Here is a 72,089-nt window from a genome sequence, read left to right as displayed (position 1 = left end):
CGCCGCTCTGCACTTTTCTCTCTAGGCTTCAGCAACTCCAGCTTTGTTTCTGGCCCTCAGACACACCATGTTTGCTTTGTTTGTGTGGTCTTGCACATGTGTCAATCCTTTTGCTTGCATCTCTTTTCTTCGCACTGTTTTTCACTATTTACTGTTGATATGTAGAAGTAAATTCAAATGTTACTTCCTCAGGAAAGTCTTCTCTGGTCCTCCGGTCTAGATATGTGCCCCTATTACGCTCTCTGAAATCATTTTTATCGTTAGAGTATTTGCCAGAGCTTGGACTTCTATATTTAGGTGACTATTTAACTTATGACAGTATCTTACACTGGACTGTAAGCATCCCGAGAACAAGAACCATCTCTTTTTCTCAGGAATGTATTCTCATTGCTAAGCACCACCAGGTACTTAATAAATATTTGTTGAATAAATTTTTTAAAATGGATGAATCAATGAATATATGAATGAGGAGTGGTCACTACATCTTTGTCAAGCTCCTCTGTTTTTTAAGGTTGATATTAATCTTATTCCTAGGTTGGCTTCTAGTTTAAAAATATTGGCACCACACCTATTTTACAATACAAAATTGGTATATTTTACAACTTTTTTAATGAAAACATCATGTTGAATTCAGAACTACTATTTTCACAGCTTCAGTTGAGAGAAATTGTATCTATAGAGATTTGCCTTAAGACTAAGTATTTCAGCAATTTTCTAGACCCAAGATCCCCAACAAATGGTTTCTGTGTCTTTTCATGGGTGCATTGGTGAATAGGAGTGACATGGATAGAGGGAGGGAGAGAATATGGAGTTATTGCAAAGGATTTTCTAATTTTCTAAAATCATATCAAGAATACTGATTAGAGTGAAAATAACTTTATGTATATGTACTAAATTTTTAAATATATAAATATAGTATAAAAAATATGACTTTAAAAATTATCATTGGGGGGCTGGCCCCGTGGCTGAGTGGTTAAGTTCGCGCGCTCCACTGCAGGCGGCCCAGTGTTTCATTGGTTCGAATCCTGGGTGCGGACATGGCACTGCTCATCAAACCACGCTGAGGCAGTGTCCCACATGCCGCAACTAGAAGCACCCACAATGAAGAATATACAACTATGTACTGGGGGGCTTTGGGGAGAAAAAGGAAAAAGATAAAATCTTTAAAAAATATTATCATTGGATTTATAGTTTTCACCATAATGCTTTTTCTGTATTGATAGATAATAAAAGCAAAATTACTATGACGTAAGGATATAGAACATTTTTGGTATCATAAAGCATATTTCATCAGCTGTGGGCATTATTACAGCTTAATAAACCACTCCATGACCCAATAGCTTAAACCATAATAGTTTATGTACACTCATATGTCAGCAAATCATCTACTAGTTGATTGACAGACTCTAGGTTTGTCTGGGCTTGACCTCAAACTATAGGTTAGGTCAGGTCTGCTCCACGTGTCTCTCATCCTCCTTGGGCCAATGAACTAATTGGGCATATTATTCTATCAGCAATGGCAGAAAAACAATGCATATGAAAGCAAACTGTTGGTGTCTCTTAAGGATTCGGCTCACACCTGGCACAACCTTACTTGTGCTTGTACTTCATTGGCCAAAGAAGGCTACATGGCCAAGCACATTATCAATGGTGTGGAGAAATAGAGTATTGATTTAGCACAAGAAGCTATCGGGTCACATAGAAAATGTGAATACAGAGGAATGAAGAATCAGGAAAAGAAAATCCAGTCTATCCCACAAAGTATTTCTCTTAATTAAAAAAATATAAAAATTCATTATGTTCTTCCTAAATTAATCCAGAGCAACAGAGGGGTGTATTCTTGAATTGCATCACCAATTTATTTATCTATTTATAATTTAGTAGGGGTAAAATACACTCTTTTATTTTGGTGCAGAGTTTTGTGGGTTTTGACAAATGCATAGTCATGTGACCTTTGCCACAATCAGGATGAAGAACAAGTGTAATTATTACCCCAAATATTCCCACAAATTGCCTCGCCTCTATACCCTGGTAACCACTTACCTGACAGTTTTGTTTTTTCCAGAATGCCATATAAATGGAGTCACGTAGCATGTACCTTTTCAAGTCTGGCTTCTTTCACTTAACACTTTTGAGATACATTCATGTTGCTGTATTTACTAGCAACATGATAATGGATTTTTCTTTGTCGCCTTTTAGTTCTACCAGTTTTGCTTCATGTACTTTGCAGCTCTGAGTTTCATGCATACATATTTAAAATGGCTATGGCTTCTTACTGAATTGACCCTTTTATCATTATTTAATGACCCTTTTTATCTCTGACTTTTGTTCCTCTTCTGTTTACTTTTATGACAATAATATAGCTGCTCCAACTTTTTTTTTTTTTTTTTGGTGAGGAAGATTGGCCCTTAGCTAACATCTGTTGCCAATCTCCCTCTTTTTGCTTGAAGAAATTTGTCCGTGAGCTAACATCTGTGCCAGTCTTCCTCTATTTTGCATGTGGTCACCTCCACAGCATGGCTTGATGAGTGATGTAAGTCTGCACCCAGGATCTGAACCTGTGAACCCTAGGCTGCTAAAGTGGAGCCCACAAACTTAATCACTATGCCACTGGGCCAGTCCCTGAATTCTAGAACTTTCGATCTTGTCATTCAAGTCTCCTAGACTCTTCATTTTTTAACAGCTATTCTTCTGTTATGTACATTAGATAATTTCTATTGATCCTTTTGCACGTTCAATGCTCTTTCACCTATTAAACCCCTCTGTTGATGTTTTTATTTCTTTTGATTTATTTCTATTTTTAAAATGTCCATTGTTGCACTTTTATAGCTTCTATTTCTTTGCTGATAAATTTTATTTTCCCATTTATCTCAAGAGCTTTCACCCTTCTTTCATCAAGCATGGATAAAATAGCTACTTTAAAGTATTTGTCTAATAAGTTCAACATCTGGATTATTTGTTGCCATTGTCTATTAACATTTTTATTGAATTTTTTGAATATTGAATTATATCGAATTTTTGATATCTTCCTGTTCTTTTTTTATGTTGAATACTTTTGTATTATATCCTAGAAATTTTGAATATTGTGTTGTGACTCTTCGTATTGTTAAAATCCTCTGGAGAATGTGTACTTTCTGTCTTTAGCAGTTGGCTACAGGCCACAAGTCCAGATTCACCTTCTGTGGCCTATGCTTCCGATCTCAGTTTTGATTTCAAAGTCTTGCAGCTCTATTCTGGTCCATTCCATGAATCCAATTCCCAGGAGTCAACATGGCATCTGGGTGGCCATCTATGCTGCGTTTCCATTCTCATAGCCTTTGCTCTGATGTTTCAGATTATTTTCTCACCTATACAGACCAGGAATGAGTCCAGGACTTCGTATAGGGTTTTAAAGGATCTCTTTATCCAGCTCTCTGTTCTCTATAATTCTCTCATATACTTTAGTCCCTAGGGGACTAATTTCGGTGCTCTCACTAGAAAGTTGTTTTTGCCTCTTGTGCTGTTGCAAGCTTTCTGCAATTAGGTCTGTTTTGAGGAAAAGTGATGAGAGAAAAAGGAAAGCACAAACAATAGAGATTCCTCTCATCTGCTCTGACCACCAGGGCCTCTTTCCTCAGTTTCTCTAGTCAAAAAGGAGGATATTTTTCATCAATATTTTAGGTGCCCCAGTGACTGCTATTTCTACTGCCATTGTCGTCATCATTACTATTGTCCTACCACTCCAGGAGTGCAGCTTCCCAAGCGGCACTTGCTTTGAAGTGGTGCTGGAAGAGGAAAAAAAAGAGGAAGAAAACAAAGAGATTTCCTTCCATTTACATACAGAGGTGGCCTGTCCATGTTCTCTGACCCAGAACAGAGTGTTTCTCTTGGAGATTTATCTGTTTGTATCCACTGAACATTCCTGTTCAGGGTTTTTAGTTTTAATTCACGGGAGAGAGAGTATACTTTCTTCATCTTAACCTGATCCTGAAGTTGGGCTACATCATTTTGATTGCCAAAAGGATTGCTCTTATGCTTTCAGCTCACCTGGAAGGGTGTTAGCCAAAAGTGCCTTTAAAAACCTCATTGCCCTGTTTACTTTAAGGATGGTGTTGAGGTACTTGTTTATAGTACCATAGAGTGCTGTTCTCTTTTTGAAAACTCATAGGATATTTTCACTAGCTTCAGCACGTGGAATAGTTAGGCTATTTCCATGCACCTGGTTTATTTTTTATTATGGGTGATGTGATTCGTAATTCCACCTTCTCATCTTCTTTGTTCAGCTACTGGATTGCAAAGAAGTGCACCTTTCTTCCACATTTGACAAGGTTATTGACTAGATTTTACACTAATTTCACTTTTGACTTTACCATATTCTGCCTCTTTTCATTTTTCTTTTAATCCACTTCACTTATCTTGTGTAAATTTTATTTAACACATTGTACTATAGGCAGTCATACAGTCACTTTAACTATTCTCTGGAAAAAGAAAAGGTCTAATCAAATAAATCTATGAACTATCACTACACTGTATATCATAACCGAGAAGAAGTCAATGTGCATGATTGGAACGGAAAAGACGCGAATATATGAAAACTGAATATGGTTTTTGAACTGTATTAATTTAGCCTGCATTAAATCCTTTGGAGTTTACCTTTGTTTTAGGAAACTTTTGTTAATGGACCGTAGAAATTAATTTTAGGAAAAATGCATTCAGGGGAATCTTTAAAAGAGATGGAATAAAATTATTTTAAATTCTCCTGAAGTTTATCAGAAGCTGCCATTTGAAAATAAATAGCTAATATTGCTATGTAAGCAATGCATGACTGAGGCTCAAGTAGTCAGGACTCCTAAAAGGCAACATGTAATTAGCTTAATTTAAGTTACTGTATTTCAAAATTGCAGAATTTGTTAAAATAAGAAACAAGAACTTTCGATAAAGCAGATCTACCAGCTTCCTCTTCCCAACACCCCTCCGGCTCACCTTTCCATGTTGCAACCTGGGTATAATTGTTTTTTATGCTGGCATTGAGTTTATAGGCATAAAAACTTGATTTGCACTTTTAGAAAGAAATTAAGTTTTCTGGGAAAGGCAGTTCCATAACTTTTCACTATAACTCTGACAAATATTTTACTTATAGGTATATTCCTGTGTTTTCTTCTTTCTATCCTGTAATTTTTATCTCTAACACAGAGGATTAGCCTTTTTTCTTAGAACACTCCTTGTTGTTGCATCTAGACCACTTCTTCCATATTTGTATGTGACATTCTCAGCTTATGGGGCTTAAAATCCAGCTTTAATGCCACCTCCTCTTTGATGCTCTCATGGGATAAAAATTTTTACCTTCTAGAATAGATCATCTTTCATATATTTGAGAATTCTATTGGGTTTTTAAATAATAAAAATGAAACGGTGTTGTAGTTATAAGGATGAACTGGGGAATATAGTGAAGTATAAACCTGTCATTTTAAAATCACATTTAAAAATTTCCTATCAAAAAAATGTATTTCTGTGGCTGGCCTAGTGGTTAAGTTCACTGTGCTTTACTTTGGCAGCCCAGGTTTGGTTCCCAAGCGTGGATCTACACCACTTGTCAGAGACCATGCTGTGGTGGCAACCCACATACAAAATAGAGGACGATTGGCACAGATGTTAGCTCACAGTGAATCTTCCTCAGGAAAAAAAAATGCATTTCCAAGGTCCTATGCTGGGTAGTCAAGGTGTCTCATGTGGGGTTAATGTGTAGTATAAGAGTTTGTAAAAAAAATGGTATTACAAAGCGAGAAGAACAATACAATTCCAGATGTAGATGGCATTGGATTTGTGTCTTGGGCAATCAGAGACTCTCCTATCTCTGACAAAAAAAACTAAAATGCCTATTGAGTCCAGGATCGGGGAACAGGATTATTGTGATTTCCACCAAAACTTGACTCTAATTTTTAGTATTCTTTGAACTATGAAAGCACAGCAAAATTGTTCCAAGAAGAGTTGTCTTCTGGTTTATCTGTCATTTGTTTATCAAGGAAAGGTGTATGTATGTGTATGTTGGGGGTGGGGAGATGCTACAAGCCTGTGTGATATTCCATATCTAGAATGAGGGAAAGAAAAGGGAGTATGATTACTTCCTGCATTAACTACGAAATCCTCATAAGTATAACTCAGCTCCAAGAACCTGAGTGTCAAGTGGTTCATTTCGTTAACCTTGCAGTTGATGAAACAAATCAGAAAACTTTGGCAAGTTTTCAGCATCAGATGCTTGTGCCAGGACCCTCAAGCAGATCAAGTGCCAAAGTCCATCTCTGCTCTTTTGCCACTGGGCATATGCCTCAGTAACTATACACACTATACTGAAATGTAGTTTTTGTATGTGTCTATATATAGACTTAGAAGTCGCTGTTGGTAGAGACTATGTCTCAGTCACCTTTTCAACCTCATTTTTCAGCCAAGGTCATATTGCTTTTTAAAATGTAGATAGTATTGGCTCTGACTTTCATTTTCAAGTTGTAGAAATTTCAAAACTCTCCCTAAGTTTGTAAGAATTATTGGTGGAGTAGGGGCATCAAGAATGAATTTAAAATGATTAGGAACAGGGATCCATGTGAAGTAGAAATGCAAATGATCATGGTGAACTTAGGCTCAGAGCCTAACTCAGTTTAAGGATTTTCTTGCAAACTCAGTTCCATTTAGGTTATTCTGTTTTTCCAGCCTATTATTCCTTGATCCTCAATGACCCAATGTATTATGTTTACAGCACACTTTATTAAATGTTTTAGAGATGCTGATATTTCCATGGTAGAAATATAAATAACTTAAAATCTTCGATATTATATTTCTTAGAAATTTTGGCTATTTGTGTAATGTCTCCAGCTTCTTGATATTATTCATCCCTCTTTCTTTCTTCCTCTCTCCTGTTCTTTCTCTACCCCATATCTCCCTCTTTGTACTCTTTTCCTTTTAGGACAAAAAATAAAGTCCTGCTCTATCAGTCAGGGTTCTCCAGAGAAACAGAATCAATAGAATATCTATCTATCTATCTACCTATCATCTATCTGTCTCTATATCTACCTAACTTCTTTACACGTCTATATATAGAGATTACACATAGAGAGAGAGAGAGAGAGACAGGAAGAGGTGGAGAGAAGCAGAGACAGAGAGATGAACAGATCAGAAGTCAACAGATCAATGATGCCAGACATTAATCACATCTACAACGTACTTTCACAGTAACCCTTGGATTAGTGTTAAATAACTGGGTACTATATCTAGCCAAGCTGACACATAAAACTACCCATCACACCTACCATTTTCTATTACTCAGCAATGTACCTCTCGCCATGTCCCCAAGTCAGCTGCAGATGATGATATACCTAGCGATATAAATTTTGTCATTGTAATTTGTAAAGATGAGGATAAAGGTGGATTTCATTCTTTCTTTCTTTTCCTTTTTTCTTTTTTTTTTTTTAAAGAAGCCCTTTTATCTCCATGGCCACTATTTTTGTTTATTTATTTTTGAGGAAGATTAGCCCTGAGCTAACATCCGCTGCCAATCCTCCTCTTTTCCCTGAGGAAGACTGGCCCTGAGCTGACATCCATGCCCATCTTCCTCTACTTTATATCTGGGACGCCTACCACAGCATGGCTTGCCAAGCGGTGCCATGTCTGTACCCGGGATCCGAACCGGCGAACCCCAGGCTTCTGAAGCAGAACATGCGCACTTAACCGCTGTGCCACTGGGCCGACCCCCTTCGTTATTTCTAAGAATAATTTCTTCTCTCAGGAGCTGAAAAAAAGAGTCTAAGTATATAGCAGGCATTCACCAATTTTGTTTGTTTGTTTGTTTTTATTAGTTAATAGCTAACAAAAATTACACGCTCAACTTCAAGGCAATTTTTCTGTGGTCTCTTTTCAGTGGAGAAAAGGAATGAATTGCAGTCATCCAGAGCCTCATGTGTTTAGTTGCATAGCCCAGCTGAGGTGGGTGCCAGAGGAGGGGGTTGATAGGGAAAGTTTTGCACTAGGAAAAACGACTAGATTTGACGTTACTGTCCCAAAGGAACTGTTTTAAGTGGAGATTTAAATATTCAAAATGCTATTTATTGATTATTTCAGCAGCTTAAGGCACAATATTTTGAGATGAGAGGAACAAGAAGCTCAGGTATCATTCAGAACAGGGGTTAGCAAACTTTATTCTGTAAAAAAGAATGGTGAAGAAATCTACACCTTGGCTGAGATTCTTAATTTTGACAGAATTGAATTCTACCAAGTAGCATACGGTTCCAGGAGACACTATCTCAAAATTGTAGACGCAAGCCCAAGATTTAACACTGAAAAAGATTGACAGATATGCTAGTGGGTGCAACTACATGTGAAGACGCAACTACGTTACTCTTTTTGTTAAGATATACACCCTAATAATAAGAGTGTGTCTGTATATACGAATGCATGTATGTGTCTATTTTTATGTATGTGTGCTTATGTATGTATGTGTATATATAGTTATGATTTGATTACAAAGTTTCCTAAGTCTTTTATTAAGTAATTTACCTCTAATCCTTGTTTACCCATTAGCCCTATTATTTTTAGTGCATAGTTTTGTGGAATACTTTTTATAAAGAAATACTTTTTATGGTGTTATAGGAGAAATGTCTATATTTGGAAATTTTTTTGGAATGTTACCCAAAGACAATGGCATAGACTGGTGTTTATTATCACAAGTCTTATAATTCTGAATGGAAATATACATATAATTATTAAAATTCCAATGAATAATCATTTTATTGGTAGACTGTCAACATACTAAGAAGAATTTAGATATAGGCCTGTAAGTCCCTACAAAGCTACTATGTTCTAAATGTACCTATAGCGTTACTTCATTCCGAGTGGATTAGTCCATTCAAACGTAATTCCCCTCCATTACCTAGTATATCATATTTTAACAATATTTGGATTCTCTTTAGATTCATTTTTGTTCTCCCTTTACATAGATCATATACAGTAATTAAAATTATAGCCAAGAAATAATTTTGCATTTGACTTGTGCCGTTAATGGCCCTAGAATACATTTGGGCTGTATTTTCCATGGGAAGGGAGCCAATGAAGTGTGAACTCATGCATACAAATCTGTTTCTTTCCCAGTAGCATACTGCATCTGATGTTTCATGAAAGCAGCTTCAGAAGAGAAATATAATAGTTTGGGGATTTTTTTTGCCTGTGAGGGCAATATACTCTTTTGAAAATGTCCTTTTTCAATTTTAAAAATAAAAATTGTTATAAGATGCAAGCTTGGTTCAAGTCCTTAATTAGTAGTTATAACAAAAATATGTTACAAAACATTGTTTTTCTACTTGTCCTTGGGAAAGTGAAACAGAAATTGCAAAATAGTTCTCATCTTTTTGCGTTCGTCGTACTATCTCTCAAGGTCAAGCTCAAGCTTCATTTTGTTTAGTGGCTCTAAACTAGAAAGTTCTTAAATTTTATTGAACTTTTTAGTAATTATTGTCTTGATTAGACATCTAGATAATTTATTTAGTAATTGACTGCTGTGCCTTACTCTGGTACTTATACTTTCTTTCCGGCTCTACTTTTCCATATGCAAATTCCTTAAATGGGCAGGATATCTATACTTCTTTTCCATGCTCACCAGTATCTATAGTGTCACACACATAGTATAGTTCATAAGTACTTATCAAATAAATAGATGAATGAATATAATCAGCTCACAGGGCTGATTCTACCAAAACAAATTAGATACTCATTTATTTAACTTTACTTACTTACTTAACTAATTAATTAAGTTTTTGGTGAGGAAGATTGGCCCTGAACTGACATCTGTTGACAATCTTTCCCTCTCTCTCTCTTTTTTTTTTTTTGCTTAAAGAAGAGTGGCCCTGAGCTAACATCTGTGCCAGTCTTCCTCTATGTTGTACATGGCACGCCACCACAGTGTGGCTTGATGAGCAGTATGTGGGTCCACACCCAGGATCTGAACCTGCAAACCCCAGGCCACCAAAGCGGAGCATGCAAACTTAACCAGTACGCCACCAGGCCAATCCCTCTCATTTATTTTAAAAGTCCAAATAAGCTATTTATAAAAGTAAAGATCCCAAAGAAATTGAATAACATAAATATTAACTGGAAAAAAACTGAGGGAAAAGGTTAATACATTGGAGTATCCAATTAGCTTAAAATTTCAAAGCATGCTATCACATTAAACCTGAGTAAAACACAGAAAAGTAATGATGAAACCATTACACTCTACTTGGAACTATATTTGCTGATGGTAAAGATGCAAATCAGCAGCTCCTTATGATGTTTCTGGATCATTACTCAGTTTCATTTCGTCAACTACCTGTATTATCTTTCTGAAGTCTACATTTTATACCCAATTTGTGGTGGTTCATTAGCAGCAAATATACTACTTTAATTTTATCCCTTGTCCTTTTACTCTCTTCTCTGACTGTCACTTGATAAGCTGCCCTCTTAAGGAAAAAAAAAAATGTATTTTGGTCAAAATTGTTGTATAACAATTCCTGTCTTTCCAAATTACGTGGCTAATTTGAAGAAATAATCAGTTTTCCTTGTATTTTTCTTCAAATAAAAATTTAAATCAAATTGTATTTTGACCAATAACTATTGGTCAAACTATTGACTATGATTATTTGATTTCCTAGGAATACAGTAAGTTAATGGACTTGTTCCACATTTTTTAAATAGATTAAAAATTTTGTGGTATAATTTACACATTAAAAGGCATTGGAAGTGCCCAGAGGAATGAGTGTTGGCAAATGTATATACTCATCTATCCACCACCACAATCAAGACAGAAAACACTTTGATTACCCCCCAAAAGTCTACCATACGACTCTGGAGTTGGAACCCACCTCCACCCCAACCAGACAATCATGGCTCTACTCTTGGTGACAGACATTAAAAAAAATTGACTAGCGATATATGTCTGATTTTAATGGCTGTTTTTTAATGTCTGCTGTAGTATGACTTCCTATTGACTATTAGTCATTTTATATATATGTTTCAAAATGGTTTACAAAACCATTTTGTAAGTTTGTAATCATGTAACAAAGTGCAAATATGTAAAAATGAACAATATTGCATTGTCTTGAGGTCAGTTTTCATTGTTTATTTTTCTCTTGGGAATGAGTCATGTTTTCCTGTTTCTTTGTATGCCAAATAAATTTGGATTGTTTCCTAGACATTGCATATTTTCAAGCATTAAGGCAATAAGAAATAACTCAAAATAGACAGCCAGCATAAAAATTTAATAGCTGATAGATTCTCATTCTAAGTTTTGTTCACATTCTCTCCTCACTGGGAAACATTACATGCTTAAAAGTTCTCATGTATAGTAGCTTTTGAATTTAAATTAGTGGATTAATTAACAGATATTTTTCTTTTCCATTGCTTCAGTATCATCCAGACAGCACTGACAGAGGCATCATGTGAACATCCTAAATTAAATGCTTATTATCATTTTAACTTTATCTTTTTACATTGGTTTTTAGAGGTTGCTCTAAGGATCCTATTATATATTCTTAATTGTTCGACTGGACCATTTCTTGTAAAATGTAGAAGTCTTGAAATCATGTAGATCCATTTACCACATCTAGCTCCATATTTTATGCTATAGTTTTTATAGTATTACATCTATATATGTTACAAGTCCACAATATTTTTTTTTGCAATATGATATTTTTTTGGAAAGTATTATTGACATACAATATTATATTAATTTCATAGTGTTTTGACATTTATATACATATGGAATGATCCCCACGATAAGTCTAGTTACCATCTATCGTCATACAAAGTTATTATTGACTATATTCCCCATGTTGTATGTTACATCTCTGTGACTTACTTATTTTATAACTAGAAGTTTGTACTTCTTACTTTCTTTCAGCTATTTCTATCCCCCCCCCAGCCCACAGCAATCACCAGCACAATAAGATATTATAAGTTTTGCTTTACTTCTATGTATTTCATAAGATTTAACAACAAAAATGTAGCCTTTTATGTTTATAAAATTCTTGAAGATCTAAGTTTCCCTCCAAATTCCTTTCATTTCAGTCTGAATAACTTTCTGTAGCATTTATTACAGTGCAGGTCTGCTAATGATGAATTTTCTTGGTTTTATTTTTACCCGAAATTGACTATGTTTCACCTCTCCTGTTGAAGGATATTTTCACTATGTACTATAGAATTTTGGCTTGATGTTTTTCTCTTTCAACGCTGTAAATATCATTCCATTTTCTTCTGGCCTTCATTGTTTCTGATGAGAAGTGAGCTGACATTCAAATTGCTGTTTCCCTTAATGCATACGATGTATGATTTTACTCGGACTAGTTACAAGATTTTCTCTTTTTCCTGGGCTTTCAACAGTTTGATGATAATATTCCTAGTTGGGATTTTCTTTGTATTTACCCTGATGGGATCCACTGAACCTCTTGAAATATAAATTTATATCTTTCAACAATTATCAGAAATCTTTTCCTCATTCCTTGTTTAAATGTTTTTCCTGTCTCATTGTCTCTGTTCTCTCTTTCTGGGACTAGAATTACACATATGTTAGAGGTGTTAATTAGGTTCCACAGGTCGCTGAGGAACTGTTCATTTTATTTTCCTCACTGTTTTCTCTGCTTTTCAGATTAGCAGAAGTGGAGGCCCTGCAGTCAGAGGAGGCATCAGATATCCAGGATATATACCCAATGAGATATTTTAGAACGCAAGGACTACTGTACTCTTTAATGAATACGGCATTGTAAGTGTCAACATCAGTCTCAGCTCCTGGAACATTAAGCATTTTTCAGTGGAAGTAGCTATATTGCCCTTGGTGCGAGAGAATTCACACTACTGGATACACGCATAACATCGATTCCTGACATCATGGTCACTCCATTCATATGCCCACTGCACAAACACTAGAGTGGTCAGAGCAAACAGCGGCCACTGCCACATACCCTTTCTTCAGATTATCTTGTTCCTGATATTACGGGGTTTTTCTAGACTCTAATCTTAACTAAGTCATTTACCATTGCCCGGGGATTCATGTATATCTGTACTTTCAGCCATTACTCCTTACATTTCTACTATTTCTTGTAAATGTACTGGGGCCCCAAACCATGTAGGAGCTCTTTTTCAACAAAGAACAATTATTTCAGAAACAAACATTGCCTTGTTTTTGAACCATAGAAGTCTGCACTGTGACTTTTATATTAGAGACTGATGGAGATAGTCCACAAGTTTGTTGTCTACCACAGATATCTTGAACATTGTTGAGTCTGTTAGGTCACATATTCTGAATGAGCATAGGGTAGCTTGTTTTGTAGCCTAAACCTCTTGCATAGTTTGGTCCTGTTCTATGTCAGACTTGAAATCGGGAGTCTCCTGAGTCAATCAATAAATAAGTTAGAATATCTTTTCATGTATGTTGCCTCTCACATTCAAATAGGTTCATCAAGCACTGCAGATCATTTCTGTTGGTAGAGGCATGAGATGCAGCTACCTGCCATTTTGATGCTCGGTTGGTGAGCCTAGGAGTCAAAAGAAAGATTTCTTGGACTCTCAAGGTCTGGCAGTAGTGCTCTTTTATTCAGAGAATAGTGTGGAACAGCATGGGAACAGGACCCATGGTCAGTAAGAGCTGCTGCAAACATGGCTTGAGGGTAGGGCTAAATTTAAGGCATATGTATGTGAGTTATCTCTTTACAAGACAAAGGAAAGAATATGTAAAAAAGTTGTTAAAATGGTATCATTGCAGGTGCTGTCTGGTTATTGGGTGGTCCTATAACTTTTAGATAAGAATCAGACCAGATTAAGTAAATGGCTGAAGCCACCACCTTAAATATTATTTTTAGCTAAAGACAAAGGAGGATGTTGGGGGTAGAGGCGGAGTTGATCATGGGAGATTACCACACAAGTACAGTAAACAAGATGCAGATTTAAGTCCTTGCCTTTGGCATTGATAAGAGTTTCTAGAGATAAGGTCATCCTCCCTTCTTCCTGGTACAGAGAGGGAGACACCTTTACAGATGGAAATTTCCTTTACAATGTAAATGTCTCTTAACAAAGGGTAAGTAAATTCTACTCCTCAGAGCCTCCTTCCCATCTGCAGTTTTTAAAAGTAACCAGCCTAAAATAATCCTCATTAATTTTATGTAGAGAGGATTTTGTGGCATGCTGCATACTTTTGGGCCCTTAAGACCATGACTGACATGATTGTCTCCAATCTTCTGTCAGACATGTGTCTTACTAGGGTTTATCATTATCACACTAGCAGTTGAACCCATAGAACTATCAGAGAAGTGAGTGATACAGCTCCCAAATCTTATTTTTCAAGTTCTATTTTTGAGATCAATTTGGTACCAAACATCCTCACCAGAATTCCCCAAAGTGGAGAACCTGAGAGGAAGACTTAAGGGTCACTGCTTTATTTGGGAATATTATCCCAGGAAATAAGAGTAAGGGAAAATGCAAATGAGTAAGGAAACGAGAAGCACCATTATATGTGTGCATTAATGATCTGGTTACCACCTAGTGTCATGTGGCCACTTATGATATGGTGATTTATAAGAAAAATGTATTTGGTATTTAGATGATCAAAATATATTTCTCATACATATTTGGTCTTTGTCCATGGTTCCCAGCTCACGGCTCCCAAGACCCTTGAAATTTTTTGAGTAATAAGAGCAATGGAGCATCTTTTCTTATAATATTTGGTCTCTTGTCCTTAGTTCCTGAAATTGCTTCAGAGCCATAAAGGTGAAATGGGTGTCTTGTTATTCATAACAAGCCCTTTTTCACCACAATTGGATTTATGTTAATGAGGTGACTTTTAGAAAACACCTAAGGATGGAGCTGGCTGCCAGGGGAACTAACCATGAATAGAGGGTGGAACTTTCAGGCCCACCTCCTGATTTCCGGGGAGGGGAAAGGGGCTGGTGGTGAATCAATCACTATTGACCAATAATTTGGTCAATCATGTCTATGCAATGAAGTATCTATGAAAACGTCAAAGGAGAGAGTTCAGAGAGCTTCTGGGTTGATGAACACCTGGAAATGTGGGGAGAGTGGTGCTCAGAGAACAAGGAAGCTCTGTGTCCTCTCCCCATATCTTGCCCTATGCATCTCCTCCATCTAGCTCTTCCTGAGTTATATCCTTTTATAATGAACCGGTAATCCAGGAAGAAAAATGTTTCTCTGAGTTCTGTGAGCCATTTTAGCAAATTAAATGAACCTAGGGAGGGGGTTGTCAGAACCTCCAACCTAAACCGGTCAGTCAGAAGCACAGATGATAACCTGGGCTTGCGACTGTCTTTGAAGGTGAGGGTGCAGTCTTATAGGGCTGACTTCTTAGCCCATGGGATATGAAGCTATCTCCAGGTAGAGAGCATCAGAATTAAGCTGAACTGTAAGACACCCAGCTGGTGTTTGAGAACTGCTTGTTGGTGAGGGAACTCCCAACTACCCCCACATTAGAACTGGGTCCAGAACCTTTACCACTTAATCTTGGGACAGTCTTCTAATGGCTTGTGCAAACGGATTATAAATGATTGCTTCTGAGGACCAGATACCTAAAGAGGGGACAGTAAAAACAAAACAAAACTATTCACTGGCTCATATATCTTATTGGTTCAAAGTTTGCCTTACAAAGTCTTAGCCCCATTGAGCTTCTGGTTTGCACATGAGTGGGCATCAAGTGGGTGTTTATAGCATCTCATGTGTCAACATCAGCAGGCAAGTCCCAGGACTGTAGGTGCGGAGTGTGCAGTGCGGACATCAAGCAAGGCACTATCGGGTTGTGCCTGCATGAAGTCTGTCAGAGCCTACGCACAGCTGGTTGGCCCAGCAGTGGCTGCAACGAGAGAGACAGGACTAAAAGGACCAGAAGTGGTGCATAAGATGTTTTTAATATACACTCCAAGGTATGAATAAGCCTTCTCTTATTGCTAGCATGTGTGCAACAGTTTTTGAGTATGATTACACCAAACTTGCTCACCCCTAATATGTGAAAGACTAAAATATAAGACTCCTTTTCGCATAGCAGCCTCTCGTTTACCCCATTGCAAAATCAAAACAATGAGATCGGTTAGAACAAGCCTGAGTCATTTACATAACTTATCCTGCAACTCATTCATATGCTGGGTGTGAGGCTGAGCCACCGCAAGGAGCCTGCCCTGCGGTGACAGATGCCAGCGGGGTTTGTGCTGTGGGCAGCCATGCAAACAGATCCGGTGGGAACTTGGTATCTTTCTAAATTTCTAGCCCAGAAATTCTTTTGCCTAATCTTTTTTTTTTCTTTTTTGAACAATACACCTTGAAAAGCTTTTCATCTCTCTAGAGTGTTCTTCGCTTACCTCTTTCCTAGACAGCCTCTGTTCTCCAGGCAACTTTTCCCTCAGATCTTCCTGAAATTTCCTTCAGCTTTCCATCATCGTACACGGTAACATGGTTCCCTGCCTACATAACAGATATTAGGATTTTCTTCCTCTCAGTTTTGGACAAGATTCTGCTGTCATGTTTTTCATGTAATTTCTACTTACCTTTAATATTTTTCTCATAAATCAAACCAGACTTAGATTCTTCATGATCCAGCCCACTAAGGACATCCACCGACCTCAAAATATATTTAGAAAAGACATTAACTTCCTGTCCGTCTTCACTCTTGCATATTGCAATATATCTGTTGCAAATTGCTCTTCTCTCATTCACTGTCTAGAATTCTTCCACATACTTAAAAATTTTAAATAAAATCCACTACAAAACTTTGGCTTTCTGAGCCACCTATTTTCATCTCTTCCTACTTTTATTGAAGAGGCTAGTTCTCAAAAGTAGTTAGTTTTGCCACTCTCAAATGGAATTTTTAAAAGTATTCCTGACCTGCTGCAGTTCTGAACTCCATTTTAATCAATACACTCACAGGTTTTAATAAACTGTGTTCTTGTACTTTCACTTACGGTAACTTTCTTAGCAACGTCTTTTTACGTTGCTAGCCCGTAGCTCGTAGACCGTCTCTCCACCACATCTCTACCGCTTTTACAAGGTCAGCACTGTGACTTCTATCCCACCTTTCTGTAGTTTTTGGCCCCTCATTCCAGAATGGAATTAATTTCCTTCCAACTACCATGGCAATCTGTGTTTGCTCTTAACATTATATCTTATATTTAATATATGTCTGGCATTGTGCTAATTACTTTAAGTGTATTAACTCATCTAATTCTCAAAACAACTCTAGTGATTGAGAGCTATTGTAGTCAAATTTTGCTAATGAGAAGATGGACTGTTTACATAGTTAATAGTGACAGAGCTAGGACACCAATTTAAGAGCTTGCCTCTAGGCTGTTCCTAATCTCCATAGAATCTAGATCACTGAGGCCCTTGTAGAAAGAGTGGAATTTAGCACAGTAATCCTGGCGGAGGATTTAGACAACGAGACTAGCCATGTGGGTTTAGGGGCAAGCTTTTGTAAAGTACAAGAAGCCTGGCTCTCATTGACCCACAATCTGGTCAAAGGAAATCCAGCTCAAGAAAGAGCTGACGTTAGATGATTAATAAATCCTCTTGTAGCAGGAACCCATTTTACAAATTTAGCCAAAATCTTATAAAAAGAAACATTTCATAATTTGTGAAAGTTAAAGGGCATTGACATGGAGAATGCTTAGAAAAAAGAAATGACAATGTTTTTCATACAATATTAATGGTTATTGCTGTGACAGAAGAATGAGCAGCAGTTGCTTCTCAAACAGTGGCTCTGGGAGTGGAGGACCAAGGATGAGCAAACAGCTCCAGGTGTAAAGGGCAGCAGGTAACAGAAGTGGCCTTGCTAGGGAAGTCTGTGCCCAAGGGGCCAAGATAGAGACAATTGTGACATAACAAAGGGACAGTGATGGAGAGGCCATTAGGATTTGTGACAGGGCAGAAATTCCTGTTTTTTCTAAGTCATTTTATCCTGAGGGAACACAATTGTTGCTAATGAAGTATGTCCTTAAAAATATTCTCATTATAAAAAAGAAATAACCTTCAACTTCAGTTTATATTTTGTTTACTTTTACTGAAACTTAAACGACCTTTGGTTTTATTAAGACGCTGTTCAAGTGATTGCATGGGTAGGGTTCCAAATCATAAAGGACAACAACGTCTCTAATCTCCTCACTCCTGTCTCAGAAAAATTCCTTTGGACTTCATTCTAGCTCAGCCTCCAGCTTCCCTATACAAAGTAGCATGAGCACATTATTTATTATATTTTCCTGCCACAAAATGAAGGCTGCCCTAGAAGGTTTTCACTATAGAATCATGGCTATTTTCAGGAAATTGCAAGTAAAAGATTTTAAATGGGTTTCCAAACGATTAAAACATTCATTATGAGGCTAGCAAAGAGAAAAAATGATCTTCCCTCAAGTCTGAATACTTCCCAGAAACAAAAATCCTAAATCATTTTTGCATGGCTTGACAGAAAATGTCAATACTATTGCAAAAAGTGAGTTTTCTAGGGTTATTACAAATCTCCTTATTTTAAAAAGCTGTTTCCACTACACTTTTGGAAAGCGTCAAAAACAGTGACTCTTGCTTAGGCCTAACAGAAAGTGATGCTTATAATTATGTATTCATATGAGGGCATTAGCTGTGAATGCACTGATCACTGTTCAATACGCGCACACTCTATTTTAAAGTTCAATTTTAGAGGCAGAAACTTATCAGCACACCAAGTTTGTATGGCTTGTTTTGATTGATTATCACATGTTGGTTACTAGCAAGGTTTTTATCCATCTATCAAAGTATATGATATAATGAATTTTACTTTCATTGGCCTAATAATTAGAAGAGTACCTATCTTTCCTGGCCAAAATAACAACAATAACAATGAGAATAATGCTTTGGCTCTCTTTAGGATTAGAGTTTAATATGAAAATGTTTTTCAATTTGGGCTTCAGCTGGCACAGAAGGTTGAAAGTTATTTGTTAGAACCACTTAGGGAGGCTTTGCAAAATACATTTAATGGTTTATTCTTTTCTTGTTCCCCTTTAGAGAATTCCCTTTGTAGAGGACTACTATTAATACATCCTTAGGCTTACTGGATTTGAAAAAAGTGTTATCAGCCACTCATCAATATAGAAACAGGAGAGTGACTTTCACCAATTTCCCAAATACAAAGCAAGTTTTGAATATTTTTTCTTTTAATCTAAATGATTAAAAATGATTTTTCACTTAGAACTTGAACCCATCCTCCCTGTAGAAGAGAATAATAGAGTAGTCATTGACTTCCCAGAGACCGCCCAATTTAATTAATGATGAGACTGAGCAATAATCTATATTGGTATGGTGACAAACTAGCAATGACTGGAGAGCTGCTCTGTCATTATGCTTCTGCTCACAGAGAAGTTAGTTTATATTAAGAGTTTTATGCATGACCTAAAGACTTATCTTAGCCTTCAACTCTAAGAGAACTGAGAGTTATGATTAAATTCTGACACTTTACCCACAATTAGGGAGATCTCATCTTTAAAAGAAAGTTTTTTTTTGCTTCAATGATGTTTGACAATCAGCTTAATAGTTTGTTTAAGGACTTATCATAATATTCTAGGAAATGATCCATTTAAGTTATATTCCTTATCTTTAAGTAGTCAAAGTCTAAGAAAACTTATTCATGATATAACTTATAAAACTTCATTCCATTATTATCTATTCGTGCCAGACTCCATGCTAGCCATAAGAAGATCGACACAGGAATGGTGTTGTGGGCTGAAGTTTGTGTCCCCGCAAAATTCATGTGTTGGAGTCCTAACTCCCAATATGATGGTATTTGGAGGTCAAGCCTTCAGGAGGTAATTAGGTTTAGATTACGTCATGTAGGTGGTGCCCTTATGATGCAATTCGTTCCCTTATAAGAAGCGGATAGGACAGGAGAACTCCCTCTCTCTGCATCCATGCACCGAGGAAAGCCCATAGGAGCACGCAGAGAGATGGCAGCCATCTGCAAGCCAGGAAGAGGGTGCCCGTCAAGACCCAAATCCACCAGCACCTTGATCTTGAGCTTCCCACCCTTCAGAACCACGATAAACAAATGTGTTTGTTTAAGCCACCCAGTCTAGCAGCCCGGCTGACTAAGGCAAATGGTTTCTGCTCTCAAGAAACAAATCTAATGATTAGCTAACCTTGTGTAAGTATGCTGTACTTAAAAACCTCTAAGATTCAAGAGGGCAAAGAGTATAAAGCATTTGAGGTGTCGTAGCCTTGGTCAAGAATACTTTGTCCTTTAAGAAGGAAGAGATGGAAAGGATCTGAATGGAAATCTTGTTGTGGAGCATGTCATAGATAATTTGGTGGAATATGTTAGGACTGTAAAGAAAGGTGACCAAAGGAGAAAGATGAAGTGGATCTTCAAGAATTCAGAAGGCTTTCACAAGGAGCAAAGAAGAGGCTGATTTCAATTCATGCCCAAGTGATCACTAGGATCAATAAGTGGAAATTCCTGGATGGTAATTTTAATTTCATAATCAAAAATAATTTAAAAAAATGGAAGTGTCCAATATTGGAAGCTACTGTCTGTGCAATAACTAACTAGTTACTGAAAAAGACATTTTGAAGGATATTCTGTCTCGATTGGGAAAGTTGGGTCACACTGCCTCTAAGTTCTCTTCAAACTCTAAATTTGTAAAATTTAGTTTGAGGATCTTACATTTTGATCTTAAAGTTGATATCAGACACGTCATATTTTATGGTATAAACAGTTATAAATAATGGAATATGATGCTAAAATAACAAAGGATGATAATCCTCTATAAAAGAAGTTTAAAATAAAACTAGTTTTATGTTTTACTTTTTAAATGAAATTGTTGGATTATATTAAGAGTTGATGTGTGTGCGTATTTAAGTACATTGTTTTATGTACACTCGTTTGGAATATAATTTGCTGGTAGAAAATAAAAAAATGAAAAAAATTTCAACTTCTCCAAAAAAGTGCATGCTTTTTTTCTAGAGGGTTTATGTTAGTATTGTTTTGCTGTATCTATTTGCTGCTTAAAACATGGCTTTCATATAAAGTTTTAACGCCAGTGGCCTACTGTCAACTATCATAAGACTGGGCATATTGCACTATTGCATGTTTTATATAATTAAGAACTTCCCAAAAGTAATTAACAAAGTGAATTGAGAGATATAATCAACGCCAATGACAGCTATGTAGATAAAATCTTTTGTGTAAACAAAATGCCCTAATTAGTCTGAATTCTTTCTTGAAGAAACATAAGAACTCTAGATGATAACCTTTCCAATATCTTTAATTCTCTGGAGCACTTCTAGTGCTGATAATAGTCTCAAAAATCTGTCATGTGCAACTACTTTTTTTGGGAGATTAACATCTTTAATGCTTCCTCTGTTTCAGGCGATATTAAGCTTTCAATAGCTCTCTTTTGGATGATTGCCATGTAACTCTGTACTACATGTAAATTTTAGTCAGTGTGTTCTACAAAGACAGCTCATTCGTTCAAAAAATATCAACACATACTATATGTATCGACAGACTAAAGATATAACAATTTTTAAAAATAGAATTCCTTACTTATATGACCTTATTGGATTAATTGTCAAAATACTTTTAAGTTGTTGAGTGACAATAATTTTTTTCATCTAATATTTTGAGTTCTGTTAACTATCTTCACCATTACAGTATTGTATTAGATATAGTAAAAACAAAAACAAAAACAAAAAAAATTCTCTAAGTATTTAAGCAAAAATGAATTTAATACCAATATATAAGTCCTTGCAAAACTATTGACATAGAGGAAGTTGAGAATAGCTATTAATTGCTAACAAATTACCAGCACAGGTTACAAAAAGATATATAATCACAATTACTAAAATAGTAAATATTAGTACATTAAAGAAGTGAATAATTGCTTACCTCCTCAAAATCCTTTCTAAGAAAAAGTCTTTCTCACCAGAAGCCTGGCAATGTTGATAGGCATGTATGACTTTGATACTTTTGCACATAGCAGTTGGACAAGAGTTGAACATTTGACCAAAGGCAAAGCAACTCATAGACTGGAATGAACCAATTGTATTTGATTCTTTCTTTCGGTCATTTGAACCATGAGATGTTATATTCTGAGTTATTTCATTAAGGGTTTTTTTCTTAGGAACTACTGCTGTTGACGACTTGGTCATGCACTTCCTGGATTATGTTTGTTTCTTAGTGTGTTTTGCTTTAATCTTGAGTTGTTGTTTTTTTTCTTTTTTTACGTTTCCTTGTATTCTAAGATATCTACAATCTCGTAGGATCCTCACCCCTCCTCCCTCCTGCCCTAAACAGATTTAAATAGATTTCTCTTTCTTGAAACAAATTTGTTCTGATTAATAAGATAAATCCTAAATGTGCATTTTTGGGATTATGTATTTGACCTTTACCAGTGCTAAACCAACACTCAACTCCTATAAATTGATATATACCTATATGGATATGGATTTACAGACATAGCCTTATATATTTTAGGAAACTTTGTTCAAACTCACTCAAAATTTCAAAGTAATTTTGACAATAAAATAAATCCTTGTTGGTATGAGACTAAGGTCTTCTTTTGATGTTTATCTATCTATATAGATCTATCTACTTATCTAATATATCTAACATGTATATGCCAAAATAACAGGATTAGAAAAGATAGAAGTTTATTTATTACTCATATAAAAGAACCAGGGTGAATGCTGTTCTGAACTGGTGTGGTGGCATGTGGTCAGAGATGTAGGTATCTTTTATCCTGCTGCTTCTCCATCATCAGCACATGACTTCCACCTTATTCTTGTAGATGGCTGCTTCAGCTGGGGCATCACATCCACATTCTGGCAAGCAGGAAGAAGAAAGAGGAAGAGCCAAAAAGTGTATATTTGGGAGGTTTCACGTAGGCTACCATATTGCACGTTCATGTGTCTCTCATTGGCCAGATCTCTAGTCACTTGACCACACCCTGCAGTAAGGAAGACTAGGAAAGACAATCTTATATTTAAGCAGCTGAAAACATTCAATTTCTGAAAGAGTGATAACTAATATTCGTGAGAGTTACTGTCTCTGCCACATCTTACTTATCATTAAAAAAATTAAAGAATTTATAGATATCTTATCCTAGATGCATGGTTTGTGGTGGCCAAGTTCAGAAAATATAGAGTTAGAGAGCTGGAAGAACAAAATATAGAGCTACTTAAAAGAGATTCCCATAATGCAGAGAAGAAAAAGACACCGATGCAAGAATTTTGGAACAGGAAGCTAAGTAATTCTATTTTTGTAATTTACATATGTAAATATTCTTCTAATGATAAAATCATAGATCTTTACATTTCAATATACTCAGAAAATTAAGGTCAAGAATAAGAGCATGGTCAGTGCAAGAACACAAATAATAACGGTCAACATTTATTGACTACTTACTACCTACCAGGAAGCCCTTTACATATGTTATTGCAGTTGAGCCTTATAACAACCCTAGGAAATTGGTAGCTTATGTTATCTCATTCTAGAGATGAGGCAACTGATGAACAGAGAGGTTAAGTTCATCGCCCGTGTTCACAGGGCCTTCAGCATGCTGACATAGGTCTTGAATCCTGCAACAGGATCCAAAGCCCTCATTCCTGACCACTAAGCATGCTTTCTCTCATTCATTATTACATAACAGCAGTCACAAACTTAAGGCTTAGAGATGGTCACTTAAAATCTGGCTCCTCCTTCTGCTGCCTCCTGTGACTTCATCAAAGCATTTAGAGTTTCATCTGCTTGTCCCTCTGGCCTTTCTTTTGTACTCCAACATCACCCTCTGGGAATTCCTAGGGTTCTTCTTTTAAGTTTTCAGGCTCCTCTCAGACTCTCAACCATTTTGATCACCCTCTAAACAGCATTTCTGAAACGCTGAGTCTCAACTGCTTTCCACTCTTCTGCAAACTCCATTGCCTATGACTTCAAAATTCCATTTTTCTCAAACCTTTCCCATCCTTTACTTTCAGACTCTCACAACGATGCTTCCACATCCTATCCTTATTCCCTGAGTGATTTGACCCCCGCTAATGTCATTGGCATCAACCTTTACTCTCTTTCTTTGACTTTGTGTTAAAGCCACTCTGACCCTGCAGGTCTTGCCGTGCAACAGGATTCTGTCCCACCAGGGCCTTCACTCGCTAGTCTCTCCATGGAATGGTCTCCATCCCTCCCCACTTGTCAATTAACTCCTGCTTCTCCTTCAGGTCTCAATGACACATCCATCACTTCTCAGACTTGCTACCTTCTATTCTGAATCTCCTACATTTTCTTAATTTCCCTCTCATACATTCTGCAGCACCTTAGCTCTTGTTACTCAACGAGTGCTCTGTAGACCAGCCGGCAGCATTGGCATCACTTGGAAGCTTTCTGGAAATACAAAACCTCAGGCCTCTCTGCCCTAGATTTACTGAACCAGAATCTGTATTTTAATAAGATCCCCAGGTGATTCAAATGCACAGGAAAGATTATGAAGCCCTGCCCTTTGGGAGCACCTCTCACAATTGTAATGGCGTGATTGGAATCCACCGTTAAACATAGAGCTCCTTCATATGAAGGTGACCCCCATGAGGGCAAGGGCCTTATCTGTCATTTTCATTGCTTTATTCACAGTTCCTGGTACAGTGTCTTGCCCAGAATAAACTCAAAAGTTAATTATTTAACAATTAACAGATTTCATATAGAGCAGAAAACTCATAAATCTAAATGATCAGAAAAGCCTAGTGAGGATAACCTATAGGTACAAAATTGCTTAAATTTGTGTTTTATTCAAAGAATAAAATGGTGTAATTATTATAGCAACTTACATAGAGCATAATATTTTATGCTATATTCAATTCCACGCAAAATGGAAATCTAAACTTTGACATGCATTAGTTTTAAGAGTTTGCAAAAATACCCAAGAGACATATTATCAAATGACTGTACTTAAAAAATAAATGGATCCTAGTCAGTGCACAAAAGACAATGCATCTTTCAATGTGCTTTGTTTGTTAGCTATGATGTGGAAATCAAAGAATCATTTCTTTTTTTGATAATGAGTGGCAAGACTATTTTTTTTCACCTCTTAAAATACATTTATAGGATTGAGACTTAGATCTGTATTTGGGAGGCCGAAGTCCTACCAAAAACACTATAAGATAATGAAAATTTGTTTTTTCCATCAATTATAATGGAAACCACTTGCTTCTAATTGCTACTACCACCGTGAAGCATAAGATTAAGAAAGAACTATTTCAAATACTGCTAAAAGCCTATCTAGTGGACTAAAACAAGATGAATTTCCTCTCTAAGGTTATTGTCACCATCAAACCAAAGCATCTTAAACAATATGAAAGTTGGGATTGCTCTTTCTTGCATGTTCTCTCCAGCTGAATGTGATACAGATTTTAAAATGTTCTGAGTCAGTGACACTTAACTATCTAATCAACTTTGACCTAATAAGACACTCTCCTTCTGTGAGCCCATAGTTTGTCTTTGATTGTTTTTTTCAGCAAATCTCGGTGATTCTCTCTCACCTTATACTTATGTTCCGGATGAGCGAGTGGTTGAGTCCCTGAACCGCTGGCCTGGAACCTTGGTTAGAATCCTGTCGTTACCAGCTTGACTAAAAATTTATAAGACAAGCCTAGAAATGAGAAGTCCCCAAAAAACATGTTTAGTAATTTCGAGTTTCTGACAAATTGCAGTCAAGACAATCTCTCCGTTTCAAGATTCCTAAGGCCTCCTTCAGTTTACAGTGTTCCTGATTGAAGAAAAATGAATCGCTTCTTTTCTGAGGAAAAATGAGGGACCAGGAAAAGCCAAGCTTGTCAGGGATGCAGGTATCAAAACTTCAGGTCAGCACCTGTGATGATGAGGGAAGGAAAGGTGGAGGTCTGGGCTCCCCTGCTAACTGGGAATTTTGCTTTTCTTTTAAAAAAGGAATCTACCATGTCAGCATGTTTATGTTATCTTTATGCAAAAGTTTAAGTAGAAATTGTGAGGACACAACACTCCTTTTGCTGTCATTCATATCTCATCCTTCTCAGGATAATGTAAAATTTGCCTTACAAATATCAGAAATCGGGGATTTCTAAGTCATTTCCTATTTTGTCTTATGCTTTCTTACATCATTTTCCTCTCACCGGCAGGCATTCTAATATTGAGTTTATTATCTGCTGCGGCAAAGCATTATTTCCATTATTTACTTCTCTGTTGCTTGAAATACTTAATTTGCCTTGATCATCGACACGGATAATTGAAATATTGGTGTGAGTTACGTTGGTAGATCTACAACACCAAGTAATTAGCTATAGAAGAAAAAAACATATAATTACATCAAAGGTATGACTCTCACATTTTAGTAAGCCCTCTTGTCAGTTTCTTTCATTGTGGCCCTTGATCTGGTTAGTTGTTCTGCAATATGTTTCATCTTTATGGCTTAGAAACTAGAAAATTATGGCTATGCCAACCATCAGGCAGATTAATTTCACTAGAGTGAAATGACTGTTATCTTGTTTGACACGTGCTGCTGCCATGGAGAGATGATTTTAATGGTCGACTGAAATCCTTAAGGAGCCTAGTGGTGGAGTCCCAGCTCATGTTCAACCAATATGGCCAGTGGCTTCAATTAGCTGAGCTCTGCTATTGAAACACTCCTTTAAAAATGATCTAAATAAGATCTGCATTTTATTAGAGAAAGAAAGCATTTATTCTTACAAATAGGACACCTAAAAATGCATTGACTTTGGCTGCAATTCTGCACTCAGGTGTAATAAAATTGATGAGCCCATATAATAAAATTTATGGAACCAGAGTGAATTCAATTTATTTGAATATGCTCAGTTATGTTTTTGTTTATTCCCATAGCAGATGTTTAATTTACAAACCAGGCAATTATGACAGCTCTTCCAAACAAATAAGAGCAGATTAGTCAAACGTTTACATCAATTTTTATGTTTATCATTAGTTTTATGAGGTGTCATGAATATTCAGTGGTAAGAAAAACTATCATTATGGTACCTGGAAAACCTCAAAATGATGTTTTGCATCTCTAAATGCTATTTCCCCTTTTTGATAAAGCTATTAATGTGTGTTGTCTCTTATTACCAGTTGGGCTTACGGGCTGCAATGGCAAAAGCACTCATTCTCTCCAGAGACCTCGCACATTCTAATCAATGTGCTAATGACATTTTTGTGGAAAGTAAATGAAAAAGTACAGGTGATCATATTTTGGCTTTTACTATGCAGATAAAGACATCTTCGTGCATTCTGGAAAATTACCATGCAGATTTTATAAAGTTTTAATTTTACTTAAAAATAGCTCGCTATGCTTTCATTGCTAAGTTTAATTTCTTTCCTCTTCTTTGAATAACCTTTTGATGTACCAAGGGAAAGTTTTGCTTTTCCCGACATCAGACCTGTTGTGTTTCTTCACGTGAACCTGCAGATAGGAAGTCTTAACGTGAAGCCGTTTATGACGGACGTTCTCACACAGCAGTTTTATTTTTCTTCTCGGTGCTTAAACTGTCAGAATAAAAAGGCTGTTGCTCCATTATGAATCAGTAAAACTACATGGCATCATCCATAAACAAGAAAGAGATCTTTCCAGCCTGGGTGGTTTTGAATGGATCGCACTTTGACAAGCTGTGCCCTAAAAGCAGTGAAATGTCCTCAATATCCTAACCGGATTCCCACAGTGCACTTTTCCCCACTCCACTGTAATGGCAGGTTTCCTGTCATTAATCAGCATTCAGACTGAAAAGAAAATTAGGAGCAATGTGTTAAAATAGCTCCGGAGGGAATAGCTTCAGCAGAAATATTTTCGATGTAAGTTACACAAAATGTTGAAGCAGAACTTGGTGGAAAACATGATTTTATTGTTAAAGATGCTTTGAACTAAATTATAACATCATATTTTTTGGTGGTTTCCTTTTTCTTAGGAGTGTACTTTTTTTGACAACAACCAAAACATCATCTTCTTCATCATTGGTTACAATTAGTTACAGTATAAATCTCCCAGGCGTGTTAACTCTAAAAATAGGTTCTAAAAATGCATATATATATTCCACATATGATAATTATGTGTTTTGAATTTGAATGTAGGACATGTGAGAATACTACTTAATGTATATTTACCTCTTGGATTCTTTCTAAAATTTCTAAAAGCATCAGTTATTTTGAATTCAAAACTGAATCAGAATTTAGACTTCACGTTCCTATGGTGTCTATCTGCAAGATAATTATTGATACACAAACACACATACACACACAACTTTCTGATTTGACTTGTTTTAGCTAGACTATTCCATTTCCACGAACTGGGTGGAGGACAGTAGACTAAAAATTGGCTTTATATTTCCTTTTTTTGTTCAAGGAAGATCAGCGCTGAGCTAACATCTGCCACCAATCCTCCCCTTTTTGCTGAAGAAGACTGGCCCTGAGCTAACATCTGTGCCCATCTTTCTCTACTTCATATGTGGGACACCTGCCACAGCATGGCTTGACAAGTGATGGTAAGTCCACACCCGGGATCTGAACTGGTGAACCCCAGACCACCAAAGCAGAACGTGCCAACTTAACCACTGTGCCACCAGGCTGGCCCCTATATTTCCTTTTAATCTTGCTTTTTAGTTTCACTAAGAACAATAATATGAAGGAGATGATGGGGATGAGTGTTTGTAGCGCACAAAAAGGACCATAAGCCTTCGGCAAGAAAACACACAGAAATAGACTGCTCACAGCTCTGGATCTACTGTTGATCAAAGGCAATGCCAGTGTAGAAAGTAATGAAATACTCTTCAGGAGGAAGAAAAGCTAAGACACACAGGCACATAGACAGAAAGGGCTACTGATAAATAATTGCACACAAATACACTGCTAGCCAGTATTTTCTTGGGAATCCGGGAGATGCAGAAAATAGTATGCCGCTGGTTTTTAGGTTACAAAATTCTTACAGAGTATGAACTACTAGTGGGGTTTGCTTTCTCTGAACAAGAATGCATCCTTTCAGATTGAAGGCTGGTAAGATTAGTAATCTTCCACATCAGTTCATTATAAAGAACATAATGGCCTCTTTAAATGATAGAATGATAGTCTTTGCAAAGTGCAAACCAAGCAGTTCACATTTACAATTGCTACACTAATAACTCACTTCAATAGTGTCTTGTCTTTGGCCCTCTGAGTGGATTTCACAGTTTGCCTCTAACTACTTTGGGTCTTTATATTTTATTTCATCATTGTTCTGCAATGGCAAACATTATAAAACTTTCTTTTCTATAAGACAAGAAATTATGACTTCCATGAAAACATACAAAGCAAAATTCCATGTCTTTTAAGGATTTTCCTAATAACTACGGGTCAAAATTATTAACTACACTTCAAAAGATGTCAGTTTAGACTAAAAAGCACTAAAGTTCTTATGGATGAAGTGTAGGAAAATCGTTCTCCTAACGCATTGATCGCAATATCCTAGTTAGATTTCCCAGTTATTAGATTTTTGTTGTTTCAAACTATTAAAATTATCTAGATAGTATTCATTTTCTTGTTTTAATACAGTAAATGTGTTTAAGCAAAATAATGCAAATATAGAAAAAATAAGTATATAAAAAACTTTTGCATGTTGGTGAATATTAATATTTTTTGTGCTTTATCAAAGGTTGAAATGTTTTATTTGAAGCAGTAATTGCTGTTCTTTAGAGAGTAATGTGTTCAGTCTGTTGTCTTACATACATAAGAAAAAGACATATTTTCATGTTTATAATATTAACTTATAAAAATTTGCTCATTAACATACTTTTAAGATTCAAATAGACATTTTTCATCTTATTTGTTCCTGAAAACAGATAACACCTTAACCCTAGAGATATAAAATAGTATACTAGAAGGCACACCAGATGCCAAATATGGATTGTCAGTTAAATTACATAATTTTTCATTGTTTCATGCATTCACTTATTCAACGTTGATTGACTTGATACTTGTTCAACTAATTATTTACTTCACAGTTACTATCTTCTGGTTAAGAAGGTGTAAATGTAAATGTTCACCCTCCTTTCACTTGACAAGGTGAAAGTACAATGTGGGAGATGAACTCACCATGTGAAAACTGGGGCAACAAGTGCTGTGGCCTGTTTCCTCAGAGGTGGAGTGAGAGGCGACACTGCCTGTCTCTAAAACATCTGTCAGTTTTTACATTCTCTGATTTCTAAAATTAACTCCACTTTAAATAGTTATTTTTCAAAAGTTAAAATATCCACAGTCTAATGATTAAACATATTTAGTATTTATATCAATTTATTTTTATATCTGTTAAACCCATTTTGAATATCACGAAATGTATTAATAGTTCTCTCCTAATGATGTCTTTAATGATCCATTATTACTGATTTGAGTCTATTAGATGCCCCAAAAATGTTATTTTCATTTTTGAATTATAAAAATTAGAATTAAAGAAGAAAAACACACAACATCCAAAATGGAGTAATCAAAATGAGGTGTTTCTACTTACTCATATATTTGTACTCAGTTAGTGAATTCTTATAATGATATTTTGGATTACATCTGTTCAGTGGTAGAAAACATTATAATAAAATAAAAAATAGCATGTATGCTGTCAACAATAGTTTCAAAATATAGGATTGGCCTTTTTTGCCCTTTTTATACTCTTTCAGCTTTATTTCTACTTCCTTATTGATCGTTTTTGAATTAGTTTTGCAAGCTGCCTTACTCTTAACCCTTGCTTCAGTTTTATGTAAATAAATAATGCACATTTTTTAAGAGAATTATTTAAACTAGTTCATTAAAGTTGCTTTTCCCAACTTAACTCTTTAAAAATCAAATGACCACATGACACTGAAGTTGTAAGAGATTTCGGAGATATCTGGAGTGGTTCTCTTCCAAAACGTCACTGGCAGATAGCAATCTTGTTCTTTCTAAAATAATTTGGGTGAAAAACATTGTTATAAAATGCTAACCCAATATATATATAGAATTTTATATGTATATATAAAATATATATTTTATTTGAACTGTGACTGCCAATGGTAAATACTATTTAAGCCTTAGTTATTCATACAAGTATTAGTGTTAGCAGTATTATTTACTTGAATAAACTGTTATTACATTTATAAAACAAAATTTAAAATATAAACCAGAAAGTGATAGGTTTAAAAAAAAACAAGGAAATTTCCGCTACTCTAGAAACTAGCAAGGTCAATATGGATTTTGAGCAGAATAACATGTTTTATTCTAGCATTCCCTTCCCTAATTTGTCTTTGAGACAGAAGAACATCCCATCCCTAAGGCTTGTAATTTACAGCATAAAATTGACAGACAATGTTACTTACCAGCCCAACTAGATTTCAGCAGTTTTCAAACCCAAAGGAATCGTTCTGAACATGTTCTGTTTGATTTCCCAATAATTTGAGTTGCTTTTCCCCTAAGTCAGCTTTGAAGAGTCGACAATGCTCAAACAAAACTAGGTTACTTTATGAATTGCCTTGTGTAAGGGGCACATTCTGTTATATTATCAGCTGTGAACTGAAAAGACCAACTCATGGAAGTGGCTGACAGGAATTAGTTTGTTTTTTGTAGAGAAAAATCCCTAATATTAAAGAAAAACATGTAGATAAACATAAAATATGTAAAGCTGCAGTAATATAATGAAAACTGTATTAGGTGCACACCTCGCTCTGTCTAATTCTAAATCCTAACTCGACCCCTAGAGGTGTAATTCAGAGCGAGTCAGGCTGTCTCTGCTCTTGTTCTTCCTTGGTAACATAGGCACCAGCACCTCCCGCCCTCATCGTGTTGTTTGAGGAGGATTTCCAGTGATCCATGCAAAGTGCTAACAGCAGTGGCTAGCACACATTGACTGCTATTTTGTTGGTGTATAGTTAAAACTATATTGAGACAACGTAAACACTTCTGATTTCTAAATTTCCTTTCGTTTATATGTAGGTAATTTTTATAATTGGGGTATGAGTGTATGCAGAGAAATAGAGAGAAGCGTTTAATAAAACACAAAACATAATCATCCAATCATATCATATTGATCTAACTCCTATGCTAACTCAGACCCTCCAGCTTCTGCAGAACATCTTCTTCTTGTCTTTGTTTTTTTATTCAACGAGTATTTACTATGTAATTGACACGTGCCAGGCATTATGCTTTGGCTGGGGATATGTGGTGGACAAGCCACAGATTCTAGTGGGAATTCCAATAACAGATATCTTTATCCTTTTGGACCACGTCTTGAGGACCTGTTGCAACAAGTTCATGAAAGAAAGAGAAAAACATCATTAAAAACTGAGATTTTAAAAATTCTTACGTTTAACTGCTGCTGTAATAAGTCTATTTCAAACAACAAAGGATTTTCTCCTGTCCTCAGCCACTATACATTTCTGTCTTGTTCACCCATGCATCCCAAGCACATAGAACATAGCAGGCACTTAAATATTTGTTGAAAGAAAGAATTGTAAAACCCTAAAAGGCTAGTGAGGTGCTGGTAATGTTTACCAACCAGTTCTCTGGGGAAAGGGCTGATTAGCATTTAGTAGCCAATTGCTGATTTTCGTGATATGCAATTCACCATTGCCAATATCAAGCTACCAATGTCACATCAATCCACTCACATTTCTGAAACATTAACAATCAGCTCTTGCAAAGTAGTCTAAACCAACCCCAGCTAAAATATATATGTTTACTCCTAGTTAAGTACCAAAACTGGAAGCCATTGGGTATGTACTGTCTCAATTTATAAATGTAGGACATTTATCTAGATTATTAGGTACCATATAAACAGAACGTCTCAACTTAAAGTATCAAAATGACTTTAAAAATTTAAACTTAATCTCTATATCAAGCCCCTAAGATATGTTCAATAGTTTTACCTATTTTACAGATGTGGAAACGGAGGCACAGACTAGTTAAGTAACTTGTTTCAGGTCACAGAGCTAATAAATGGCAGAGCTGGAATTCCAACTTTAGCAATTTGGCTCCAAAGTCCGAATTCATAATCATGTTATATCACTTCTTGAATGATGAGGATGATAAAATACATGTTTATGCTTCTTCTCAAACTTATATCCAACGGTAAAGGTTTGACGATTGATTTATCCTTTTTTGTTTTAGTCCTTTGCTTTAATTATTTATCTGTTTGTTTGTTAGTTTTGATGAAGCATCTTAATAGACAGGAGATAGATAATTAGAGCCAGGAGGAAAACTCAAGGTTTGGAGCCTTTGAGAGTCAGCTCTGGAACTGTTGTAATCTTTTTTAGTCTCGTGGAGAAACCAGGTAAATATGTGGCAGCCTAGTAAAATACTATAAATTGCCTCTATGTCCTGACAATTCAGTTATATTACAGGCCAGATAATTCCTCACTGTGGTTCCCCAGGAACCAGAAGGCTCATATGAATTGGGAAGATCTTTACCTCTGTTCCTCAAAACCTCCAGTAAAAAGAGGCTACAATAAATAAGCTTCAATAACTATTAAGAGCTAAATTTTAAATTTCAAAGTGTCTCTTTCGGAGGCACTTAATGTATTTCACCTTTAGCCTAAAGTGAATGCTAATTTTTCCACACGTTAAATCCACCCCGATTTGCTCGTCTGTACCAAATTGATTTTTTTTGATCTGTGAACAGTCTGAGAGAATTTATTATCCATGTATTTGTAGAATGTTCATCAAACAAGAGACCTTGGCACTTTGGGAAATACAGTAATTTGTGAAAAAACATTTATGTTAGGCTTGTCAGCTGGATTCCCCAAGGCCCTTCTCTCTCTAACTCTAGAGCAGAATTCTTACTGCTAGTTAAATATTATTTCACCCCCTCAAATTAATCATTATGGAACCTTTTTCCACATTAGTAGCAACCTTGTGCCATCAAAGTCATGATACCAAAATACATGATACCAAAATTGTTGAAACTTCTTAATTAAAAGATCTGTAGTATATTAGTTATTGTGATTACAGGAGCAACTAAAACTTTAAGATGAAATCCTGGTATGAGAGGCTTTGTCAAGCTTTCGGCTGTAGCCAAAAACAAATTTAACTGCCCCGCGCAATGGTACATCTGAATGCTGCTCTTAATCTTCGCTGTCTGATTCTTCTTTTTCAGAGGCTTGTGAGCAGAGGCTGGGGGCATGGGAAGGCAGCCACAACCAGGCAATTTCCAGGAAAGGACCCAAGGCACCTAGAACTCAAATCCTGCCCAGGATACACTCTGCAGGCAGTCCTGGAGACGCCCACCTGATGACCTCACAGAGCTGGTGCCTCCCCTTCTTCAATTTCTGACCCACCTGTTCCTTGCTTAGCTCTCTTGTGACCCACTCACAGCCAGATGCCATAGTTCTGACAGCCTGTTCACTGGCTACCTCCCCAGTGCTGCCTTCTCAGCTCCTGTCCCTACGCCAAGACCTACTGACTTAGTGTCTTCTCGCCCAGACCTCTCTTAGGCGTTGATTCTCTTTTGCTATATATGCGCTGTTTAGCTGGCTGTCATTGAATTTATTTAATGTACCATGTAAGGCATAGAGATTATATTATACGCAGATGAATCATTTAATTCTAGTATTCTTGAAACTTAATTGCCTGTAACTTCTGTACTTGGCATTTTTATTCGGAGGCGATTCTTTTTGAGCATTGGCTAAGAAAGAAGAGTTTGCTTTCCTATGAAACTTATATTTTTTCTCCCAGAGAAGTGCTGAGATTATTTATAATATAGATTTTCTGCAATTTTGCATAAATCCCTTGAGAATTATATTTCTCATAGGTCTGCTTTCTGCCTATAATTCCAAATATGGTTGACACAGAGTTTATATATTTGTGCTGAAAAGGCTGATTTCAAAATTTCACTTTCTTTTCTGAGAATATTGTGAAGAAAATTAGCAAAATGCTATATCTCTCACCAATTTGGATCATCACAGTGAAAGCTAACACTCATTAGACACTTAATATAAGCCAAAACTTGTGTTTAGTAATTTACGTGGATTATCTCATTTAATCCTAACAAAAACACTTTGGTCAGGTGCCCTTATTTCCATTTTATGATAATAAAATAGACTTGGAGAAATTACTTCACTTTCTCAGTGTCACTCAGCTAAGTATCAAGTGTGTACTCAAATACACTTTCTACAAATGAAGTTTTAGCTCTTAACCATTACACAATAGTTGTTGAATTTGCTTTCTATTCTAATATTTTCTTTAAAAATGTAACTTATTAATCAGAAGTGTCACTGTTTAAAGTCACCCTAGTTCAAGATCCAATAAAGATACTTTATACCTGTAATATGTTTGCCAATAAATTTGTGAAGCAAAATGTTCTTAATCTGTGTTTTCCAATTATCTAAAATCATTCATATAAATCCCAAATGGAGTTATTGCTTTAAAATTTCATTTAATTAATGATATATTTATTCTTTGCCTCTGCTATATTTGAGAATAATGGTAATTGTACCAAAAAATGGAAAAAAAAATAAAAGCATTGATTTCTAAAATATAATTTTTAAACTCTAATCCTAAAAAACAAGATGCTATCAAATGAAATGCTAGTTGTTATTTACAGCAGTATCATATCATAGTTAAAAAAAAAAGTTAGCCTAACTTGACTGATTACCTCTGTAGATCTGTTTCTACAATATGCACATTTCAAATACCATAGCGGCACGAAAGAATATTCTATAAGAAATTAATCTAAAAAGAGTTGCTCAGGAGCAAAATGAGCACATGGTTTTACATTCATCATGACTTCAGATCCAAATTTCTGATAAATTAAAGGAGAGAATAGTGATTTTTCATTAGATAATGCATAGAAAATACATGATATAATATCTTGATCACAGTTAGAACAAATACTGTTTATTTTTTCTTTGTCCAAATACTAATGAGTAATGAAATTTCTTACCCCAACACTTTTAATCCCTCTTCCTTTCCTTTGAGCATTTACCACAATACAAAGAACTATATATTTTATTTTATTTATGCATCTTATTATTGTCTGTCTCCTCATTAGGATGAGGACAGGAGTTATGACTGATTTATTTACTAATAGATTCCTAGTGCCTAGAACAATGTCTGGCCCATTTTAGGTGCTTAATAAATACTAATTGAATGAATATATTTGCTTAATTTACAAAGAATATATTCTGTCAGAAGTAATTAAATCACAAATATGTTTTTAATATTATATATGGAGAAGAAGTCAGAACAGAAGGATATTGTTCGTATGGTAGATATAGCAAAATACAGAACATGAATATGTAGAGAGTTATAAATAAAAACAAAGATCTTGGGTGATATAAAAGCACTTTGAGACCAATATGTATGTAAAAACTCAGCATTTAGCTGTCAGACATCGTGGGCAGTTCACAGATTTCCCCATGCGTCACAGTCTTCCCTCATGAACCACAGGGACCATTTGGCTTTAGCTGTTTTTACTCAGCAAGTGTGAATCAACAGCTCTTCCCTGTAAGGCACATGCAACTAAGATGTCTTCTTTTTTAATCTAAGAAATCTAAATTTAATCTGTATGAGGTAAAATATAGTGGTTCTGTTTACAAAATTCTAAATGCCAGGAGCCGTCTATCATTCTAATCATCATCATCATCATCATTGTCGTCATCGTAGCTTTTTCAAAGGGAAGGAGTTTTAAATGTAGTAAATGTCCCCACTTCTTAGAATGAGAAAGCAAAAGGATTATTTACTTCTTCATTTCTCTCCTTTTGTTACCTCTGATTTCTTATTAGATCATCGTCCAATCTAAATCTCTATGAGCCTTTAAATGTATATGGAATTTCCGAGTGTTGTTTTTGGGGGAAGAAAAAACCTTGACTTGAATTCCAGCTCTGCCACTTACTTCCAAGTAGTGGAACCACCTCTGCAATTACTCTGCCCCCTTCCCGTCCTCCTCTGTGCTCCCGGAGCCTGCGCTCCATGCACTGCGATGCCTGGATTCCTTGCTCTTTGGCGGCCAGTTGGGTTAGCCAATGGGAGGCATGAGACAGAGCCTGGAGAAGGAAGAAGCAAAATGTTGAGTATTTCTTTCCTTGCTGCTGCCCAGCCTCACAGCAGTTCTGGTAGTGGCTATATTCCTCTTGGTCACAATTCCGATTGGTATGGGTATCTCTTCTTCTCAGGTTCTGGTGCTCACGGGGTTCAGATAACACGTTCCCTACCCTTGCTCTTTTAGGTGTGGGATACAATGGCCTCCTGCTAGTGTGCCTGCCTGGTGTTTAACCCCCCTTTGTTAGCTCCCCTAACCCTGCCCACTACCCTGTCAACAGTCCATTCTGTGGGAACCGACAGATACACCAACTGAAAAATCAATTTCTTTATCTGTAAACTGGAGGCTATGTCTACCTGCTGGTTTGTTGTGCTGTATAAAATGATACATATTTAAGTTATCTAACACAGGGCATGGCATATATTAGATGATCTTGGTGGTGACTGTGATGGTAGGGCTAGTAATAGTGATGGTTGTTATTACCTGGCCAGGTTAGCAATGACTTTAATAGTTTTCGTGTTATCGTATATATTTCTCAAGTGCAGAACACGGATGAGCAGGATAAGATTTCAAGTGGGAAAATAACCCCTCAGCTTCTTTTATAGTAACTGTTCTTATAATAACAGTTTCTGTGACAGAAACAACAAACACGTCTTTGCCCCTCAGGGGGGTAATCCTGCAGTCTTATGTCCACAACGCCACAAAAATACTTCTATGAGTTCAGTGACTGCATCCAGGTTTGTGTGGCTAACCACCACCTAAAATCTTTTCTTCTGACACTCTACGCACATTTACCTTGTATTCTAAAACTGGAGAAGTGTGTAGGTCACTGAGTATTTTCAGAAATTCAAATTGATTCTCGGGCTTTGAGTGTCATTTTGGCCATAGTTACAGCACAGGCCCTCAGCCCAGAGGACCCTGAGATGATCACTTCTGGACGCAGGACTCCCACATTGACGCTAGAGCAGCCCAGACAGTGAGCTGCTATACCACAGTGATATTTTCTTCTGTGCTGTCCAAACTCTTCACTTCTTATAATTTGAATCAGGACAGTGAAAAATTTCCTTCAGAATCACTATTAAAATGATGGTCTATAATTCAAAGCAATTAAAAAGCTCTTTGATCCCACAACTAGAAGGACGGGAGGTTTGGGAAGATAAAGCAGAAAAAAAAAAAAGAAAGATTGGCAACAGTTGTTAGCTCAGGTGCCAATCTTTAAAGAAAAAAAAAATCTCTTTGGTCTATGGACCACAAAGAGAGAAATTGATGAGGAAAACCATTGTTGACGTAATAGTTTTATTTTCAAAATTAGTATATTTTATCCAACCAAGAAACTAAAATTTGAAAGCATTTTTTACAAATAGAAAATAATCTTTTAGTATCAAATTTGTCATGAGCTTGAATTAGAATAACTTAAAGGGAATGTTGTACTCATGAGAATTGATGTATTGGAAAAGGGCACAACTACAGATACAACATTAATCCAATAGGTAAATGGGTTAACCAGAAAGCAAATGAAATAGGATATTTAGAAAGCTGCCTGGCATATTAGCTCAATATAAAAGTCACATATCTCTAGCAGCAATATTCATTGAGTAAATTTACACTTTCTTATCATCTTGGCTGTTTTCTTTTGTTTGCTTGTTTTTGTTTTCCACAAGGAAATATGCATAGAGCTTAGTTTGGTTTTTTTCTTTTTCTTTTCCAGAAAGCCATTTTTGGTGAATAATGACAAGGTGGGAGGAGCAAGACTAAATACTCGTCATGTGTGAATTCTTGTCATTCATAACTTGGGGAGTGATGTGCTTTTCTTCTTTCATAAAGGCAAGAAGCAAGGAAATTGAGAATAAAATTCACAGAATTTCATGGGAATATCTTAAACTGAGTTTTTAATATCCATCTAAAATGCAAATGTCAAACAACAATCGAATCTTATTTTGGTGAATATTGTCCTTTTTTCTTCTGTTTTGTCAGAAATAATTTTAAATATCCTCCACTCCACTTTAAAAAAAACTGAATCCAAGACCTAACTATACAGAAAAACATGAAATCATGTCAGGTGCCCAATATGTAGTATAACTCAAATATGAATTCAAGTCCTTTTAAAGCACTTGTAATTATATGCACAGCTATCAGAACTAGTCTTGCTTGGTGAGAGTCGCAGCTTAAATGTTTCCCTTGCTTTCACTTTCAATTTACTTGCTGCATCTATAAAAGACCAGTGAAATTGTTATGTTTTCCCAAATAAGTAAATAAAGTGCAACTAGTACTTTATTTATTGGTCGTTACATGGTGATGAAAATAATAAGAATAATAAGTTTTCACATATTGAGCCAAATGGGGAAGCCATTCTGGTTCAACTGTGATCTGGCCTAAAGCTTGTTTTTCCCTAGAGCAGCCTGACTTATGGTCCACCAAACATGCCGTGTATATCTGCTTCAAACATCTTCCCAACGCAAAGAATACACTCTTTAAAGAGAGAGATGAATGTCTTCCTTTCTCTGATGCCACTACCAGAACTTCTTTGAAGATAAGCTTTTCTTCCCAGAGAACCACAGTCAAGTTGACCTGCTGTATATGTGCTAAACTGCAGCAAAACACATCCTTGTGATTTTGGAAAAATAAATTCTGTTCCTATCACGGTTGATTTATGTTCTTTTATGTTCTTTGTTCTTTCTTCTGAAATGGTATATAACCATGCTGTAAACCAGGCTTCTCTAGAGTGCTTTCATCTCTGGTGGAGATAGCAATTCTGGGCTAGTCTTCAGAACTGGCTCAATAAATATCACTCAATCTTTCTTATCTATAGATTGGTTATTGATTATTTGTGTGGAGAACATTTATTCAACTTGAAAGCAATGATCCAAAATCTATATATGTGTGCATTTTCTCTCTCATGGAAGGAAATCAGAGTTAGGGAGACTCTGAATATGCTGATTTCTTTTGCAGTGTGGTGCAAAGTGATTTGTTCATAAAATTAAGAAAATTGCTTTAAATGTTTTTCAATGCATTTACTTCTATAGTAAATGAATTAAGTAGTATCAAGTATCTATTCAATAGTAATAATTTATTTCTTCGAGATAGAATTAGACTTTTACTTTCTACAAAGATGGAAAGACTTTTTCTTGGTTCTGTAGAATTTAGAAAGAGCAGCTGACAGTGAAACATGAAAATATAATCATAAGGAACTATGTTAGAAAAGTACATGTGATTGGCTGTTTCCACAATTTTCTAAAATGAAATCTAAAAATTTTATTAAAATACTTCAGTTATTTTAATGAATCATAAGTCAAAACAAGAAATTTCTAACCTTATTGACACAAATGGACACTCCAATTGCTTCATTAATTAAACTTTCAATTGCCAAATATATTCTTAAAAAGCTTCTTAATTAAGCTTTTCGTTGGCAAACAACTATCATCGAAAGCAATATTTTTAAACACTCATCACGTTGAAGTATTATATTTTGCTCAATTTAGAAAAGATATGGTACCTGCATTTTTTGAAGAATAGTAAAATCTCTCTCTTTTCTTAGACATGTGGCATTTTAAAAACTCCAACAGGGGGAAATGTCAAAAATTTCATTTTTCTAATCCATTACAATACTGTTTGCTTCTTGGATGAAGTACGTAGTTGGGGACAGGAGTGGATGGGAGATTTTGACTGAATATTCTTATACATCTTTTGAAATTTAAATTACATGAATACATTATCGATTCAAAAAGTCAAATTAAAATTTTAGAAAAATCAAAGTGTTGTCTGTCTTTATCTCAGTTGTTAATTATTTGTTTTCATACTCATTCCTTTATTTTGTGAAGAAGTTACTACACTATCAATTGCAAATTAGCAGACAGGGAGATAAACATTAACTGGAACATTCTAGGGGCATTTCTCTTTGTGTCTGTGGGTGTAGAGAAGTAGATAAGGAGTTTTCACATATTGAGCCTAGCGCCGGGTCAGCTGGATATTAGGTAATTATTTTTCCTTCTCCCTAAGGAGGACAAATACTAACACAAATCTCAAATGCTTAGAGTCAGTCAATAATTTTAGAAGGAAATAAACTATCTCTGTGAGTTCAAATGACAGGGAAGTCTGAGTTCCTTTATGGCTAACTCCAGATTTATTCCATACATTAACCAAACCCATTAACTATCCTCTTGCTTGTATGTTTGGGGCTCTGTACTATCTGAACTCTGAACCAAGCCTCATTTGCATGTTACAAGACGATTCCCTCAGCACACTGTGATGTCAGATCAAGGCTGAACTGACAAGCATTAGCAACTTGTCTGAATTTGATTTTCATATATCCGAAAGTCGTAGACTTTTAAGTACCAAAATTATGTTTTTTCTAAGGAACACAAAATATTTTACATGTTATTATTTATTTAGTCTTTGCAACAAATCAGTGTGGCAGGTAGGAGGATCTCCTCTTTATGAGAAAGAAAAAGAAAAAAATGTTAAGTATTGGGCTGGCCCAGTGGCGCAGAGGTTAAATGGGCATGTTCCGCTTCTGGAGGCCCAGGGTTCGCCGGTTTGGATCCTGGGTGTGGACATGGCACCGCTTGGCACGCCATGCTGTGGTAGGCGTCCCACATAGAAAGTAGAGGAAGATGGGCAAGGATGTTAGCTCGGACCCAGCCTTCCTCACCAAAAAGAGGAGGATTGGCAGCAGTTAGCTCAGGGTTAATCTTCCTCAAAAAAAGTTAAGTATAGGAGGAATTTACCAAAGAAAGCATATCTCCATGTCTCTGGATGATTTTATCAAAGTGACACAGTCTTCTCTAGGAGTTACAACTAGTAAAGTGCTGTGCAGATGGGTGTAAAGTCTTGTTAGAGAGAATGATTCTGGAGCTCTCCTGTTATTGACAAGGGCAGTGCATCTCATGTTCTATGCTTAAACAATATGTTTTCCTCTTTTGGCTACACTTCTCATCTTAGTTCTCAGCAGCCAAAAATCTTTGGGGATTTTTCCTTTTTTCTGGTTAAATATTGATATATTTTTTTTCCTCTACATCTGTTATTTTTTAAGTGTGGTCTGTAAGGACCAGTATTTTTCAAATGACCAATAGAAGATGTTACACAATCATGAATAAGTAAAAGATTCTTCAAGAGTGCAAGAGAGATCAGTGGATTTTAGTGTAAAGAGTGTAAAACTCTTATTGACGTGATTTTAGTTTCCACATCACTTGTCAAATTTTGGTGTAGTAGCAAAAGAGAATATCCAAAATTATCTGTAAAATCTATTAAAATACTCTCCCATTTTCCAACTACACATATGTGTGAGACCGATTGACTTTGCATACAATAACTAATGCAACATCTCACAACGGAATGACTGTAAAAGCAAATATGAGACTCAGGTTCTCTTCTACTAATCCAGACATTAAAGAGCTTTTGAAAAAATGTAAATAATGCCTCTCTCCTCACTATTTTTTGGAAAATATAATTTATTTTTTATAAAAAATATATTTATGTTAACATATAACAGGCTTATTTTAAATTTTAAAAGAACTACTGAAATATTTTTAATTTTTCTTAGTTTTAATCTCTAATGTGCTAAATATCAATATATATATACAACTTAAATAACCAAAGCTCTTCAGAGTCCTCAATACACTTTAAACATCTAAGGTGATCTTGAGAACAAAAAGCTTGAGAACTGATGGTCTACAAAAAATTCAATTGAATACAGGGACAAGACTAATCACACCATTTATTTGAGAATATCTATCAAATTGAGATTTCTTAACACTAAATCAATCACTGAAGATTGACTGATAATGAGTAAAATATCTCTAAAGATCATTTTGCTAAAATTAAATGGAATGATATATTGCTAATTTATTTGAAAAGTTACATAGACAACATAGCTCTAATATTAATCCAAGTTAATGAAAAATAGCTACCTTTCCAGATATCCTGAATGGTTTAACACTCTTTGGTGGTATTATTCGCAGTGTTATATTTATGTTTTGTTATTGTTTTTCCTTGAGTGTTAGGTGAAAATGAAATCGCTAATTTGCATGTTTGCATATATTTGCATATCATGCTTTAATAATAATAATTTGCATATCAAAACTTTAATCCTCAGTATGTAAACTAGAAGAAAAAAGTGAATTAGCACAGTTTACAGTGATTATATTCATGGCCAATATCTGACATAAAATTCATAAACTCTTTTAAAATTAATTGATGTGGTACAAGTGGAAACTGACAATAGCAGTCATGCATAGAGATGAAGAGTGTAAAGAGCTCAATATAAGATATAGATGACCTTGAATGGGGTGAGGATGGGGGTAACAGGTAAATAAATGCTACGTAGAAAGAACATAAGACATTCTTTATCTGCCCTAGCTGTACTGTTACACAATGTGTATTGTAAACATTGACAACTGTAAACCACATATAGATATATATTTATTTATACATTAATATTCTATATATTCTCTATTAATATTTTATAGTTCACTTAAATACTTCAAGAGTTCTCAAGGTGCCATTGATACTTTTGGAAGGTTGCCATCTCTGTTTGTAAAGCAGTTTAAGTTGCACAATTATTTTAAAGTTATAGTACATTTTGCTCTTATTATTTTATTAAAATTAGTGGGAACCTTAAAAAACTGTTTTTATTGGTGGAAATACAATGAGACAAAAGTACAAATCGTTTCCCATGCCAAAATCAGTGGATAGGTTCAATAAGGCTTTCATGAGATTTAAACTTAGTGCAAGTGAGGAGAAAGAAGGAAAAGAGAATGTGTTTCACATGCTATGATATATATATATATAATATTATGTGATATGATATGGTATGATATGATATAATATTGTTTAATAGATGATGTGATAAGATAGATTGATAATCAGTCAGGGATCCATGGAGATATTTGTAAGGATACAGTTTGGCTATAGACTCATTTTAAGAAGAAGAATACTCTTGAAATTTTTTCTTTGGCGGGGGGCCCAAGTTTGTAAGAATGTTTTAATCATACCTTACCTTCTTCCCTCATTCTCAAGATATCAGCCAGTGATCTTTTAAACTACAAAATAGGTCAAAATAGACTCTTCAAATACTACAATTGCACTCAGGATAAAATTCAAAATCTTTGGGGCCGTCCCGTGGTCGAGTGGTTAAGTTCGCATGCCCTGCTGTGCCGGCCCAGGGTTTCACTGGTTGGGATCCTGGCTGAGGACATGGCACCGCCCACAGGCCACGTTGAGGCGGTGTCCCACATGCCACAACTAGAAGGACCCACAACTAAAATATACAACTATGTACTCGGGGGATTTGGGGAGAAAAAGTAGAAAAAAAAAGAAGATTGGCAACAGTTGTTAGCTCAGGTGCCAATCTTTAAAAAAAACTTGAAAAAATTCAAAATCTTTATTGTGGAATATAAGGCAAATACCTTCATTCTTGCCTAGCATTCTGGCCTTCCCCAGAATCATTCTCCCCTTAATCACTACACACCATCGTGGTGGGACTTGCTCAGTTCTTTGCACAGACCTCGCTCTTTCCTGTCTCCACGCATTTACCCAAGCCCAGTGCTTCTGTTGGAACCTCTCTCCTCATTTGGTTAATTGTTACTGATTGATAAATGTTTCCAGTTGCCCTTCTCCCCAACACTGTGGCCCTTCCAACCTAAGTTATTTCCTTTTCTCTTATGCTGTCCTAACTACCTGTGATTCTCTTATAGGAATTATCACACTGTAAGTATATACAGTATTTACACATTAAAATATGGTTTAATGTCTTTCTCCACTCTGGAGAATGTTTAAATTCGATTCACTGTGTAACCTCAGGATATAGAATCTTTTACATAGATAACTATCAATAATTTCATGAATGAATAAGAAAATGAAAGTCAGTATTACAATCTATGCTTAATTTCTTCCTCAATAACCTGAAAAATGCCCAGCTCAATGCCCTGCACACTTACCATCATTCTTTCTTTTACACATCATGTTTGTTCTAATTATATTTATTGAAATGTAATCTTCCGTCTTTTGAGTTTAATAATAAAAATGTTGCCTTGTAGGGGCCAGCTCTTGGCGGAGTGGTTAAGTTCATGCACCGCTTCTGTGCCCAGGGGTTTCCTAGTTCAGATCTGGGGGATGGACCTTCGCACTGCTTATCAGGCCATGCTGCAGCAGGCGTCCCACATGTAAAGTAGAGGAAGATGGGCACGGATGTTAGCTCAGACCTAATCCTCCTCCTCAAAAAAAAAAAAAAAAAAAATGCTGCCTTGGATTTTGTATGTCTGTATTTTTTTTTAAATTTTATTTAGAGATAATTACCATAATATAAAATTTAACCATTTAAAGTGTGTAATTCCAGGTTTTTAGTTACAGAATTGTAGACAACTCTCACCATAATCTAATTTTGGATCATTTTTATCACTCTGAAAGGAAATGCAGTACCCATTAGCACCTCCTCTCCATGCCCGGTCCAGTCATAGGCAAACCGCTGATCTACTTTCTGTATTTATTCCAGATACTTCATATAAACAGAATAATACAATATGTTGTCTTTCGTGACTGGCTTCTGTTTTGTTTTTTAATTCACTTTTCTAGTCACTCATATTTATTCACTTGCACAAAGATACCAATCTGTGATTGATTGGGAGTTTAAAAACAGGGTTCTTATCCACAGATAGTTTGAGAAGCACTATTTTAATAAACGTGTATACATCGTACATGGAGTTGCGAGGCAAATGGCCATTCAGATAATGATTAGAAGTTTTAAGTATGCTCATATGTATGATTAAAAGCAATCCCATCATTCTTTTGTACATTTGACCTTAGAGAAGTCTTCAGAAACCCATGACAGGGAAAAGCAGAGCACATCTCCTAGGCGGGTGCAGGTTGGTTCGAGGGTGGCAACTGAGGGAGCTTCCCTGAGACTTTCTCCTTCACCAAGTCTCTGACTACTCAAATGTTTATCATAAATGCTGTGAATTCACTCTAATTAAGCAACTTGTACTAAGGTAATCCAGTTGTGTGGGGATATTTTTTAAAGATTTTTTAACATGTGATAGTTTACTTTCCTTAAATATATATATGTATGTATATATATATATATATATATATATATGTATTTGCATTTGTATACAATTTTTCAAACCTTATTTTCCAAAATATTTGAAGGCTAAATCTTCATGCAACAGGGGTTAGACTCAAAATCTATGGTGGTCACTTCATAAATGATATGTTTGAGAAAAGCGTGCATAGTGATTATATTCCCCAGGAAATTGAAGAAAGACTGATTTAGTAGGAGAGTAAGCATTTGTATGTAATTAATGTATATCAAAAAAACTTATCTAAACACAAAGAGAAAGGGATGGAGATGGTCAATGCACAGAATCCCAAAGTCGCTAGTTTCTTATTTAAGTTTCTTCTTGTTTGAGTTGTTGCTGATTTAACCAAAAGAATAAAGTCAGGGGAAAAGTTAGCTCAACATTCTCTATTCTACATTTAATTAAAACTGTGCTTACTGTATGCCAAGTACTGTTCCATCTTAAATATACTAAATCTTTTAATTCTTACAACAGACCCATTTCTGTCATTCCAATTAAAATGGTGTCACCCACGTACTAAGTGGTAAAGTGGGCTTCAGAACACACACATTCTGGTTCCAGAGTTTATGTTCTAATCATCATTCCGTGTTTTTTGCTAACACTAGGTTTTTCTCTCTCACACATTCACATACACACAAAGTTCTATACATTGAGTTCACTGGCACAACCCAACCTCTTACCTTCGGTTCCAGGGCAAACATTCTCAGGATTTGGATATTCTCTTTAAGGATATGGACCACAATGAATATAATTAGTGATTCTTCTAGAGCCGGCTGCTCAGTCCTTAGGCCCCTTCTGCTTCTTTTTCTTGTCTTTTCTTTTTTTTCCAAAATGTAAGCAGAGAGGTGATTACAATCTCAGCTTATCATCCAAATTGCAGGGATGTGCACTAACAGAACCACCCTGTGTCCCAGAAGAATCACAACCCACTCTCTATTGCATCCCCAGATACCCTTAGGTGCAGGGTTCTCTGTTTTCAGATTTTTTCACCCTTGAACCAAAATATAAACAATAGCCTTACTTTCCATTGGCTTACAAATTTAGATCATTATAAGTAGGGTGTAATACTTACTGGTTCAACTGTTTTTTTGTCTTTTGGATTTTTTTGGTGAGGAAGATTGGCCCTGAGCTAACATCTGCACCAATCTTCCTCTATTTTGTTTGAGGGATGCCTCCACAGCAGGGCTTAATGAGCCATGGGTAGGTCTGCACCCAGGACCCAAACCTGCGAACCCCAGGCCACCGAACCAGAGTCAGCGAACTTAACCACTACAACACTGGGCTGGTCCCTCAACTGCTTTTTCTTTTGCTTGATGAGACAAATTTTAATAATTTTAATAATTGTTCATATTACAACATTTCTGCAATTGGGGCAGCATTTGCTGTCTGCTGCAAGGTTATTGCTTTTGCTTCTGCATTTTTTTCTTACATTGCAACATCTACCCCAGATAACCCAACTTGCTATTTGCTTCGTTTTTTTCTCCACTACAGAAGCAGTGTAAATGCAGATAGTACTTGCAGGATATTTCTTATAAATTTCTGTTGAAACAAATGGGTTGTGAAATGAATCCATCCAAAAAATTGTCTCAGCTATAACTAGTCTGGCTCTAGTGGATAAACTTCATAACCAGACTTCTTCAATGAAAGTTATCTTTTTATTTGAAGATTCCCATCATGACACAGATTCTCACTGCTAATTTCTGAAATCAACGTAAGTATGTAATTTTGGATCTTAACGAATATTACCAGAGTCTCACGACTTCTGCCTCATCAATATTATTCTTTGCATCATACTCTTTGCACACTACAAGCCAGGCCTAATAAACTGATGTTGACTGACTATTTTTGAATTAAAAACAAAGCAGAAAGAAACCCCAGAGAGAATATCTATCAAAGTAAAAATCATTGTTTTTGCTCTATGAAAATCCTATTCCAATTCTCTCCGTATTTTAGATGTGAAACATTATCTTCTCTGGGACCTTAAACAACTTAAATGCCCTGCTAATATCTGCACATCCATGCTTCATAAATACCCATCAAAGGGGAAAAAAGGAGAAAGTTTCAAACTGGTAAACGTGTTCAACTCACAGAACACAGAAGAACACTGAATTTTTCCTAAAGCTGTCCTTTCCATGAGCTTCAAAGTAACAGACCTCCTGGGCATTGGAGAAATAGGTAAAAACTACAGCATCAACTCTTTTTATTGATGATTTGCTTTGATCATGCTCATTAACTATTCTTTGTCTCAGGCTAAACTTAACATAAATAGTTAATTAAGTATAAATTAGTAGAGCATGAAGTTTTCTTTTCCACCAGTTTGGGATATTTTAATTACCAAAGAGTGGCCTGAACAAATAGCTCCATTATTTAGTTTAATAATTCTGTATTTTAATTATTTCTCAAAATTTTGCAGTCCTTGGCAGTTTGTTTCTAATGTTTATAAGAACATTACTGCACTTGAAATGGTAGCTTCTCTTAGAACAAACATAATGCATTAATTATGTATGCTGTATTGGTTTTGGCACAAAACTAGCACAGATACGGCACATTTAACATATATAATCGAGTTACTTGATCAATATAGCAATTGCATAAAATGACAAATATATATTCGCTAAAGGAAAACACTGCTTATTAAGTGGGAAAAAGGAAATATTTCTCAATAATTTTAGGGGAAAACAGAACAAAAATTCATATTCCATTAAATATTTCATGCTATGATCTTCCCTTGTCATTATAGTTATTGCCTTATTAGTTCTTGTCTATCACAAATAGTTTCCAAAAAGGATGAAGCTTTGTGTGCAGCTGTAAATAAACAGACAATAGCCCCCTCAAAGATATTCTAAGTTTTATCCATAAGCTTTTGAAGGACCAGAAAGTTCAGTCCATTGTCTATCTATCTATCTATCTATCTATCTATCTATCTCTCTTATTGATGGAAGATCACATACAAATGTGGAGTCCAGAAAAAGGGGCAAATCCTCTTTTCCTTAACCCAGTGTGCATTTGGCATGTTCATCCCCCGGCTTTCCCCATTGGAAGCTGGGTTTTAGACCCTAAAGTTCTTCCAGAGGTATTAGAAGCAAAGACCACGGTCATGTTGGAGGGAACTGAGGGCCATAGATGAAAGAAACAGCTCACGAATATTGTCATAGACAAGGATTAAATCTATAATGACAGAAAAGGGAAAGATATAAGGTTGAAAAGAGATAAAATATAAAATATGTGGTACTATCTTTGACATATGGAGAGCAAAATGCAAATATTATTTATTATTTTGATCAGCAATTGCTGAATAGAAAGGATTAGACTAATTTAATTTCCCCTTCCTTATTCTCTTAGCTTTCTCAGCTACAACCAAACAAGAAGTCTAGCAATCTTTGTTAGTAAAGGCTTATCCATTTCCTTCTGTATTTAGAGTTACACTTTTATGCTGATTTATCATAGACAAGATCTGGTTCTGGTACTAAGTATGTCAAGCATACTTGGGAAAGGTCAACACCATTCCCTTTTCACTCAAAATTATCTGCCATGAGGTCAATACTACAATCTATACTTTTTATTACAAAAGAAGAACACGCTTATTTTGCAAAATCAAGAAACATATACAAGAGAAAAAATAAAAATTAAATCCACCAGTCTCAAACTGGAAATAAAGCAAAAAGTCCGTCAGCAGTAGAATGCATAAATAAATGTGCTGTAATCACACAGTGCTGTACTATTCGGCAAAGAGAATGAAATATAGCTACAAACAATAACAATGATGAATTTCACAACCATAATGTTGAACAAAGGAAGCCAGCTACTAAATATTACATGTCGTAGTTTTCAGTTATAAATTACCCAAACCAGCAGCACAAACTTATGTTAGCACTGGAGGGAGCCATGAGAGGCTCTTCCTGAGTGATACTCATGATCTCTACCCTGATTTGTGTGATGTTACAAGGGTATGTTAATTAGCTGAAAGTTCGCTGCTTTTATTTTTTTCTTTTTAATGTATATTATGATACAACACAAAAATTAAAAGAGAAAATTCACCATAAGACTAAAACCTCTTAATCAAAAATCCCTTAGTCAAGATGTGTTTTGGAATTCAGAAACGTTCATATATTAGAAAGTTAATACATTAGATATATAACGCCAGTGGGGTCCGGGGCAGCATCTAATTATCAACACATTAAACGTGTGCACCAAAACTATGAATATTCAAACTAAGGAAGACGCACAAAGACCATGAATAGATTCATAGCAATTAAGGCCAGATTTTCCCACCAAATATGTAATTTCAGATCTATTACTGGTTTTCTCATGCTTTAAAAACTTAAACATTGTTAAATTTGATCTAATTCCTTTTTAGCCACTATTAAGATAGTTATATAGATGTTACGCCTTCTGATGATTAATGTAGTTAAATATGTTGAGGTACCTTTGCATTCCTGGAATAAATATTGCTCAGTTGTGGCCATTAGTCTTTGCAAGTATTTCTGAATTTTAATTAGTATTATTTTATTTGGGATCTTTTATTCTAATTTTCTAATGTTCCTTTTTGTACATAACCCTTACCTAAAACTTCAAAGCATCAGTTCTGTTTTTGCTTTTGTTTTTATTTTGAAATGTTGGCCCTGAGCTACCATCTGTTGCCAATTTTTTTTTTTCTTCTTCTCTCCAAAGCCCCCCAGTACACAGTTGTATATTCTAGTTGTAGTTCCTTCTGGTTGTACTATGTGGGATGCCACCTCAGCATGGCTTGTCCGGGCCCAAGATCCGCACTGGTGACACCCTAGGCCGCCGAAACAGAATGCATGAACTTAACCACTTGGCCACGGGGCAGACCCCCATTTCTCTTAAGTAATGATGTGTAATTAGTTACTCCTTTAATCTGCTCTATTTGATATTGTTTCTCTAATTTTATTTATTTATGTTATAGCTTCCTGAATTAGATCTTTTCTCTTTTTAGGATTCTTCTAGTGTTGCAACAATTTTAACGTCTTTTAAGTTATGAATTTTTCATGGAATATGGTTTTGTCCTTATTTCAAAAATTTATTTACCTACGTTCATTAAACAACAGATTTGTTTCTTTTTGTGGCTTTTTGTTTTAAATTGTATTGATTAGAGTGCTTGGAAATAAAAATATTGATTATAATGGCGTTTATTAGTTTCTGTCTTTTATTCTCCAGTTCTATATCATATTTCTTTCAGCGATATTCCAAAACTTAAGCCCAATTTGGGGACGTACATTGCTAATGTTTACATATTAAACCTAAGAGTTCTAAAAGCAATGTCTGCTTTTGAAAAAAATCATAGCAATGCTTACATTGCTCCAAAACTTGATTTGAGGAGTGATAAAAGTGACCTTGTTTTCTATTTATAACATACAACTTTTTACAAAAATCCACTCAAAACAGATTAAAGACTTCAACATAGGACCTGAAACTATAAAACTCCTAGAAGAAAACATAGGGAGTAAGGTCCTTGACGTTAGTCTTGGAAATGATTTTTGGATTTGACATCAAAAGCACAGGTAGCAAAAGCAAAAATAAACAAGTGGGACTACATTAAATTATAAAGCTTCTACACAGAATAGGAAACCATCAACAAAATGAAAAGGCAAGCTATGGAATGGGAGAAGATATCTGTAAACTGTATATCTAGTATGTAGATAATACCCAAAATATATAAAGAACTCATACAATTGAATAGCAAAAAACCAAAGAAGCTGCTTGAAAAATGAGCAGAGGAACTGAATACACATTTTTCCAAGGAAGACATACAAATGATCAACAGGTACATGAAAAGATATTAAATATCACTAATCATCAGGGAAATGTAAATCAAAGCCACAATGAGATATTATCTCACACCTGTTAGAAAGCTATCATCCAAAAGACAAGAAATAAATGTTGGAGTGGATGCAGAGAAAAGGGAACCCTTGTGCACTGTTGGTGGGAATGTAAATTGGTGCAACTACTATGGAAAGAAGTGAGGAGGTTCCTCAAAAGATTAAAAATAGAACTACCATATGATCCAGCAATCCCACTTCCGGGTATATATCCAAAGGAAATAGAAACAGAATCTCAAAGAGATGTCTGCATTCCCACATTCATTGCAGTCTTATTCATAATAGTCAAGATAGGGAACACCTAAGTGTCTATCAACAGATGAATGTGTAAACACGTAGCATTATTCTTCCATGAGAAATAAGAAAATCCTGCCATTTGAGACAACATAGATGAATCTCGAGGGCATTATGCTAAGTGAAATAAGCCAGACAGAGGAAAAAAACTGCATGGTATCACTGATGTGTGGAATCTGAAAAAAAACAAAAAGTCAAACTCGCAGGAACAGAGAGTAGAATCAGGAGCTGAGGGGTGGAGGAAATAGGGAGGTTTGTAAAGGGTACACACATTCAGCTCCAGAAAAGTGACCCTGTTTTCTATTTACTTTTTAATAATTTTATCTTATATTTACTCGTGTTTGTTACTAGTTTTCCACATTAGTCTTTCTAAAATAATGGACAGAATTCATTAGCTCCACATGAGTACGCATTTCTATCATTTACATATCATAATATGTAAAAAAGTAGTTGCAACAAAAATTTTAAAGGTGTTCTGGCAAGGCAAGAAAAGGGGAACATTATAGTATGATTACTGGATTCGGAAGACGTGTCAAAGATAAATCTTTACAACCTCTGTTTCCCTCCACCCTTCATTCTCTTCAAGCCTTAGCTGGAATATTTTTTTCAATGAGGCATTTCCTGACTACCCTTTCTCAAACTGGAAATATCCTCCCTCCCACCATACTCACTGCTTACATTTTTTTCCATAACATTTATCAGCATCTTAAAAGACAATCCTCCATAAATCTATCCAACGTGTTTCTGCACATCTTGCAGAGGGATTGTTTTTGTTCTGCACTATCTTTTCAAAGATGCTCATATACCAAATAGTCTTGGAAGATAGAAGACTTGTCTTCTCAGGAGTCAAGTCAGGCCCTTCCCAAAGCCAAGGGTCCCTCTCTGATAACTCAACCCTTTATGTGTGTAGGTGTCACCTGCTTTGTTCACTGCTTGTGGGAATTGGGGCTCAGAGAATCAGCAAAGGAAAATGATACCCTGAATATTGCTATCGCTTTGGGGGATAAAATCCTTTGGTCTCTGACCCAGGAGTTTCAAGATTTCTGGCAACATTCATAAAACTGTGGCAGGCTAACTTATTAGTTTACAAGTAGGGTAAAATCCCAGACACTTCACAGTTCTTGACACTGATATAGTTTCTATTTTACTTACTGACTTCTTATTTTCTGTCTCCCATCCTCTCCCATGTGGAATGTAAGTTCCATGAGGACAATAACTTTGTCTATTTGTTCACTGCTTTATCCCATGTGCCTACCACATGCCTGGTACATAGTAGGAATGATATATTCTTAATTGATTAATTAATTAAGCAAGAGCTAATTCTTAAAGTTGTGTAATAAGAGGAACTGCCTAAAAATGGATTCTGTCCAAAATACTGTGCACTACTAGTTGTAAATGATTTTATGAGATTAATTCATACATTAATGGGGGTTTATATCAGAATTGTCAAATATTTTGGAAAAAATATTTGGAAAAAGCTTTTGAGAACAATGCTATTTCAAATGTAAAGAAATAAAAAAGGTGAGATTATTGCTCTGACAGGTCATTTTTCATGACTAATACAATTAAAAATAATAGCTGACATGAGAATACACCTGGCTTGTAGGGGAGACTGCACCAACTCCAGAATTCTCAGGCTTGGATGGAGGGTCGGTCTGTGGCTGGCTGGCTCTGCCTCATTTGTACCTGGCCCTGAGCAGGCCTCTCTTAAGTCAGCCTGGTGTGAATAGGCCCAGGGGACTCTGGGCAAAAAGCAGGACTGTCAAGGAGCTGGAAGGTAGGAGGAACTTGACATTGCAGAGATAGTTTCACCTAAATATCACTGCTGTAGAGAGAGATCTACTCTGGCAAGAGGAGTTGATGGCAGTCTATCGGCAATGCCTAGTTAAAGTGTCTCTTTCCATTAGAAGAAATGTACCTGTTACACATATCAAGATTCACTGTAATGACTTATGACCTGTATGGAGGAGAGAAATTTGCCACGTTGGCTGGTTACAGTATTACATGGAACGTGATGAGCAATTAACAGAAAATAATGGAGATGCCATTAAACTGTAATCTCAGCTGAATGGTGCAGATCCCACCATTGAAAGGTAACTGCATGATCCTCTCTCTGAGGAAGGGGCAGAGAAAGTAAAACATGGCAGCTTTCACGTGCAAAAGAGTGAGCAGACGAGCAGAGCTGGAATTTTGTTCTTTCCATCTTCACTGGTGATAACAAAGAACAGATCAACAAAGGCAAACTCCAGTGACCCGCGTCATGATTCACTGCAGGAACTGAAATATGTCATTGATGGAAATGAACAGTTTAATTATTTGATGAATTTTGAGAAGCGTTACCAGGAGGATCCTATGGTAGGAACACTTCATTCAGAACTACAGACCAAGGAGCCTCAACACAACTTGTATCAATGCTGCTGAAACAGACTGCCAGGTTAGAAAACTAAGAGAATTAGCTGAGATAACAGAGAGAGTTAAACAAGAAAATGGGAACAAAATCGGAGACACTAAGATACAGAAGTCCAAATTTCTCTTCAGCTGAAAAGACAGCCCAAGGCAAGAAAAGAAAAACAAAAATAGAGATAAAAACATCTTGCCTTTTGCTTATGACAGGATTGTCCCAACTAGCCTGTTTCAGATCGTATAAACACAAATACTATAATGCCTGAATTTTAAACCAACTGCAATGATCCAAAGCCAAGAAACTGTTATCTTGCCACACAAGCCTGCCTGAAAAATGTGGCAGAGGACTTCTGGAGGATGGTACTGCAGAACAAGTAGGTGATTGTCACGACAATGAAAGAAGTGGAGAGGGAAAGAGTGGATGTGTCAACTGCTGTCCTGACAAGTGTGCTCAAATAACTACGTCACCTTGCATTCAGAATGTCAAAGAAAGTGCTGCTCACGATTGTATATTAAGAGAACTTTAACTTTCAAGTTTGAATAAGCTCTGCTCCAGGGAAATAAAGTTTCCAGCAATTTCACTTTCAGAACTGGCTAGAATACATAGTGTCCAGTGACACAGTGGCTGCATTTGGACTTCTTGGAAGCTGGTCACCAGAAACAAGAGAGTATATTGGACATAGGGCCATGATGGTTCACTGCATGGCTGGGATTGGCCAGACAGGACTGTTCATTGTGATTGACACCCTTAGTGACACCATCAGAGAGAACGTTAACTATGACATTGATGTTCTGAAGAACATTCGGAAGATGTAGTCTTTTTTTTTCATAGGAAGAAATTGTCCCTATAATAAACACAGTGTTCTATTGTTTAGAATTTCATTTTAGGGGCCAGCCTGGTGGCTCAGTGGTTATGTTTGGATGTTCTGCTTCAGCAGCCAGAGAGTCACTGGTTGGGATCCCAGATGCGGACCCACTCGCTGCCTGTCAAGCCATGCTGTGGCAGTGTCCCACATATAAACCTGAGGAAGATGGACATGGATGTTAGCTTGTGCAGTCTTCCTCAGCAGAAAGAGGAGGATTGGCAGCAGACGTTAGCTCAGGGCTAATCTTCCTCAAAAAAAAAAAGAATTTCATTTTAAATTGAAGAAGCAGTTTTATTGTTGCCTATAATTTGTAGATGATATAAAGACATATCACTTACCTGCAAGTTGTTTACCAGAGTTTGCTTGTCAAATATACAGAACACTTAAGTTGCACCCCCTTCCACAGCTTATAGGGATCACATTTTTAACACAGTAGATACTCCTTCATTAGATAACAGCTTATAAACAGCCTATTGAACACATTGCTACAGTAACGTGACTTCTTTAGCTAATTTGCTTTTATAATCTTTGTTATGATTTCTTGTATGTGTATAATTTTGCTTGGGGTCTTTTTTTACTTTCCTCAGTCCATCCTCTCATTCATCACAATCTTACAGAGATAGTGGACATACTTACTGGGTTCCAGCTCCAGATTAAAATACCTTGGGGGCGTGGTAGAAAAGACAAATGTTGCAGTTTAAATCTGCATTCATATTCATATTTATGCATATCCTTTATTCTTTATGCAAGAAGCTGCTGCAAGGAGTCTATTCCAGTCTTGTCAGAGGAGAATGAGCCTTCTGGCTCTCCCTCCTTGTAGAGCTCTTGCTAATTCTAGGTTCAATCATTGCATTTCTGCAGATTTCATCCTCTTCATGGGACCTACCAGGTAAGGGATCAATGAGGCAATCAAAATGCCTGTTTGTAAATACTTTTCAAAAAAGTTAGTCTTGTACATTCCTATGGAAGAGGGAATTGCCTCCCTTCCCACATCTCTGTCAATCACTATAATTTCTAAGCATGTTCAATATTCCATATTTGGTACAGAAATTAACTCAGTTTGTACATATTTTATTAGAACCCTTCCTCCAGCTTAAAAATATTTAAAGATATTTTGTTATTCTTAAATAAAAAGGATTTTGTTAGACAGCTTTTTCATTAAAAAAGAGCCATATCTGAAATTATAATATAGAAAAATTAAAAAATGATCAGCATTAAGATATTTGTTTTCAGAAAATATTAATCGTGTAAAATATTACTCATTTACACTGTGAAGAACTTAATAGGTTTTTGCTCTTGCTGAGTCAAGGGCTTCTGCCAGTTAAAGTAGCACCCATTAGCCTAGAAGGTATTAATTTTTTCAACAACTATAGCAGACACAAAGCAAAACCTTTTCTCTTCAATTTGAGTAACTACGAATATTCCATAAAAAAATTTCAGAATCATATTAACAAAAATCACTAATAAGTATAACTAAATATATAATTTTTTTGAATTGCCAAGATAACTTTCTCTAGTATTTTTATTTTCTTTTATTGGAGAAAAATATTACCAGCAATAGTATAGCTTCAAAAAATCTGTTTTTACTGAAATCACTTTGAAATATATTAGCAGCTCTGTGCCAAGATTTTATTAGTTGACAATACTATAATCCAACTTTGCTTTAAAAAGCATGGCGTCAGCAAAATACCCTCTGGTTTGCATGAATTTATGTATTTAATTGGTTTTACAACTGCAAAACATTTCTGCACAATTCACAAGCCCCATCAAGGAGGAATACATTTGTGAAACCAGGTGTAGGAGTGCCACTGTTTCTACTAACTTCCTTTAAACGTATGATTTAGCTGGAATTATTGAAAGAAAACGATTGTACGACACCACAACAGGTAAACCTGGGCCCCCAATGGTGATTTAATATTTGTTTTGTAAAGGCTGCATGTCTAATTAAGTGCCCTATTGATGAAAATATTCAGCCTCTTTGACAATTTTACTCAATATTTCTACTTCAAATCCTATAACCCATCTCTTTGGAATATGGCGTGTGTCCAAGTAAAAGATTATTTCAACAATTCTGCTGGCTGTCTGCATATTTTGTAAGTGTGCTTCCAGATTTTTAAATTGGATTTTTACATCACATTACTTAGGATATTGGTTATTGCCACAAAACTACTTTGATGGCTCATATTTTTGTGCTATTTTTGCTAGAATGATTGAAATAAAATAGACTGAAACATGTCACTGTCCTGTGCTAAAATACACTCCCAGCATAGGTTAATAAAGTCATGTCCTAACATGCATTCGTACATAAGGTATGCAAATGGACATATTGATCTTTTATATATCTTTTGCTAGTTTTTAATTTCAAAAATTACACAAATATCAGAAATAAAGTGTTTGGCTACATTTTAATTTCTCTCCAAAAAATGATGGCAATTAACCAATCTGTAACTATTTTATCAATGTTGCTCTTTTAAATGCTATATTTTAAAAGCATGCAATATCATAGATTTTTTTAAAGTTTTTTCCAATTTCTCCTTTTCTCACATGTGCCGTTTTCTTTAGAAGGAAATACGAAATGTTAAATACTAACTTAAAATCAATTCTACTGCTGAAGATAAGATTCTAACAACACTTTGAACTTGTGCATTGTGCTTTCTAGGATGAAATGGATGGTTCAATTCCTGCTTCAAAATTATAACTAAGAACAAACCTGGGATACATTTTCTTGAGGAAAGAAAACAGGTAGATCTTCCATGGTTCTCATGGCTCAACATGACCTTTTCTTAAGAAGAAAACAAAGATTATAATCTATCAAGTAAAAAGTGCGTTAAAATGATATTTTTATGATGTTCACTGCAGGTTTCATATATCTTGTAACAATTCAAAATCTGCAATGTATTTCCTACTTCTCACAATATAATCCCAGAATCCTTCCTGGGGACGACACATTGCCCAATTCCCAGTGGCATGTTTCTATTCAATTCCCATCCAATCAGGCAGGCTATTTCCTTCCCAGTAAGAATGCTTTCTCAGTGTTCACTGGAGGCTGAGCTTAGAAGATACAAAAATGTCCATCCAATTCACTGGAAAGTTTGATCAGTCTTTGTAGCAATGGATAGGAAAAACATTCAGAAGTTTTGTTGGCTTTTTGGACTGGACTGACTAGATTTGCTTTGTCATTATGTGGATAACACCAAATCGGGAGTTCCAGTGTCACAGGTGTGACTGCATAGCCTGGGTTCTAAGATGGGATAGTTTTCCCATTGAAAGAACCATCCTGAGCATCATCCATCAAGGTCTCAACCATTTATTCAAAAGGAAGCCCTAGTCACTTTATTACTTGTACCTGTTGCCATCCCTATAGTCTTTATAGCCCAAACTAGAAGATGCAAAAATAAAGGTTCTAGCTTCTCAGAAACTTGAGGGTAACTATCACTTTATTGATGTAATTCACATGAAAGTCTCATATTCCTCTTTAAAACAACTATCCGATCTTATATAGAATGGGAATCTGGAGGAAAATAACTATTTTGGCTGGCCTGAAATAGGACGATATCTCATTCTTTTCCATCCACTGCTTTTAATCCACTACAATTAGACTTTTAACAACAAACAAGAATATTTAAGAGTTCACTATTTCACTAAGTCATCACATCAAAACTGAATTGACTGTTAAAACGTAAGATGACCTGTACTCTTAGGTCTTACCTAATTTGTCGCATTTTTCATTGTCACTTTTCTAATGCTCTACCATCAAAATATATCACTTTTCTTTGAATAGTTGGAAGAAATGTTTCACTGATGTTCCCATTACGTGTATTGATATACTTTGTAAAATAGTTCTTCATTCCTTTTCTCATTTTGTTTCAATGAGAAAATGTCTTACACCCAAGTAAGTGGAAATTGAATTAACCTGCGACCTACAAGATCGGTTTTAAACATCATTATCCACTACATTGCGCACATCAAAAAATGATTAAGTGTTTTGTAAGAGGGTCAATGACGTAAAATGGGTTAAATAACAAAGTTGGAATCTATTAATCTTTTCCTCTAGGTTTAAACTTAACCAATTTCTGGACAAATACTGGCTATAGTAGAAAGTTTAAAAGCATATGTATCCAACAAATCAACTAAGAGACTAAACCGTTCCCATTTAGCAAAACCAGAAACGTTAGCAATCTACTAATTCTTCACATTTTTGTGAAAAATAAAGAATGTAGGTAACAGGAGCTGGGGGAGGGAATTTGAGTTATTTTATGGTTGTCATCTACTCTTTCCATGCTAGAAAGCATAATTTCCTCCTGGAAGGAAGCAAATTTCATGCCTCGGGCTGGGCATAAATCAAACAGAAATGTTATAGCATAGACTGTAATTTTATAAACTATCATGTTGTGGAAAATAGAGTTAAGCTGTAATCTATGGTGCAGTTACCATGCCTCTAAGGAATAATTGAGAAATGGCCCAGCAGCTCTGAAGAGCTGTGGGTGCCGTGATCTTGTGGCTCCTCCAGAGAGTCGCTGGGCTCCTCCAGGTAAATGATTCAAGGAAAGTTTTCCTAGTGCCATTTAGACTGTAAAGGTTGCTTGAGTAGGTTTCAGTAACACATGAACATCTCTTTCACAACATGAACAAATTTGTAGCTATTTAAAAAACAGTATTTTCCCCCAAATAAGATTTACATTAACAGCTCTGAAAAATTGTGAGGCATTTCTTAAAAGTTTACATTTTTCAAAAAAGAGACAAAAATTTTCATTACAAGCTTGTAGAACAGATTTAATTCTAACGAAGTAGGACATGCACGTAAAATTTGATAGAGTTTCCGAATATCATAGTTTAGAATGATGCAAATCTAATAGGTCATTGTGGATCAGCTCCAGCAAAAGGGATCAGCCGGAACAGTGAGATATTAAATAGTGACTTTTAGCATTTATCTTACATTTTCCATATTCAAAGACTCATCAGCTCTGAACTGTCCAGTGTGCTAATGGCTTATAGAATTTTACTTTAGGTCCGTTCTCAGCTGCTTGCCTTCTGGGTATTTCACCAGCCATCGGGCATCTCTATCACTGGCTATCCAGAGGAAAAGGAATGAAGCAACTTTCAAATCAGTCAATTTCATTGTTCATTCCCAGCAGTTTTATTTTTTTTAACAGACCAGTGGAGGATAGTTTGAAATCATTGCCTAAACTCAAATATTACATTAACTTCATCTGTCTCTTATCCATATCGTGTCACTTGAAATTACAAATATTATTCACTTTTGACAACCTGAGCACGGAATGTAGTCTTAAAGATATGTTTTTATATTTTGTGCAAAGTACACTACTTTTTAGGAGAAGCTTGGCAAATTCTTGCCTGTTTACTCTGTCTTAACCTCTGTCAGGTATTTTAATTCTAAAATTAATATATGTTTATTATAAGGAACCAAACCATAATAAGGAATATTAGGGCTTTTTTCCCTACCTCCATTCTCTCAAGTCACCAAATTTCATTCCCTGGAAGAAATTGTAGTGAAACAGCTTACAGATGTTTTCTTCTTTTTTAAATAGGTGATATTTTGTATTCTGTTTTCAAATTGATTAATTTTTAACAGCACAATAAAAATGTTTATTTTCCCATATTGAGTTATGTAGATCAGTTAAACAGCTGCATGTTATTGTATTATTTCCATATACAAAAATTCATTTAACCAGTCTAAAATAAAAGAACATTTAGATCACAAGAATATTATGCTTAGGAATCATGCTACAATAATGTCTATATCTATCTACCTTTACCTATCTATCTACCCACCTACCTATCTCTATCTATCAATAATATGTGTGTACATCTGTTGAATAAATTTCCAACTGAAAATGCTGAGTCAAAAGATATGAATATTCAAAAGTTTTATAGATATTGTCAAGTTGTTCTTCAAATAGTCAAATTTACTTTTCAATTGTTACAAAGTGGCTAGTATTGTTGTTTTCTAACAATAGATGATGAAAATAAGAGCTGGAGGGGGTAACTATTTAGTAACTGTTCAAGTGAATCAATTTTTATTTGTATCAATTCAATTCACCAGAATAACAGCATCTTGGCACTATTAAGTTTTTCACACATACCCTCAAGTGCCTTTCTTTGTACTCTCCCTGTATATACATATATATATATGTATGTATGTGTGTGTGTGGAGGGTGTGTATAGCCATGTTGCACTATTGGTAAAGAATAAGGTTTTAAATGCTCAAAGGTCCATAACTTATTTGACTTAACTAATATATGAAAATAAATAATAATTTAAGGACATCTGCCAGTGTTGAGGCTGTTGAAATGGACAACCACGTAGTCTTTCAATAATTGAGAAAAATGATAAGATGCTGCAAATTTAACACATTGGCTGAGAAAAATAAATAAATTATCCTCAATTCTGAATGTTATTACATAATATTTCCCATAATAATAATGCATTTATTCTACTCGTCATTTATTCACGAATTTATTAAGTATCAGCTTGATGGGTGTAGATTGTGTGAAATAACTCACACCATACTTATCCTCAAGAAGTGCACAGTATAGTGAGAAAAGCAATTACATAAATAACTACATTACAACAAATTTTATAACAGCAATCATTAAAGTATGCCCACAGGGATTTGGGAGTCTGGAAGAGAAGAAAGCAATGATTACTTTAGTTTGTTAGAGTAGCAATATTGATTTTCAACATTCTAAACAGACTGAAACTTATATATTTATATCCTGACTTGCTCTTCACCACAAGTTTAGGAATCACCTTGTTGATGCAAATAATCCATAACCAACCTATAAATCAAAATTAGAGTGAGTTTATCATGAGCCAGGGTGAGGATTATAACCTGGGAAGGCCTTAGAAGGCGTTCTGGAGAAGCATGGTTTTCAGCACAGTCTTGTATCTTTTTAGAACAAAGAACATACATTAAACACACTCAGGATACATTTTCATCAAAATTTCAAAGAGGTATTCAGTTGCAAATTAGCAGGTCAACATGACGATGATGTCAGGAAAGGGACTAATTCCTGCATCACCAATAGGGCATAGGAGGGGAAGTATGCAGTCTTATCTTAAGAGAGTGCATTCTTTACTTTCGTGGTTAAGCAGATGTACAAGTATGTTTGATAGGCCATAAGTCAGGCTTTTTATTTCAAGCCAAAGCAGTGTTGTGCTCGAATAGTTACCCCAAATACCTCAATATGTGAAAATCTCTTGTCAACCTCTAACGATTGTATGCTTTTCTTTTTAGTCTCAACTCGTTCCAACCTTATTTTTCATTAAACTACTACGATTCTTTCCACTTTACAGAACTTATTCACCATATGCTTAATCAACACCAGGCTACTCTCTCTTTAAAGAACATACCTATCATGAAGGCTCTATTAGAACTGCCACCTTGAAGGCATATCCCCATATCTACCTGCTATGATTCTACCATGCAGAAAGGGCCAGAACTAGGATCACTTCTGTTATAAACTAAATCCAGTCAGCTCTATGTCCCGTGGCACTTTATCTATGCCTCTATATGCTATTCATCAGAATCTGATATTTTAATTTTAGTAACAAACAAATCTCCCTCAGGCTCAAGTTTTTGACAGTTGCAGTTATGTATTATTTATTTTTTTAATTTCTCTCATTGTTTAGTAGGTGTCTATAAAACAGATTAAAAATAACAATGTGATATAAACTGTGCTTGACAAGTATTTTTTTTTATGAAATTGAATTTACAAAAATTGACTCAAGGGGCCTGCCCAGTGGTCGAGTGATTAAGTTTATGCACTCTGCTTCGGCAGCCCAGGGTTTTGCCAGTTCTAATCCTGGGCGCAGACATTGTACCGCTCATCAGGCCATGCTGAGTAGGCATCCCATGTGCCAAAACTAGAAGAACCCACAACTAAAAAACATACAACTATCTACCAGGGGGCTTTTGGGAGAAAAAGGAAAAATAAAATCTTAAAAAAAGAAAATTGACTCAACATAGGGTTTGGTCTGTAGAAGCTTCCATCGATGGCTCATTAGTTTCCCAGAATCTATTAGGAGCCCAGAACACAGTGGGCATTGAAGAAATAAAGTAATGCTTCCATTGACCATCATCATCTAGGATAGCCTTTAATGCAATAAAATGTAAAGATAATACAACCAACCCACATAAATAATGCTCCTCTAATAATCGTGTAATGTTGACTGTGATATAAATAAGGCACATCTCAATATGTAAATGCTCAGGTGTAACTACTCTAGAAAACATAAAGTAGTTGGGGGTTTGCATTTATATATATGAATACAACACCACCAAATACACACTGGTACAAGTTGTTTTGGCGGTTTAAATACCATGAGCAATATTGCTATTAGGGCATGAGAAAAATTCTTGATAACATGCTGAGTTACACAAAGTACAATCTTTGCTTGATGTGCACATTAGTTGTACTTTTCCTTTAAAAATATGTTTGTAGGGGCCAGCCCCATGGCCGAGTGGTTAGGTTCGTGCACTCCGGTTTGGCGGCCCAGGGTTTCTCAGGTTCGGATCCTGGGTGTGCGCGTAGCACTGCTCAGTCGGGCCATGTTGAGGTGATGTCCCACATAACACAACCAGAAGGACCTACAACTAGAATATACAACTATGTACTGGGGGACTTTGGGGAGAAGAAGAAGAAGAAGGAGAAAAAAATGTTTGTAAATACCTTATGTTTATATGCAAACTGGAATCAAACTGTAGACTAAAAAAGTTATAAGTATGTTTTTTACATATATAAGAATTGTTCAATGGAATATTGAAAACTCATATGAGACAAAGGACAATGGGTAAACGCTCTTCCATGAAGAGTAACCTTGGCTCCCTCTTTATCAAATGTCCATGGCCCCTCCCAATATTCTTCTGCACAAATTTACAGAACACTCAGCAGGGCGGTATTATCCCTTCTAATAAACAATTGTTCTGAATGGTGACGATTACGGTTATTCCAGTTATCATAATCATGGTATTCAATTTAATTCTTTCTAGTTTTATCTACTCCCAGAATATTATCAGCAATGTTGAAATTGTTGGAACAGTAAAAACTGAGAAATAGCATCAAGATTAAAAAGTATCAGTTGTTAATATCTGACTTTATGCTTGCATTTGTTTCTCAAGGTGACAGCATTGAAAATAATAATTTGATATTATTGTGGATTAATATTTGAGAGGAATCTGTCTCTGATACAGCAACATCTAAATAGAGCATTAAAAGAAAATGTTACTGATCTAAATGTTAGGCTGGGGCATTAGATTATGCTTTGTATGTCTCCTGCGATTAATAAGTATTCATGGCTCAAATTGAAAGAATACATTTCTGGCCATTCAGGAGACAGAAAATGTGTCCATCTGCAAATTAACACTCTTTAAATCACTTGGATAAGTCCCTTGATGACCTATATCTTAAATTGTTATTGAAGTTAAGTGGGCAAAATGTCAAAAGCAATAAAATTGCTGTATATGTGTGCTAAGTTTTGGTTTAATGAAATGAATCTTTCAGTGCTTTCATTGTGTACCTCAATAATTTTGTAGTATTATTTTTCCCTTTACTTTTTCTCCTGTTTATTTGCTGAATAAGTAAATGATGAGACTGGAATATGTTTTACAAAAAACTATTGAAATTTCAGTGACAAGATTTTCAATTCATTTGATTCTACCTTTCTTCCTGAAAACAACAAACAAACAAATAAATACAAATGAGTTGACTGTAACTCATCTGAGAAATCCTTTGTCTCCTCTGATGGAAGCAGGTCCAGACACAGGCTGATGGGAAAATGCTGACCAAGAAGGCCACGGCCCCCCTGCCCTACCTAAAACCCCCAATGAAAACCCCTACCCGTTTGTTAACGGAGAGCTAGCAACTCTTGAGGCAGTAGCCCTTGCTGTGCTCCCTCTGCCTAGTAAAGGCTTTCTGTTTTCACTCAAGACTCTGTTCTTGTTACTTAGACTGGTATCAGGATCACAGACCGAACTTTCGGTAACGATATGAATGTTAATCATTGACAATAAACATTGATGAGTTAGCAAAAACAACCAGAAACACATGGAATTGTAGAAGTTAACTTTATAAATTCTCTCTCTCTATATATATATACGTATATACATATAAATATCAATACACTTTCATTGTAAATTCCTTATTTTATGAAAAATGTAAATAATCAAATTTCAATGTGTTTTCAATATCTAACAATTAACTTAAAATTATCAAACGTTAATTAAATGTCAGTTCTAGGAGCTCTCCAACTATTAAATCATTTCATTGTTATAATTTATTCACATTAAATAACATTCATCAAATGCAATTATGAAACATAATAATAAAATGAACACCGTGTTCATATATTTAACTTAAGAACTTAGATATTATTGATACTAATGAATCTATCTATGTGTTCCCTCCCATCTCATCACAGCTCCTCCCAACATTGGAAGCCAGTATCCTCAGTAGTGTTTATCATTCACTGTTTTCCTAAAACAGTTTTTTCCCCACATATGTATATATTACTACACAATATTTATTCATTTTGCATGATTTTGAGTTTTATCAAAACAAAATCATTCTATATATAGACTTCTGCAACTTGGTTTTTTTCATTCAATGTTATGTTTCAAACCTACGTTCTTGTTTCTCTGTATAGTTACACTACATTCATTTTGATCTCTACATAACATTTGTTTTGGTAATTACACCTTCATAATTCACAATTCTATTATTTATGCAATGTCCTGTTAATGAACATTTGAATTTTTTCTAGTTTGTTTCTAATGCTATTACAAACAATGTCAATAACGTTTTTTCTTTTTTCTGAGGAAGACTAGTCCTTAGCTAACATCTGTGCCCATCTTCCTCTACTTTGTATGTGGGCTGCCTGCCACATCATAGCTTGATAAGCAGTGCATAGGTCCGCCTGGCGAACCTTGGGCTGCCAAAGCAGAACGTGCGAACTTAACCACTGCATCACCAGTCCAGCCCCTCAATAACGTTTTTATACATGCTCTTGGTACACTTATACAGGACACACACACAAAATTCTTGATTCATAGGTCCACAGGGCATATGATATTCAACTTTATTAGATAATTCAAAATTATTTTCCAAAATGGTCAAAGCAGTTTATGCTCCTATGGAAATTGTATGAGTTCCTATTTATTTATTCATTTTCTCAACAATTGCTAATTGAATTCCACTATGATCCAGGAACTGTTCAAGGAACTTGATTTATTCTGACTAATTTTTGTGCATCTGATGGGTGTAAAATGGTATCTCATCCTGGTCTTAAGTTGATTTCCCTAATTCCCAATGAAGTTGAGCACCTATTCATATGTTTATTGGTCATTCCTATGTCTCTTTCAGAGAAAAACATGCTCATATCTTTTGTCTGATTTTTAAAAATACTTTTCTTATTGATTTTTAGAAATTACTTATACATACTAGATATTAATTATTTGTCAGTAATGTGTTTTGTTAATTAGTTTTCCAGTCTATGGCTGGTCTACTGGTTTTCCTTTTGCTGTCTGATGAACAGAAGTTCATAATTTTCGTGCAGACAAATTTATCTATAATATCTTTTAGTTACAGAGATTTTAATGGCTTCTTTAAACATTAGTCTATGGAACATGATTTTAAGATATCTTTTTATATTTTAGTCTAATTTTTAAAAAATTTTCTTTTATCAATTTGAATTGATTGTTGTATATGGCATTTTGTAGGAAATCAATTTATATTTTTTAGTACAGTTAGCCAAGAATCGTTTCATCAGCGTTCTGCCATGCCACATCAATTACTTAATAATTGATATTAAGGTCCATACATGTACATGGGTCTGCTCTGAGCTCTCTATATTGTTTTGTTGGTTAATTTGTCTATTCCTACACCTTTGACTATATCACACTCTGTAATTACTTTAAGTCATGAAACCTGGTAAGACAAGACCTAAAAGTCATTTCCTTTTATTTTGAAATTATCAAAAGTAGCATTTAAATGGTGATTCTCTAACAAATAATTAACAAGAGTTTCTAAAAATTTGGGAAAGAATTCTGAATATAGGTGAAAGTGAGAAAAAAATGAAAGGATAAAAAATACAGTAAGCTTTCTGACAGGAGGGAGAAGGTAAATGATGATGTTACAAACTCAGTTTATGTAACATGGGAAAGAACTAATCCTATTTAATTACTTGATGGGATTGCTATATTATAACTCATAATGATTGGCATTTATGCTCTATTTCCTTGAATGAACACCTTTTAATTAACTATGTGCTTATTTAACAGAGAGAAACTGCAGAGGCAAATTCAAGTCAGAGTTTGAACTAAGATAATCAGGCTCAAGAAAAGGCCTTCTAAGACCCTATTCCTTCAGTCGACACGTCATGAATAAAATGGGAAGCATATCTTTCAGTCTTGGAATTCTTTAAGTTTTGCCATGCACAAAATTGATGTTTAATTTTTTTAAAATAAATAAATACTTCTTTTTGTAGATAAAATATTACAAAGGAAAAATTTTGATATTGCTTCATTTTGTATATGTATCTCCAAATGTGTTTGGGAATTCAAATCCACTCATTTCGTTTCCTATGTTTGGGACATAGCCAGTCACTGAAGTCTATAAGACCCCAGAACTAAGTCAGAGAATAATATCACTCACAAAGAACACTTTTTTTGTTGTTTAAATATCACTGACTTTTTCCAATCTTAGTGGGAAAGCTAATATTACTTTTGCTGGCATTCTATGTCAGGATGTACATCCTCAGGTGAGTGGCTTTGTCTTGGAGGACTCTTTAGAAAGTATCCTTTTTAGATGTTCAAGCATCTAACGGTAAAAAGCAGCAAAGAGCATGGGAACCTTGGCCAAGAATTTGAGGTACCTTGTTGATGTAATTTTATTCACGTGACCAGCATCTCTAAATTGCATAACACTTGACTTTCCACACGATGCCGATCTCGTTACGAAAATGTTTCTTTGTTTTAATTTAGCTACTCAGATGATGTTCAAAATCTTTCACAGGTCCAAACACATTTTGGCTCCTCAGTAGGAAATTTTGCATAAACCCAAGGTAAAAGAAATGTGAGAAAGGAGATCCTCATCAGTTTTGGAGAGTTTTAAAGAAATGACTTTAAGAAGAATTGGCAAGAAGCATTTTGGCAACTAAATGGAGATAACTGGACATGGAAGGGGATTAGAACAGAACTGGGGAAATCAGGTTAACAAGCAAATCGAAAGGGTTCAGTGTGGGAAGACTTTAATTCACTGGAGGAAGAAGGTGGAGTTAGACAGTTTTAGTAAGAAAAAATTAAAAAACTACCTTACTACCATATACGACAGTGAATGTATTTAAATATTAACACAACGCAATTTGAATATGACTTCTATTCCTGCCAGCTGATGCAGTAAGACAAGAAATGCACATAAAACGGTAGTCTTAACTGGTATGTCTCTAAATTAAATGGCATTCCTTGACCTGTCTGTGTGAAAACTACCAGGGTATCTGCTTCATTTTTGAGAAATTCTAACAATAAAAATAGTTAAAACATTCTAAAATCACTAGTTGATGTAAAACCTACATTTTCCACATGTTAAAATGAGGTGAAATGAAATTTAATTTGCTTATGTTGGCTTACAGAACTGCAACCCGCATCTGTGATTTTGAATCCTCAAAAAAAAAATGAAATGTAAGTGGAAAGTTGTTCTTTTCCTAAATCACTTGACAAAAAGACTGACCTTGTTTCCTTAATTCATTTGGTGGAAAAAGTTGAACCTAAGCTATAATAAAGCTACTTTTCAGTGTAAATATTAGTGCATTTAGTGTGAATATTCCTTTAGTATAAATATTTGGCTGCAGAAATATTAATGTGTTTGATTATGTAGCACTCTCCCTGGTCATGTTGGGGTTATTACATAATGGATAGTATCTGCGCCATGTTACCTTTTTAAAACACACAAATTTTCTGAATTCCAAAATATGGCTGTCCCCACAAGTAAGGAAAAGATTGTGGAATTGTGATACTTCTTTCTGCATGCATTTTTTTTGTCTTTGTTTATCTTCACTTAATCATTATTCAGCCAAGAGTTTTTATTACATGTTATTTAGAAGTATTTTCATTTTTGGTAAAGTAATATATGCACGTAATCAGTACGATCAAACAGTACTATAGGACTTCAAACACAACAGACAGTGATTCCCTGCCTCACTATTCCTTGGTGCCAACATCTGTTCTTTAGAGGCAACCATTCTCAGTGTATTTTTCTTTTTTTAAAACATTTTTTGAGACATAATTTGATACCATTCAATTAATCCATTTAAAGTGTATACAATTCAATAGATTTTATTATGGTCACAGTTTTATGCAACCATCACCACAATCAATTCTGGAACATTTTTGTGGCATCAAATAAGAAGCTCCACCACCCTCCAGCCATAACTAAACCTAACCTACTGTTTTCCACAGCAGCTGTACTATTTGACATTCTCACCCACAGTGCTCAAGGGCTCCAATTTCTCCACATTCTCACCAGCATATGTTTTTTTCTGTTTTATTTATAGTAGACAATTTAATGGGTGAGAGCTGATGTCTCAGTGTAGTTTTGTTGTGCATTTGCCTAATAATTAGTGATGTTGGGTATCTTTTCAAGTGCTTATTAGCCATTTGTATATCTTCTCTGGAGCACTGTCTCTTTAGATGCTTGGCTCATTTATTTCATTGGATTGTCTTTTCTTAATTGAGTTGTGAGAGTCTTTATATATTCTAACACTAAACCTTTATCAGATATATGATTTGAAATATTTTTTCTGATTCTGTGGGTGCTCTTGTTACTTTTTTGATTGTGTCCTTGAAGGCACAAAAATTTTAAATTTTGATAAAGTCCAATTTGTCTATTTATTTTTGGTGCTTTTGGTATCATATCTAAGAAACCATTGCCAAATCCTAGGTCATAAAGATTTACTCCCATAATTTCTTTAAAGAATTTTATAGTTTTAGCTCTTAAATTTAAGCCTTACTCAATTTTGAGTTAATTATTGCATATGATATAAAGTAAGGGTCTCACTTCATTATTTTCTATGTGTCATCACGTTGTCCCAGTACCATTTGTTGGAAAGACTATTCTCTTCCCATTGAACACTCTTGGCACTCTTGTTGAAATCAACTGGCCATGTACATTTGGTTTTATTTCTGGATTCTCAATTGTATTCATTGATCCAAATTTCTGTCTTTATGCCAGTACCACTCCATCTTGATTACCATTGTTTCATACTAAGTTGTGAAATTGGGAAATGTGAATCCTCCTACTTTGTTCTTTTTCAAGATTATTTTTGGTTATACTGGATCCCTTGCAATTATGACTTTAGAATCAACTTGTCACTTCTTAAAAAGTCAGTTGGAATTCTGATAGAGATTGTGTTGAATCTGTAGATAAATTCAGAGAACATTACTATCTTAACAATATTAAGTCTTCTGATCCATGAACATGAGATGTTTTTCCATTTATTCAGATCTTCTTTAATTTCTTTCAGGTATGTTTTGTAGATTTTAAAGTTTTACACTTCTTTTGTTAAATTTATTCCTAAGTATTTTATTATTTTTAGTGCTATAGAAAATTAAATCATTTTCTTAATTTCATCTTAAGCTTGTTCATTATAAGAGTATAGAAGTAAATACATCTTTGTATCTTGGTCTTGTATACTACAACTTTGCTGAACTCATTTCTTGTTTAATTTTCACATACTTGTGAGTTTCCCATAATGCTTTCTAATTTCACTCCTTTGTGGTTGGAGAACATACTTTATTATTTTTATCATTTAAAAATTTTCAGGTTTTTTTAATGACCAAACATATGGGCTACCTTAGTGAATGTTCCATGTGCACTAGAAAAGTATATATATTCTGTTATTGTTGAGTGGAATGTCCTATAGATGTCTGTTAGGTCTAGTTGGCATATAGTGTTTTTCAAATCTCCCATTTCTTTGTTGGTCTTCTGCCTAGTTGTTCTACCCATTTTGAAAGTTTGCGATTGAAATCATCAACTATTACTGTTGAATTGTCAATGTCTCCTTTCATTTCTGCCAGCTTTTGCTTCATGTATTTTGGTGCTCTGTTATTAGGTGCACATATGTTTATAGTTGTATATTTTCCTGATAGATTAACCCTTTAATCATCATAAAATAGTCCTCTTTATCTTATAACATTTTTGGTTTAAAGTCTATCTTATCTGATATTAGTATAGCCATTTCAGTTTTATGTGACTGCTGTTCACACAATATTTTTTCCATCCTTTTACTTTTAATCTATTTGTCTTTAATTTAGAATGTGCCTCCATGAATAGTGTACAATTGGATCTTCTTTTTTACTCAGTCTGACCATCTCTGCCTTTTAATTGAGTTGTTTAATCCATTCACATTTAATGTATTCTTGAAATAGTTGGTTTTCTGGTTGCCATTTTACATTTTATTTTCTATGTGTTTCATGTCTTTAAATCTTCTATTCCTCCTTGACTATTTTCCTTTGCATTGCATGAATATTTTCTAAAGTAGCATTTTAATTTCTTTAAAGATTTTTTTATTACATTTTTTCAGTTGTTTCCTTTGTGATAGATCTAGGGG

The sequence above is a fragment of the Equus asinus genome, chromosome 24 (assembly GCF_041296235.1).
Source record: "Equus asinus isolate D_3611 breed Donkey chromosome 24, EquAss-T2T_v2, whole genome shotgun sequence".
In the NCBI taxonomy this organism is placed as follows: domain Eukaryota; kingdom Metazoa; phylum Chordata; class Mammalia; order Perissodactyla; family Equidae; genus Equus; species Equus asinus.
This window is presented reverse-complemented; position numbering follows the sequence as displayed.